Here is a 71,698-nt window from a genome sequence, read left to right as displayed (position 1 = left end):
AAAATAAATACCAGATGCTCGAAAACATGTTGCAACTCATCTTGCTGGAACTTAAAAGTGCATTCTGACTGAGAAAATTAAATTAGAAAACCCACAGAGCAAAAAAGATGTTTTGAAAGAAATGCACTTTGTCTTTCTCCCTCTCTCACATCCACACACACACAGTATCTCATTGTTTCTTTTGCAGGGAGCAGCTGTGAAGGAAATTGGGGGAGGGAAATGGACAAAACATCCCATCTCTGTGTTTGGTACAGAGCTAAGCTTTTAGGCCAGCCTTCCTGAGCTGGAGGGGGTGTGGCAGGCATTAAAAGTAAACATCAATGACCCTATGAAGCTTATAAAATAGCTTGGGAGAAGCCAGTCAACAAGAGAACGAATCCTAAATTGGATGAGTTTGCATGTGGAAACTGCCTTCATCTTGACAAAAAAGGTACGTACTGTGGTTTTAATTTTCATTTATGATGAATGATGCTTGAACTAGAGGCAGTCTTGGCTTTTCACTGCCCCCTTTTCGGCTAAAAATAGTAACTAACAGGATGGAGGGTTTGTACCAGCTGCTTGGCAAATTTGGTCTCATTTTTCCTCAAGCACCCTTACAAGGTAGATACTATTCATGCCATTTTCAGACGATGCAGCTGAGGTTCCACTATCCCAAACCACAAGTCTAAGAGAAGACTGCCAACAGATACCAGACTGGGGTGCCAACCCCATGTTGACTCATCTCCAAGTCTTCTGCTTGCACAGGGCACCCTCTTGCATGCTATACAGACAAGAAGAAAATCTTCCCTACACCAATACTGGACTAGATGAGTTCTCGGGGAGTTGTCATCCACCGGTGTGCTACAGTAAAATTAACTGGAAAGTGAGCTAGAATTAATCCTGTGAATAGGAAATGCATTTAACAATATGATACAAACCTGTTTTCTTCAGAAGACATATTTTCTTGTTAGATTCAATAGCTAAATGGGTTTTTTAGACCCATTTACTTGTGGAAATGTATTTTGTTTTATCACGTGAAATCTAAAAATCTAGTCCTTAATGATCGGCAGCTCTTTGAAAGCAGGGACCATGTCCTCACTAATACTCAGGTGTTAAGAGAACAGGCTCCGAGGAGACCTGGTGTGAGTAAGCTCTGGCTTCAGAGCTTCGCGGGAAGTAACCTGGGCTCATTAACAGCATTGAGGGCAAAGAGAATGTCAATGCAGGACCCTAACAGGTAGGGTATGGTGGTGATACAGTGTGGGGCCCACTCAATATACTGAGGCCAGGGCTTCTCCATGGGGAAGTTCAGTGAGTGTGAGTATACTCAAGAGGTATCAGTTCACAGAGTCAGTGCTGGTCCAGGGTGGGTGCACCATAACCTTAGCGGAATTATTATGAAATAATTTAATATTCAGTTAAAAGAGCATTTAAATTATATTTATTTTTAAAATATGTAAACTCCCCTCATTAAGACAGTCTTCCTATTAGTATTAGAAGATGATGCAAACATACAGGTCACACATAGCCAAGTTCACAGGTATATGTTAATAATGTGACTTACCTCTGATGCGGGATGGGGCCGAGGCCCCAGAGGGAGGGCCTCAGGCCCATCGCCAAGAGGGTTCTTGCCCTTGCACGGGGAAGAATTCAAGGGCAAGCCATTGAGAGAAAGGGACAAAGATTTATTAAGTATAGAAGAAAGCAGCTACCTCACAAAGTAGCAGTCTCTCCTTCCAACTGAGGAAGAGGACTCCCCTTTGCCTCTAATAAAGGATTTTATACGGTTTTTTAAATTAGCTAACCATATAGGGAGGGGCTCACTCTTTAACTTTGGGTTTATCATTTACATTGGGTGGTGTGTTTTTCCATTGTTTTAGGATCATGAAATTACCTGCAGGGAGCAATTTTAAGAATGTCGGACCTTTGTGGCTTTTACTGCCGGAGGGGTCTTGTGGTCTTCTGTGAGTCGGATCTTGTTAACTCTTTTTACGACCTGCCGACTTTTAGGTTAAAGGGTCAGCCTAAAGCCGAAATGGCTTTACTTTGCTCCTCTTGTCTCCGAGCCCTCTCCCTCCTGCCTCCCCTTCAGAAGGTGCTCGAGAAGTGTGGCGTGAACTAGAATGGGAGGGGCCTGGAAAAGAAACTGTGGATGCCATCAACCCTTTCTCTCTACAAAAAGTTTTAACCATAGGAATAAAACTACGGCAAGAAAGAAGCATCTTTGGAAAAGATGCGAGCAAGGGTAAGAATTAGCTCTGAAATCCTCCTACAGAGCTAAAGCACATGTTTCAGCCCACAATAGAACATTTTTTAATATTTGTCAGAGTAAGACAGGGAACTGGCTTTTGGTGTAACTGTCACTTGGTGAAATGAGGCTCATCAAGGTTGCAGAGAGAGGTGTTTATGGAAAGCCACCAAAGGCGGTGTACAGAAGGCAGCATGATTCAAGGTCGCTGCAGGACGGACAGTTAGTTGGCAACGGCCCCCGAGTCCCAGCTCTCTGCCCCTTCTGGCCCTCAGCTTCCCATGTGTAGGGGGCTTGGAGGGTGGGTAAAGGACCTCTCAAGTCCTACCAGTTTGGGGGACCCTGTAGAATGTGCATAATGTGTGACCATCCTTTGAGGTTAGATCTTCTGGGCAAGGCACTGAGCTTGGAGCCTACTGAGGGCCAAGAGTAGAGCTCCATGGTTCTAAGAATTTCTTGGAGATGGATGCAAATTTGTGTCAGTTCAGGCAATTCCATCATCTCCCAAAAGGTTAAAAGACAGGTGTTGTTTACGTGGTGGTAGGAGCTGATGGGAGATGGATTCTCAGAGAAGGTGGGGTCCTACCACCGACTTGGCTTGCTCAAGGGAGTCTCAACCACCACCCCGCCACCACCATCCCCGGCTGGCAGCTTTACTCATTATGTAACTGTTCCTTTGAAAACGGAGCAACGAAACCTCCAGAAGAAAAGCTATCGATTATTAAAGGTTATTTGGAGGTTTAACCATAATAAAGTGGTTATAATTAATCCTGTTATGACACCTCCTTTTAAGTGCTCAGATCTGAGAACATTTTGCTTGCATTGATTCAGTCCTCTCCTTTGCAGGGAGAAAGGCAAAGAGCTGGAAATAGCTCCTGTGGAGCCACAGTCAAGTGGCAGGCAAGAAGCAGGGAAGGGCGCTTGGGCCAAAATGCCCGTTGCCAGCTGCTGGCCCGCCTCTAGCTAAATGCACATCTGTGTCCCTGTCTATTCAACTAAAAAAAAAAATAATAAATGCACATCTATGGAAGATATCCCCAACAGAGGTCCAAAGAGAAATTCAGGAAATAACTATTTGTTTCTGCTTTTCATGCTAACAACAACTAGCATTTATAAAGCATTTTCTCTGTGTCACATACCACCCTAAATGCTCTCTCTGTAGCATCTCATTTAATTCTCGCAAAACTTCATGAGGTTGGTATGGTTGTTATTCCCACTTAATAGACCAGGAAGCTAAAGTGTGAACTGGACACAGTTATACTTAGTATGTGGCAAAGCCCGCATTCAGACCCATTCGGGGTGACCGTGGGGTTCCCAGCACGCGGCTGCCTGTTCAGGTCTCAGGCTTACTCCTGAGTTGGTAAACAGCCCCCCAAGATGGGGTAGGGGTGTGGGGTGTGGATCAGGGAGGCATTTCTCTTACGACTCTCATAAGACACTAAATGTCATGCACGATTTATGTTCATCTTTTTTCTCTTGCATGGTTCACTCAATAGCTTCCACCTCCCCCTTTGCCTGCCCCCACCCCACACTGTTTCTCTCCGTCAACAAGTCTGGACTGTGCCTGACATTGCCAGGTTCTGGGAGTGTCCCTCCTTGAAAAATGCATACTTGGGAGGGAGCAGTTGCAAAATAAATCCAACGAGCTCCAACACCAGGCAGAGTGTGCTCTCCTGGAGGGACAAAAGGTCTGGAGAGGCTCCCGGGGGCGGAAGGGCTCACAGCACCATTGACTCAGGTGACCCTGCAGCGTGACTGTTGCAAAGGCTTAGGGGAAGGTCCCCAAAGAGGTCCCCAGAAATTATCCCCTGGTGACTGCGTGTCCTCGGGAGGCCCAGAACGACCAGAGCTGCTTTGTTTCTCTGAACCCCAGGTTCCATCCTCAGCCCCAAGATGGTGAGGGAGCTGCTGCTTTCCGTGCTGGTCGGCCTCTTCAGTGCTGTGGACGGACAAGCCTTCCACCTTGGGAAATGCCCGAGCCCTCCAGTGCAGAAGGATTTTGATGTGAACAAGGTGCGGTAAAAGGCTAACCTCCTATTGGTTTGAATAACCACCCTCTAGGCTTCAGTGTGAGTATTCTGCTTTGAGTCCCACAGCAAGCCTTGGGGTAGGTACTTATCCTATTGGGGGATCCCCCAAAGCAGACTCTGAGGCAAGAACTGGGGAGCAGAGGGTTTGGGGAAGATGATCCCAGGAAGCACCGTGGGCATGTGGGGAAGGGACAGAGAAGCAGGACAGCAATAAAGGATGCATTTCTCGACAGTAACACTGTTAACAACAGGGTTCCGTCCTGCTGGGGATCCTCTGAGGAAATGTGTAGAATGCTCCTCAGATTGTCGCACGGAGGGATGTGAGCGGGCTGTGGGTATTCCCGTGGTGCTGGCAAGGCCTTCCGGCAGAGGGGGAGGCATGGGCTCAAGGTGGGTAGCTGGCGGTGTGTGGGAATTGTCCACGGTGGCCGAGGTGAACCCAGCTAGGCTGAGAGGACATGGGGCAGTTAGTTCATGGGCAGCAGCTGTTCCGGAGCTATTATCCGCATTCTACGGATGAAGAAGCTCAATGTCACACAGCTCATCACTGACCCAGGTCACCCGGCTAATCACTGCAGAGTGGGATTCAAAACCAGGCTTCGCCACTGGGCAGGACAGCCACGGATTCCTCACGCAGGGCCTAGAAGAAGACAGAACTCCCCCAAGAGGCTTTTTTGTTCCCTGCGCTAAAAAGATACCAATATAACCAGATCCCCCATATGTGGTTTTTCTTTGTGGGATCAGGCCCAGCCTTACTGTGCATATGTGTACATATATACACGCAGGGAACTGCCGAGGCAGCGACTGGGTAACACGAAATGGCTCCCGTTGCTGCGAACTCATGCCTAGAATCTCCCTCTTCAGACATTTTCTCCTTAGCGGAAACTTTGGATCTTTTTTTTAAGAGGCTGCACTCATGATGGGTAACATTAAAATTGTTGCCAGTCACTCCCTCCTCAGTGTGAATGAGTGTTGGGACCTCTCAGGGGACGGAGTAGGTAGAGGAGTGAGGGAAGAGAGCTCAGAGCCCGGGGGCTGTGGGGAAGGAGCACCATCAATAGAGAGTCACAGAGGGGAGGGAGGAAGGAGACACATAGTACAGTTTACATTGACTTACTCCAAAACTATTACAGGCTGGTCCCTTTATTGAGGTAACCCTGCTAAGCCACAGGAGACTTTCCAGAAAAAATCCAGGGAATTTGAATTATATTTCAATTTGGGGGTAAAAAATCCCAAGACACTTTGAAAATTATAGTTGATCTGTATTTACAAAAGTCTTTTGAAGAATAAAGCGGGATGTTTAAAAAAGTTTTATTGGAATATAATTCATATACCATATCAGTTCACTTTCAATGTTTTAATTTTTTTTGTATAATCGCAGAGTTATGAAACCATCACCACAATCAATTTTAGAGTATTTTCATCATCCCTACACATAAACAGTCACTCTCCATTTCCCCCTCGCCCCTCCCTGCCCCAGGCAACCTGTCTCTATGAATTTGCTTATTCTGGACATTTCATAGACGTGGAATCATACAATGTGTGGTCTTTTGTGACTGACTCCTTTTACTCAGCATAGTATTTTCAAGGCTCATCCATAGTGTACTATGTATCCGTACTTCATTTCTTTTCATTGGCAAATAATATTCTACTGCATAGATAATGCCACATGTTATTTATCTGTTCATCATTTGGGTTGTTTACACTTTCAACTATCAGGAATAATGCTGCTATAAGCATTCATGTACACGGTTTTTGTGTGTTTATTTTTGTGGGAGTTTTTTTGGGGACATATATTTTCAGTTCTCCTGGGCATATACCTAGGAGGAGAATTGCTAGGTCAGACGGTAACTCCACGTTAACTTTTTTGAGAAACTGCCAGACTGTTTTCCAAAAGAACTGCATCACCATTTTACAGTCCCACCAGCAGTGTCTGACACCAATTTCTCCGTATCTTTGCCCACACTTGTTATTGCCATCTTTTTTGATTATAGTCCTTAAAATTTTAGTGGGCACGAAGTGGAATCTCATTGTGGTCTTGATTTGCATTTCTCTGATGGTTAATGACGTTGAGCATCTTTTCATGTGTTTATTGTCCATTTGTCTATCTTCTTTGGAGAAATGTCTGAGTCCTTTGCCCATCTTTTACTTGGGTTATTTATCTTTTAATTATTGAGCTGAGAGTTCTTTATATGTTTAGATACAAGCCTCTTATCAGATATTGGATGTGCAAATATTTCCCACGTCCTGTGGATTGTCTTTTCACTTTATTGATGTGAAACTTTGATATTGGATATTCAGTTGTCCCAGAACTCTTTGTTGAAAAGACTATTCTTTCCCCATCAAATAATCTTGGCATCTTTGTTGAAAATCAATTGGCCATATATATGCAAGAGTTTTTTTGGACTCTCAATTCTATTCTATTGTTCTATACGTCTATCCTTATGCCAGTGCTATACAGTGTTGATTACTATAGCTTTGTAGTAAGTTTTGAAATTAGAATATTTGAGGCCTCCAGTTTTGTTCTTCTGACTATTCTGGGTCCTTTACATTTCCATACGACTTTTAGGATCTGTCAATTTCTGCAAAAAAGCAGAGTTGTTTGTATTTCTCTTTTATAAATACTGCACTGAATCTAGATCAGTCTGGAGAATATTGTCATCTTAATAATTTTAAGCCTTCTAATCCATGAACATAGGTTATCTTTCCATTTACTCTTGGGTCTTCTCTAATTTCTTTCAACAACGTTTTGTATTTTTCAGAGTATAAGGTTTGCGTTTTTTGGTTAAATTTATTCATAAGTATTTTATTCTTTTGATGCTATTGTAAATGGAATTTTCATAATTTACAGTATTCAGTGTAAGTGTAGAAAGCTATTTGATTTCTGTATATTGATCTTGTATCATTTAACCTAGCTGATTTCATTTATTAGTTCTAATAGTTTTTGTGTGTGTCGATTCCTTAGGATTTTCTATTACAAAATCATGTTATCTGCAAATAAAGGGAGTTTTACTTCTTCCTTTCCAGGATTCTTTTTTCTTTTCTTTTCTTTTCTTTTTTTTTTTTTTGAGAGAGAGAGCGCACGTGTGTGCACAAGCAGGGAGGGGCAGAGGGAAAGGGAGAAGATCCCAAGCAGGCTCCACAATCCGGGTTCAATCCCACAACCCCAAGATCATGATCCGAGCCAAAATCAAGAGTCGGAAGCCCAACCGGCTGAGCCACCTCCAAGATTCTTTTTACACGTTGCATTCTTCTTATGTGGATAGAGAAACAGACCCAAAACCATGAAAGGGCTTTCGCAAAAATATTATAAAATTATAGGGGAGCATGACATGAAAAGCAATCTTCCACCTCTGAGTTTCCTCTTTTCTGGAAAATCATGCTTCCTCAGTTTTAATTGTGGAGCACTAAAGTCACCTTAACAATAATAGAACTATTTTAAATGATCTGTATAAAATGGAGCTTTTTTTGAGGATGCCTAGGAAACCAAATGACCTCTAACCTTATTTTTGGGTGCTTTAAATGAATGTCAATTTCAGTGGTTTTAAATGAAAGATATGCTTTAATAAATGAGTGGAACTTTATGTCATAAACGTGGGTATATATTTGAGCAAACAGCCATGTGACTGGAGCAATACTGCCCCCTGTTTGCAGTACACTCTCAGTTCAAAGTCTGACTTTTTTGAAGGTGAGGGCATCTCTGATTTTCCTTTGTTGAATAATACATTTTTAAATTTCTAAAATACTTTGAATTAATATTTTGACTAAGTAAATATATCCACATGGTTCAAAATTCTAAATGTACCAAAGAACATTCGATGAAAAGTTTTTCTCCTACCCCTGTTTCCTTCCTACCTCAGTTTCCCTCCCTAGTAGCAGCCAGTAAAAACAGTTCATTGTGTATCTTTTGGGAGATAATGTATACATCCACATATACATACATAAATGCAGTAGGCAGAATGATGTACACACCCTGATCCCTGGAACCTGTGAATATGCTACTTTCCACGGGAAGGGGGATTTTGCCGATGTGATGAAAGTTATAAACTTGGAGATGGCAAGAGTGGCCCGGTTTATCCAGTGGGCCCAGTCTAATCACTGAAGGCAGAGAACCTTCCCTAGCTGTGGTCAGAGAGGCGTGATGATGGAACAAGAATCAGAGAGGTGCAATGTGAGAAGGATCTCTCCCGCTTTTGCTGGCTCTGAACATGGAGGAAGGGGTTCACCAACCAAGGAATATGGGTGGCCTCTAGAACTTGGACAAGGCAAAAAGACAGAGTTCTTTAGAGCCTCTAGAAAGGAACACAGCCCTGCCAACACCTTGATTTTAACCCAGCTCACTTGATGTACAGAACTGTGATGAACAGAACTGTGAGACCATAAATTTGAGTTGTAAGCTTGTGGTAATTTGTTACAGCAGCAATAGAAAATGAATATAATAACCTTTCCCCCCATTTTTCCATATACTCCGTTTTTCACCCAGCTCTTTTTCCATTGAATGTATCTTGGAGATAATTGCATATGATTCCTTTAAGAGAGGGTGTATAACATTCCATTGTATGAATGTGCCATCATTTATGGACTCAGGTCCCCTACTAATGCTCACTTAGACTCTAGTTTCCTGTCTAGTTCTTACATATAGTACCACAACAAATAACCTCATATACGCACTATATGCATTTTCAGCTTTGCTAGATAATTGCCAAATTACCCCCCATGAAGGTTGTAAATTGGAGTAGTCTCCATGCAAGGCAATGCATGGAAGCATGAAAACACCTGTCTCCCCTCACCCTCACCCACTCCGTTGCACACTTCCTTTAAGGCTGACTCTGTGCACGAAGGTATGAACTGAGACCAAGCCCCCAGTGGAAGTGGATGATACCAGTCTTCTAACTCCTGATCACCTGCCAAAAGCCTTTGTGACCAGCTCCCTGTCCGGGGTCATATGAGGAGAATTCAACCAACTCTGGAGGCCCAGTCCCCCACAGTGAACATATCTGACTTTGCACACAATTCAAAGATGCCTCGTAGAATCACAAAATATTTGAGGTGGCACCTTACATCACCTGGACTGCTCCCTCTCTTTTACAGAGTCTAGAATTTCACATAGATTTTGGCTGGAGGGGCAACTGACAGCGTATCTAAATAAAGAGCACTTTAGGAATAAGATGTGCCATTCGACCAATGCCTGCACATCCGATTCACTTACTCTCCTTTGAATCAATATCTTGCTCAGTTGATGTTGTGAACAATGCAGCCCATTTTGCTTGGTTTCCCCGGGAAAGGGCTCTGCTCTAAAAGACAACAATAGGGAAGAGTTTGCAGGTCCCCAGAGAGCCACAGGGTTTTCTCTGCTTATTGTTATCTCTGCAGTATCTTGGACGATGGTACGAAATTGAGAAGATCCCAGTGAGCTTTGAGAAGGGAAGCTGCATCCAAGCCAACTACTCGCTAATGGAAAACGGAAACATCAAAGTGGTAAACCAGGAGTTGAGGTGAGCGGCTGTGGTTTCACAAGCAACACAGCCCGGAGCCAGCCTGCAGATGGCTGTCCTGGGATGACCGGGTGTCCTTGCAGTCTGGTTCGGGGGGATGCCGATGTGGCTGGGTCTGCACTCCCGCTCACAGCACGTCCTGAGATGACAACTTTGGGCAGGCGGGATCGCGGGGACTAGAAGCCACTCATTTACTTGCAAGACTACTTGCTGAACATCTTGCTGTATCGTGTACTCCTTGTGAGTACTATGTTACTGTTGTATGTGTACTCCCTGTGAAAGGCACTAGGGACTCAACAGGAATCCAGACTGCGGGGTTCCTGCTCTCATTGCGAAATAGATACTCTCATAGCAAAGGACAGGGGCGACCTTCTCATCTGATCTCCAAACCAAGAGAGAAGCCCTTGTACATTATCTACTGACAGAGGACATCCAGCTCTGCTTGAATCCTTCCAGGAACTGATGGGTGCTCATCGCCTTCCATGACAATTTATTCCATCTCCAGGCAGCTTTGACTATTACAGACATAGTCCCACTCTAGTTTATGTGAACAGGATAGTCTGTAGAAGTCTACTTTTGGCTTCTTTTTTTTTTTATACACTTTTTTTTTTTTAAGATTTTTATTTATTTATTCATGAGAGACAGAGACAGAGAGAGAGAGGCAGAGGGAGAAGCAGGCTCCCAAGGAGCAGGAAGCCCGATGCGGGACTCGATCCCAGGACCCTGAGATCATGACCCGAGCCGAAGGCAGACGCTTAACCATCCGAGCCACCCAGGCGCCCCTTACTGAGGCCTTCTAATGATTTCTATTTGATACAAAAATTCATACTTTAGAAAGCACACATAAACTTTAAAAAAGCCCCAGAAAGTGCTCCTAGCCACCTTCCATCAACAAAGATAAGAGCAACAATAAATGATAGTAACAAATATTAAGCATTTCCTATGTGCAAGGCACTATTCTGTATGCGTATGTATACACGTGTGGACCTCTATGTATGTACATGTAAATGAACATACGTATTCATTTAATCCCCACAGCGACCCTGGGGTAGGGACTATACAATCCCCACAGCAACCCTGGAGTAGGGACTATTATTAACCCCACTTTTCTTGATGAGAAAAACTGAAGTACAGAGAGGTAATGTGCCCAAGGGCCACACAGCTTATAAGCAACAACGCTGAGATTCAAGCCCGGGGAGAAGTGAAATGGGGAAGAGGACAGAGGACACATGAAAGGAAGGTTGGGGATGAGGGGTTGTCCTTCCTGTTCCCTACAGGATCTGAGAACTGTGTTCAACTCCAAGAAAACAACCACACCCCAGCCTGGAATTTACTCAGGCTCCCAGACGCTTTGTGTGGCCATCCTCTTATCCACTAAGCTTCCTGTGAGCCAAGACACAGTGGGGTGACTCCCTGGCCCTGCATACATCGTAGAAACAAAGTAAAAACCTTAAGGGCCTGTAAAGAGACAACCAGCTTATTTTAGAGCCCAGGAAGGGCTACAAGGATTGGGAGGCAGGCGCCCATCTAAAGTTGCGATGACCTCATTTCAAATATTTTGTCCCATTCCGTGGCCAAGAGTCAGACAATGACACAGATCCCCAAACCCATGAGAGTCTTTGGACTGTCCTGTGGAGCTGGCAGGGAGTCCTCTTGAACTGTGTCCTGAGTATTAGGTTGCTCCGCATGCAGGGTCACGTCTGTTTAAAATACAAGGGCACACGGAGAAAGGTTTGCTGGTTCAGGGAGGGGTGTGGTTTTCCTTTCGGGACACTGCAGGATGGGCGGAGACGCAGTGCCCAGTCTCAGCAAGCTGCTCTTAGCCAGGGTCAGGGGATTTGAGAGCTAGAGCAGTTGGCACCGGGCTCGGAGCTGAAGGGCTCGGGCTTGGGAGTTAGGCTGCCCCGTTTCAAATCCTGGTTGTCAAATACTAACGATGTGATCTTCAGTGAGTTATGATCATTCTCGAAGCCTCTGTTTCCTCTCTGTAAAATGGAAATAATCATAGAACCTCCCTCCACAGGGCTTTGTGAGCGTTTGGATGAGGTAACACGTGTAAATCACTTAGTGTTTGGTGTGGAGTAATCATTTAATAAATACAGCCTATTCCGTTAATCTGGAGCTACCCTTGAAAATACAAGTGTATTTTTTCCATGAACAAAGTGTGAGTTTATGATCAGAGACTGGTGTTTTGAAAACTGTTCTGGACAAAACATAAATGATGAAGGAAGGGGGGAAAGTCTGTTGAGAGGAGTCTGGTTTGTTGCTAAGCAACTGTATGCAAATGAAAAGGGACCATCTTCCTGTCTTCCCAGCTGAGTTCCAGGGGACAGCGCTGGGCCTGGTCTCCAGCCCTACTTGATGACAGACTCTGCATCCAGCAGCGTCAGAGTACATTTGCCATCCGTCCTTACCTGTTGCTTATTGTCTGGTTTCTGGGACATCGATCGCCAGTCACCATAGCTTACCGACTTTCTAACACACGCAATTGCTCTAGTTTTAGTTTGCCCCTTGAGGAGTGGTGAATGGGCTGGTCCTCCGTCAGCTTCCTCGGAAGAGCACTGTGATGTGTGAGCACCCTCCTTCGGTGCATCCCTAGGCCTTTTCCCTGTCCCCGAGGTCCCCGGGGTCGTAGCACGTCACTCGGAAATGGAGTCAGCTCCCTTCAGAAGAGTGAAAGTACTTCATCCAATCTAAGACCATCACTTTTAAGACACACCACCATTTTATAAACCACTAAGAAAGAAATGACCAGTTGTATGTGTAAGGTGGCATTCGGTGTAAGATGTGCGTTTCTTCACATTTAACTAAGTTTCTGAGAATCACAAATGTTTCCTCGCTGCTGTTTTACCTGAGTTGTGTCAAAACCTCCTGCACTCAGTCAGAAGCTTTGCAGGACTGGCTAGGGGTCTCAGAGCTCAGGCGTATGAACGCCTTTATGGGACTGATGTCCCTGAGGCCCCAAGAGCAGGGAAAGCTTTCAGATCTCCAGACTTCTAGTAATCACAGCAGTCCTTGTTTTTTTCCTTTGGTTCATTCTCATTTTTAAAGAAGCGAATCTTCTTAGTGTATTAGGTTGTTTTGTTTGTTTGTTTTTCTCTTCTCTTTTACTCCCACCCCTCTGGAGACTGAGAGCAGGAAATGGCCTTGCAGGACTCGAAAAACAGGCCTAACGGGCAAGGGCCTAACATATTATCTGGTCCTGGAGCATTTCAGTTGTTGCTTCTTATCACTCCAAGGCCATCTTCCTCCGCTTGGTCTGAGACAGTGACAAAGGAAACGGGACAGAGCCTTCCTAACCATCAATCACAGTCTTAGTGTCCTGGTCCTTTAGTGTTACACATCTTGCCTTTCATTGATTTTTGGCTTCCAATGAGTTAAGGTGTTTTGTTTTGTTTTAACTCATTACAGATCTGATGGAACCGTGAACCAAATTGAAGGTGAAGCCACCCAGGGCAACCTTACCGAGCCTGCCAAGCTGGGAGTTAAGTTCTTCTGGTGTAAGTATTCACTACCCTCAGGAGGTTTCAGGGATAGGATGTATGCAAACTGAAAGCTAGAGCCTTTTCTACCTAGAATGGTAAGTCAGAGCCCCGGGCAGGAACACTCCTGTCACATCTGGGTGTCACCTGTAGTGACTTAATACATATGTATTTGTTGAGCACCTGCTACTTGCCAAGCTCGGGGCTAGGCACCGAAGATGCGATGATGAGCCAGACAGCGCTGGCCCTTGTCCCCGAGGGGCTTACACCCCAGTGTGGATACTGACAAGTACCCAGGCAGTTTACAGTAAAACTACCATGTTTCAATAGAGGAAGCACAGACAACAGCGCAAGGGCATGAGCAGTAGGAGACCCAATCCTGTCATGTTTCCCAGAGGGGATGGAGGCCCAAAAAATTAGTACTTAGTAGTAGTTAGTAGTGGTGTTATTAGCAGAACAATTGATATGTGCAAAAGCTTGGAAGCAAGAGATGACAAGAGTGATGGTAACTTTGAGCCCTGGCTCTGTCTGCCACTTTGTCGCCACACCGTGGCATTCCCTGAGGGATATTTGATCATGGGCATTTGCCCTCTGAGCTCTGGCCTAACTGAGGAATGGACCCAGGCAACAGAGAAAGCACCAAATATTCGTTTTACTGTTGATACCGACACGGGAGAAGCCAGCTCAGAAATGTGAGACTTCCTAATGCCCAGATTGCTCGAGGGTCCCTCTCCCCACACAGGAGGCAGACACTGAAGTCACAGCTGCAAGAGGAACCCCTCCTCCCACCCCCCATCAAAGCCCTGCAGGGGGGCAGAGAGGAAGTTCTTAGTTTATACACCAAGATAGGAAGGCTGGGAGATGAAAAGAGTTCTGCCTGCACATGGGACCACGGGCAATTAACGTCACCTCTGTGCCCGGTAGCGTAAAGGTAAAAGAGATGGCACATGCTCTGTAAGCTGCAAGGGGCTTCATACATGTCAGTTTCTCTTGTTTATTTTCACAAATAAGATAGTCAAAGTGCAGAAAAGCTAGGTGATGGAGGCAAGGTCACTGGACTAATTAGAGGCCGACTTGGGACCAAAACCTGGGACTCCCAACTCCCCAGAGGGATGGGGATGGGAGGCAAGGCCAAATATCATGTGCATGACCTTCCGAAGGAAGCCCGGAACAGGAGCTCGAAGAGGCAGGAGCTGCCGGCGGGGCAAGCAGAGGAGGAAGAGATTTACTCTGGTGGAGGGGTCAGATGTTTGCACTGGGTCTTCCAGGGTGTGGGGGACATTATGGGGGAAAGGCTGTCCCAAGTGCAGGAATGGCAGGAGGAAAGGCCTGCAGAGAGAAGCCCAGAGGATGGGCAGGTATGTGGAGCACAAGACTGGGCAGAGCCTCAAAAGCCATGTTCATGGGTTGGAGTGTCTTCCATAAGCAGTAGGAGGTTGTCAGAGTTTCCTAATAAAGAGACAGGGCAATTTTCTTTGTTTTTTTATTTTATTTATTTATTTTTTTAAGATTTTATTTATTTATTTGAGAGAGAATGAGAGAGAGCACATGAGAGGGGGGAGGGTCAGAGGGAGAAGCAGACCCGATGCGGGACTCGATCCCGGGACTCCAGGATCATGACCTGAGCTGAAGGCAGTCGCTTAACCAACTGAGCTACCCAGGCGCCCGACAGGGCAATTTTCTTTGCTGAGAGGAAATGTCTGGGTAAATGTGTCTTGAGGGCTAGACCCTGTGGGAGGAAGACAGCCTGTGAACGCCTGGCTGTGTGCAGGTGGGGCAGGATGCCGTTGCCAGAAGAGGTTGGAAGACATATTGCCCCCCCGGCTACTCAGAGCTGCAGAGTTCTCGGTCCAGCCGGGAACACACAAAGCAGTGGAAATTCACGGATAGCAGATATCTGATGAATACAAGCTCTCATGGGTGAGCCCGGCAGGCCGGCACCAACAGGGCTAGAAAGGTAAGTCAGAAACGGCACTCAGTGTGGGCCTCATAGCCTTGTACAGGCTTCTTTCCACCAGGAGTCCTTCCGTTTTCATATTTATAAACAGGTAGAAAGTCAGAGAGAAGAGGGACCTTGTTGGGTGGTCAGCCGGACTAGCCCTGTTGTGTTATTTTCGTGCCCAGCTGGGCCCTTGATGGCCAGCCAAGCTCTGACCTCTCACACTCAGCCTCCTTTGTGCAGCTTCTCATGGTCATTCACGAGGGTTGAGTTCTGGTTTGACTTGGCAAACAGAGGGATTATTTTTGAGCGGAGGAGGTGGGATGCTTGAAACCCAGGAAAGCAAACCACACACGACGGCATACGTGTCCAAATCTTTTGTTCTTATGGGCTCAGCACACAGCTTTCTCCCATGTGGGTTCATTTTCCACTTAACTTTAACAAGGTGGGCTATGACTTTTCCTTGCCTTGGACCATGGCTGTGGAGGTAAGTTCATAGAGGAAGTTTCTGGATTCAGACGGAGAAGGTAAATCCTCCCTCTCTTTTCATAAGGACCCTTTAATGCTGAGCTTTTGATACTATGCAGATGTCAATCAATGAATCTTTATATGCCCCTTATGAGGAAGAGTTTATAACCTGTTACCACGTGATTTACCATATTCTTAAGAACAGAGGAACTTTTGAAGGTCACACAGAAAGAAAAACAAACAAATCAACATTAGTCCTTAATTCCCTCCCCAGGCAGGTTCTAGAGGAAGCTGGGAAGCACAGACTTGGAAAGCCTGGGGCCGCTGACCTCACATCCTCTTTTTTTCTTAAGATTTTATTTATTTATTTGTCAGAGAGAGAGAGCACAAGCAGGGGGAGCTGCAGGCAGAGGGAGAAACAGATTCCCCGCTGAGCGGGGAGCCCGATGTGGGACTCGATCCCAGCACCCTGGGATCATGACCTGAGCTGAAGGCAGATGCTTGACTGACTGCGCCATCCAGGCGCCGCTGACCTCGCATTCTTGACTCCACTTATCTAAGTGGTACCCGCATTTGTACTAGTGCTAAGAGCAGCCTGTTAGCTTAGGGGGTCCAGCAGAACCCCCCATTACCATCACCTTCTGCAGACCGACCTGCTCCCAGGGAGGGAGGATCCAGAATGATGGCTCTGAGCTCTGGCTGCACACTGGAATCTCAGGGGAGCCTTCAAGAGTCCCAACCACCTCCACATCAGAATCTGGGCAGGCCTGGAGGGAGGTGGCCTAGGATTTTTCGAAGCTCCCATAAGATTCCCACATGAAGCCAGAGTTAAGAAGCACTCATGTAGAAGAACTAGGACCCTGGTTTCCAGGGTCCTGGAGATGAAGGTTCTCTTGCCCTGGCCCTCTTAACTCCGCGCTCCTCTGGTTCTCAGTGATGCCGTCGGCTCCATACTGGGTCCTGGCCACCGACTACGAGAACTACGCCCTCGTGTACTCCTGCACCACAATCGTCTGGCTTTTTCACATGGATCATGTTTGGATCTTGGGGAGAAACCCTTATCTCCCTCCAGAAACGGTGACCTATCTAAAAGATATCCTGACCTCTAATGATATTGACATCGAGAAAATGACTATCACAGATCAGGTGAATTGCCCCGAGTCACTGTGAGAGGCTCTAAGGGAACCTGCATTCACTCCGTGTTACTTCTTTTGCTTTGCTTCCCCCTCCTCACTCCATGCCCCCCACCCCCCCATAAAGACAAACCAACCACAGCAAATGGATGCAAACACCAGAAGGGAAATTTGACAGCAGGAGCCCGTGGAGAGAAAGTCAAGGAAAGTTGGCCCAAACACCTAGCCATGTACCAGTCTGTGACCTTGCCAGTCTAATAATAAACTTGTTGCTGACCTGCTGTGCTCACAGTAGATTCTGAATTGATTTTTGTGGGGTCTTAATTACAAGCTTATGTTTGGAGATCTTTGAACAGTTCTGTTAAAAGAAACGAAGCAGTGCACAGTTTAAAGGTAACAATCCTGTTTCTGGAAGGGGAAAGCTGGTAGCAAAGGCCTATGGAGGGTGGCCTGAATCCAGGTGTCTCCATCCTGCAGTGGGCACTCCTTTAGGGGGAATCATTTGCATTTTTTTAGTCTCTCAGAGGCAGTTTCTTTGAAGTATTTACTTTCTCATCAGGAGGTCCTCAGAGTCAGGCTAACGTAGGGGACCATCTTGGGGTCTGTGCAGGGGAGAATCGATAAGGGAGAAGATGATGGGGATTTTTTTTTAAGAAAATAATTTTGGGGGGTCTTGCATTCAACTGATATTTACTGAGGGCCAACTGCTTTCCAGGCACTGAACCCTTGTCATCCCACAGAAGCTCCCAGACCAGCCAGGGAGACTAACAAGTATAGATGCAAATACAGTCCAAGCTGAGGAGTCCAGAGGTAGCAGCATGCGGAGGGAACTGTGGGGAGCTCCGGGAAAGTCTCAATCCCTGCAGGACAGAGGCACCCAAAGGGTTGCACAATCATGCCTCTGGGTGTCCCAACTTCAGAGAATCGGGAACCACCTTGACTTTTGGGTGTTGTTTTTTTTTTTTTTTTACATCATGACTTTTAAAATCAGAAAGACCTCAGAATCCTCCCCCTGCGATTTCACTTAGTTCACATAGTATTTGTAATCTACTAATGCTTTGGGAAATGAAGATAAAATTAAGCCATCTTATTGGAGTTTTGTTTTTTCAGCATGAACATAAAGTATGAATTTCCTTGAGCACTGGAGACTCTTTAATGCTTTATATTAAAGGTTACAAAAATCCCCAGCATCTCAAGAGGTACAATTTCCATTTTACTAAATAAATACGACCTCATATTGGAGCTTCCAGTTCGACATTCCTAAAGTCTGAAAACAACCAAGCAAAAAGGCAGGAAGGGGGCGGTAGGTACTGAAGGAGAAGACCCTCTCCCCAGCTCTGCCTGCCAGTGTGCCCTGTGCTTTATCATGCCGCCCACCCGACCAGAGGGCACTTGGCTCCTCCTCTCAAATACTGTTATCCCCAAGAGTGTTACCGGCCTGTCTCTTATCTCATGGTACAAAATAAGTTGTGACTGCCTTCCTCTTAACAGCTGTTTGGTAACATCAAAGACCATGAAGGTAACTACAGTTAGTACCTTTTACAGTGTGTTGCCCGATACATAGCCTCAAAGTGCGTATGGGAATGAGTTATTGACTGGATGTGTAGATGGATGGACTGGAGTTTCCCCATAAAGGAAAAGAGACCTCTGAAGCAGATATCAGGGGTGACTAAACCAGAGAAAAAACTTTTGGGAATCCAGAGGGAAGCATGTGGGCACCAAGTAGCAAGAGGAAACACGGGGAAAAGAACAAAAAACCCAGAAGGGAGACGAAAAGAAGGGAAGTGGGAAAAACAGCAAAATAGACAGAGTAGTAGAGAATAAATCCCCATGTATCTATGGTTGGCTCTAACAGTCATCAACATCTCACCAGTCTGGTTTCGGCTCTCCCCCACTGCCCCCCATATTTTTGCTAGAGGGTTTGAAGCAAATCCCAGATATCACATCCTCTTATTTTGCCCATAACTGCCTATGCACAAATCTCTAGCAAATACAGGTACTTTTTAAAGAAACAAACAAACAAAAAATGTAAGGTTATGTGTTATATCCTGAAGGTGCTCAGAGAATGCAATTTCAATGTGATTGAAAGATTATTTTATATCATCCAGATGAAGGGAAGAAGCATGCATAAAAATGTTCATCACAGTTTTACTTGTAGCAGCCCCCAAACCAAAAGAGCTAAACTGAAGCTAACACTAACAGCCTAGGAATGGGATCCTAAATGGTGGGACCTGACGTAGTGTGGTTCACTGAAGTTCCTAGTTGTGAAGACAATGCAGCCACAAGAGAGCTGGGGCCTGCCCACCCACACGCATTGCTTGGGGTGGGGGGTGGGGTCCCTGAACACGGCCTTGCTGCCTGCAGAGCTAGTGTCTGGAGCCACACCCACTGGACTAAGCTGTTGGTCCACCTGAGCTGGTGACGGCCAATCCACAGGCTGAGCAGAAACCTCTGACTCTTGCGGCCTAACTGGATGGAAAAGACAGATGAGGTCAATCAAATCGGGACTTGACTTTAAGTGATCTGAAGAGAGGATGATTGAAAACTCTGGAACCGTAAGGTCATGTTGATTGGGGTGCCCACTGTTGGTGATGCACAACTGAAGTTACGAGAGTGTGGAACGGAAATGTGGAGATGAGTAGGGACCCCACCTAAGCCCCTAACAGCAGCTCCGGTAGCTGATGGCTTGCTGTGTCCTGGCTCCAATTCCCATGGAACTTAGCTGGCTTAGGTTCTTGTCCTGGGATTTGTGCAAGATTAGCCACACACACACCTTTTTTTTTTTTTTTTTGAGATAATTTAACTTGACTGAGTGAATGTTCCTTGCAACTGAAATAGCACTAAGACAAACGTGTTCACATTATAATGTTGAGTGAAGAAAAGAATGTACCATTGTGTCTATGCTATACTTACAGTTACATGAAATGAAGGCGTAAAATCAAGGACAAAAAGTGAACAGAGAAAATGAAAGCAATATGTGTTAGACTGCTAGAATTACAAGGTGATTTTCCCCCTTTGTAATTTTTGCTATAGGTGTTTGTACTGTAGGCCCTAAAACTTTAGACCCGAAGACTTCCTTCTAGTTCAACCTGACCCTCTGGCAAGTCTAGCACCAAGCAAGAAATAGGCTTTTTCTTCTAGTAACTACCTCAGACTTTCAGGCCTTTCTGGACTGTTCTCCCATCCTACCATAATCCCAATACGTTTGAGATGATGGTTTGTTGTGTGCATATAGGATGTGTTATTAAAGCAATCTTTATTTACTACCAACAAGGTCCTCTGTACACTTCTAGGAGACATGAAGAAGGATATCAAGTAGTTTAGAAAGTTATATTTGCACAGTTGTCTAAACATTATGTAATTTTATAAAAGATTTCCCCCCAAAAGCAATCACTTTCACCTTGATAATTATGACAAACTATTAAAATTTTTAAATATTTGGGGGGTTTTGTTTAAGATTTATTTTATTTTAGAGAGAGAGAAAGAATGTGTGGTAGGGGGTGGGGAGGGCAGAGGGAGAGGGAGAGAGAGAATCCCAAAGCACACTCCCCACCGAAAGCAGAGCCCATCATGGGGCTCAGTCTCACAACACTGAGATCATGACCTGAGCCCAAATCAAGAGTCAGATGCTTAACTGACTGAGCCACCCAGGTGCCCCATGTTTTGTTTTGTTTTTTAAGGCTCTACACCCAGCATGGAGCCCAATGCAGGGCTTGAACTCAAGACCCTGAGATAAAGACCTCAGCTGAGATCAAGAATCAGACACTTAACCAACTGAGCCAGCCAGGCACTCCTAAACATTTGTTAAATATGGTCAACTTTTTAAAAGATTTTTTATTTAAATTAAATTAACATATAGTATTAGTTTCAAGGTAGAGTTTAGTGATTTATCAGTGCTCATTACATCAAGTGCCCTCCTTAATGTTCATCACCCAGTTACCCCATCCCCCCACCCATCTCCTATCCAGCAACCCTCAATATGTTCCCTACAGTTAAGAGTCTCTTATGGTTTGTCTCCCTCTCTGATTTTGTTTTATTTTTCCCTCCCTTCCCCTATGATCTTCTGTTTTGTTTCTTAAATTCCACATATGAGTGAAACCATATGATAGTTGTCTTTCTCTGATTGACTTACTTCAGTTACCATAATACCCTCTAGTTTCAGCCATGTTGATGTAAATGGTAAGATTTCTCTTTTTTGATGGCTGAATGATATTCCATTGTATATATGAACCACATCTTTTTTTTTTATAAAGTTATTTTTTTTTAAAGATTTTATTTATTTATTCATGATAGACAGAATGAGAGAGAGAGAGAGAGAGAGGCAGAGGGAGAAGCAGGCTCCCAAGGAGCAGGGAGCCCGATGCGGGACTCGATCCCAGGACCCTGAGATCATGACCTGAGCCGAAGGCAGACGCTTAACCATCTGAGCCACCCAGGTGCCCAAACCACATCTTTATCCATTCATCTGTCGATGGGCATCTGGGTTCTTTCCACAGTTTAACTATTGTGGACATTGCTGCTATAAACATTGGACTTCGGATCACTATGTTTGTATCCTTTGGGTAAATAAAATATGGTCAACTTTTATGCTAAAATCAGTATCTTGACCAACTACCAAATATGAAATTAAAATGGGCTCATCAAGGGGCACCTGGGTGGCTCAGTCGGTTAAGCGTCTGCCTTCGGCGCAGGTCATGATCCCAGGGTTCTGGGATCGAGCCCCGCGTCGGGCTTCCTGCTCAGCAGGAAGCCTGCTTCTCCCTCTCCCACTTCCCCTGCTTGTGTTCCCTCTCTCGCTGTGTCTGTCAAAGAAATAAAAAATAAAAAATAAAAAAATAAAATAAAATGGGCTCATCAAGAGTTATCTACGTTTTTCAGCAAAGTGAGTGATCTGAATGAGCAGGCAATGTTGAGGTGCCGTGGCGGAAAGTGCACTGGGATAGGATCTAGTGCTACTCCCAGCCCCAGGCAAGTCAGGAGCTTACCCCAGCAGACCCCCTCCCCTGGCAGGCTTGTCTCCTCACTCGCATATGACCGAAAGAGCTGAACTAGATGACGTATCTCCAAGGACCCTTCCAGGTCAAACGTTTATAGTTCTATAGTTTTGTACATGATTAATAAAGTGCAATTTTTGCTAAAAAGGAGAAAGTACCTGTACCTTTACAGGGAAAATGAGTCATAAACTTAAAAGACCAACTCTTTGCATTGTTTTGTGTCCTCTTCTAATCCTTATCAATGTACACACATGCATAAACATACACCTTTACTCTATTTTTTAATCGATATACATGGCTTTTTCATACTATACATTATTTGGATGTATACATTTTTTCAGAGGGATACACACATTTTATTCCTATAACTTGTTAACATTCTATAAATGCATTGGATGTATTACATTGTTCCTGGACTGCCAATTATAATTAAAATCTAAAATGTCAACCTTCAGCCAGCTCCTCAGCATGCTCAATGCATCCAGAGACGCGGGGGAAGCTGAATTATAAAGTGACTCTCAGTGAGCACAGTTCAAAGGGGACTTGAGGGAAGTGTTATCAAAGGCCAAATGCCAACCTTTATTCCAAATCTCTTATCCTAAGGTGCCGAAGCCCTCCTGATGCCTCCGGATACCTGCAGAGGGGCAGGTGCACGCTTCTGCTGGAGACTTTGGGCGCTGCCTGCTTACGTTCTCTTGGCTGACATTTCAGCCCTCCTGGTGGCCCTCCCAGCCCAGTTTCCCTGCCCCTCCCCCCTTGGCTCTTTCTCAGGGACCCAGTCTACTGGTCTCAACCAAGGCCTCCCACCATTACCTGAGAAAATGTATCTGTTTCTTGAGGAGATACCCCAGAATGGGGAGAGAGTGGGCAAAAGAGGGTAAAGATTGCAAAAAGTCCCCCCAAGCAGTACAGATTTGCTTTCAGGCCTCAAATGGGAACTGCTGCTTTGTCCAACAGAACTGACTACTTACTACTTGTGTTTCCCACGCCTACACCTTTGGTGCACATCATTCCCCTTACTGAAATCTACTGCTGTCAAAATCCAGCCCACCAAGTGTACATGGGTACTTTATCTGAGCAGTTTGGCAGCATCTAGACAGATTGAGGATGACATAAGGTTTGACCTAGTAATTCTATTCTCTGGTAAATATTCTAGAAATACTCTACACATGAGCACGAGAAGACATGTGCAAAAATCTTCATAGCATTGCTGTCTGAAAGACTGAAAAACTATAAACAACCTAAATAAATATCCATCAGCAGAAGAATTGATTTTAAGGTTGAGGTACACACACACATACACACACACACACACTGGAATACTATGCAACAATGAAAGTGAACTAGAGTTACATGTTTCACCATATATAATTTATCATATATATGTTTACATATATAAACAAAAATAAGCAGAAGTATAAAAGCAAAAAGCAAAATGTGGAAAGATACAGTAGAATACATAAAATGGCATTATTTCAGAATACATACATATGTAATAAAAGTATAATGAAATTCAGAGAATTATAAATGCCAAACTCAAGGTCTTAGTTACCTCCTGAGGTACGAGTGGGGTGCCGTTGAGTAGGGAAACACCAGTGGCTTTCTTGCATTGGTAATTGTATTAATTTAATTTTCTGTGGCTGCTCTAAGAAATTATCATGAACTTGGTGGCTTAAAACAACCAACATTTATTTTCTCACAGTTCTGTAGCCTACAGTCCAAAATCCAGATCACTGAGCCAGAATGAAGGTACAGGTGGGGCCATGCTCCTTCTGGAGGCTCTAGGGGAGAATCTCTTCCTTACCTTTTCCAGCTTCTGGTGGTTGCTGACATTCCTCGGTTTGTGGACCCACCACTCCAACCTTCAAATCTCTTCCAGCTCTGTCCTCACAGGGCCTTCGCGTGTGTGTGTGTGTGTGAAATCTCCCTCTGCTACCCCCCTTATAAGGATACTTGTGATGATATTTAGAACCCCTCCAGACAGTCCAGGATAATCTCCCCATCTCAAGACCCTTAGTTTAATCACACCTGCAAAGACCCTTTTTCCAAATTTAAGATTTACGGTTTTAGAGATTAAGACCTGGTATCTTTGGGAGGGAGGGAATTTTTAGCCTACCATAGTAATATTTTATTTCCTTTTTTTTAAGATTTTATTTATTTATTTGACAGAGAGAGAGAGAGAGAGCATGAGCAGGGAGAGAGGCAGAGGTAGAGGCAAAGGGAGAAGCAGGCTCCCCGCTGAGCAAGGAGCCTGACACGGGGCTCAATCCTAGGACCCTGGGATCATGACCTGAGTCAAAGGCAAAAGCTTAACCGACTGAGCCACCCAGGTGCCCTGTAATGTTTTGTTTCTTAGGCTGAATGTTGGGAAATAGCAGACATAGATTCATGGACCTCTACCTTGAGTTCCAGCTATGTGTGTCTTAATGTCAGACACACTGTGAACCAGTCATGGCAAGAGGCTCCAGGTCTCTTGGAGGTCTCCAGGAGGCTGAAGAGCAAGGAAACGAGAGTAACCTAGGGGGCAGGTGAGAGAACTAGGAGTTATGTTCTAAGAGTAGAGTGTATGAATTTGTCATTTCAGAGATGGGGTAATTCTGGGTAAGTCACTTATAAATGGACTCTTGTCATTTTTAGAATGTTTTGCGAGTCCCTTTTAAGATGTTAAATTATAATATTTAAAGAGTGGCCCCTCCTCCAAAAATTGAGAGAACTGAAGACCGAAAACAAACAAATGAAAACCTTTCAAAACTGAGTGGATTGGATGCTAACTTCTGGCAGTCAAATTTCAAGCACTGAGGACAGGTCAGGAGAGAAAAATTCCAGCCATATTACATAGGCAGCCACCAGCTCCACCTGCTTCTCCTCCAAGCCGTCTGTCTGTTGCTAACCACTCCCAGGTCAAACAGGAATCCAATGCTCTGAGTCAGCTCTATTCCCAGGAGATGACAAATGGGCTCAGAAGTTCCTTGGCCAGCATGAGCAGAGCTGGAAGAAGCAGCAGGTGGCCACTCTTTTCTCAGCACAGTTCAGCTATGACTAAGCAGGTGTTTATCTTTACCTGCAGCCTGGTGGGAGCAGAACTGATGAAGCCAGAGCATGCACCACAGAGTCAGAGGACTCCCTGCATCCTCCGTCCCCAAATGAGGGAACAGTGGGTGTGAAGATTAGTACCAGGCAACCTCATTTAGAATGGAGCCGGGAGGTCGGCAGGGGGAGCTCGAAGGCCCCACCACTCAGTTGCAGACCCAACAGTAAGAGCCAGACCTTGCACATGGATACTACATTACTATCCCAGCAAAAGGAAGGAAGTTCTTACTCCTCCCCTGGCAACAGCCCAGCCAATGAAAGGCTGTCACATCTCAGCCAATGAAAAGCCACTCTACTGGGAATTCCCAGTATTCCAGTGGACTTTTGATTTATAACAGCTCCCCCCCACCCTGCAACTTTCTCCTTACCTCTATAAAAGAGTATTCTTCTCCTTTGTTCTCAGGACTTGTCTATAGTTTTGCCATAGATGGCTTGTCCTGAATTGTGATTCTGTCATTCCCAAATAAATCCACTTTTGCTGGTAAAATGACTGGCAGTTTTTTGGTGGTTTTTTTACCACTTCTTTTTTATTTTATCTATTTATCTGACAGAGAGAGACACAGCGAGAGAGGGAACACAAGCAGGGGGAGTGGGAGAGGGAGAAGCAGGCTCCCCGCTGAGCAGGGAGCCCAATGAGGGGCTCGATCCCAGGACCCTGGGATCACGACCTGAGCTGAAGGCAGACGCTTAACGACTGAGCCACCCAGGTGCCCCCTGGCAGTTTTATTTTTAAACTTAACATGGGTAATGGTTATTTGGAGGATGGCCATCCTCCAACCCTATTGGGAGATGCCATGGGAATCTAAAACATTGAGGCTGACATTTGTGTTATTCTGCCTGAGGACATTTTGTTCATTTTGTACAAAGTGTTACTGTGCACAGGAAACAGTCTAAATGGGTCATTTTTGCAATTATGGATTACTAATGTGAATAACCTCTCTACTTTTTCAGGCCTAGGAGCTTAAGTTTGGCATTTCATTTGTCAAGTTTCAGCTCAGATGGCATCTCTATAAGCATCTACCTGCAAGTGATTGGCTCCATGACCCTCAATCCCATAACACCTTTTCTTTCTTAACCTCTTTTTTTACTCTCTGCAATTATCTTATATACTTATTTGCTTATGTAGTTATTGTCCATCTTTCCCACTAGAATGTAGGCTTTCTGAAATCAGGAGCCCCGCTTTTTTTCTTCTTATATCTTGTATCCTCAGAGCTTAGGATAGTGCCTAACGTATTAGGCAATAAATGGTTACTGAATGAATGAGTGAATAAACGAATGGATAAATGCAGAGGCTGAATAAATGCCCCAGCACTCAAAAGAATCAGTCATAGAAGTGAAAACAGAACCCAAATTAATGTAAATATCCCCCATTCGTGTGCTTCAACATATTCAGCTAAGGTTGCTTCCCAATTTACTATTTCTGCTTTGTTCCCACATTCATATACACATTTGCACATTCATCTTCCAGATGGAGAAACTGAAGCCCAGCAAAGTGAAATGACTTGAATAAAACTATGTGGCTGGTTATGGTTGACTTGGACCCTATTTTCTATCAGAGAGGTAATTTACTCATAGGATGATTTGGGATTTTTGCTTCATTTTGCTCCTTCCCCCACAAATAAAACAACAAAACACTTCCTATGAGAAAATGGTACCATAGTTTTTTGTCTCACAAAGACACGGTATAAAGTCAGGGTGACATTCGGCAAGTCAGTAACCACTACACAGGAGATTATATACAAGACATGGTTATCAAGAAAGCAACTTTGGCAGGACACCTCGGTGGCTTGGTCGGTTAAGCATCTGCCTTTGGCTCAGGTCATGATCCCAGAGTCCTGGGATCGAGTCCAGCATCGGGCTCCCTGCTCAGTGGAGAGCCTGCTTCTCCCTCTGCCTGCTGCTCCCCCTGCTTGTGCTCTCTCTCTCCCTCTAATAAATAAATAAAATCTTTAAAAAAAAAAAAAGAAAGAAAGCAACTTTGGCTAGGCTTGTTGATACTCTGTGTCATTAGAGATGAGTGAGAGGAGGACTCCCCAGGGCTACCAGGTACACAAGATGACCAACGTGGAAGTCTTGGACTTAGACGCTGGTTATTTTTAGCATTAGGGATATTGTTTCACATAGTTAAGGGGCAATTCTACTAGGAAGCAAGGCACTGACTGATTTCATGAGACCTTCCCAGCATCTGGGTCCATCTAGACAAGGACAGAAGGAACCATGAAAATAGGAGCTCCTAGTACCCGCTTCTCCTCCTCCCGTGAGACTAGGCTGCCTCCTTTTGACTTGAGGGGCAAAAGCTGATTGCATGTACTTAATACATTGATTGAGAAACATTACTAATTTTTAAATAAGCCTGAATGGGGGCGCCTGGGTGGCTCAGTCATTAAGCGTCTGCCTTCGGCTCAGGTCATGATCACCGGGTCCTGGGATCGAGCCCCGCGTCGGGCTCCCTACTCGGCAGAAAGCCTGCTTCTCCCTCTCCCACTCCCCCTGCTTGTGTTCCCTCTCTTGCTGTGTCTCTCTCTGTCAAATAAATAAATAAAATCTTTAAAATAAATAAATAAATAAATAAATAAGCCTGAATGTTTTATCTGTGCCCAGTTCTCATTTTCCATTTGTATGTTATAGAAAATGCACCCTAATTCATTCATTCATCCTTTCTTTCTTCTTGCTCCTTGAAAATGTTGCTCATTCTGAAATCTGTTTTGAATTATAATAGAAAAGTATAGCTGTCATTGAAAGGAGAAAGCATTTCAAATAATTTCAATTTTAATAATTTCAAACAAACAAAAACCCTGAGGTGCCATATCTTTTCATAAGTAAGTTCACTGTTAACCGACAGCAAAAGAATTACCCACAGTAAGGGGAGACTATGAAGATGAGAAATTTACCAAAGAATAGCCTATCTTTGAGAATCTTTCTTAGCTCCCAAAGAAATGTCATAATTAACTGATATTATTCATTATAATTAATAATATTGTAGCAACCACTTCTACCACCATCCTAAAGAAAGGCATCTCTTTTAAAGCCCAAATAGCAACCAATAGGTGGCTTCCTAAAAGATTATTTTTAATACAGAATGATGGTATCCTAAATGTTAAACACAAAACTAAAAAAAAAAAAAAAAAAAATCACAAAGCAAAGCAATTTAAAATTAAGCATAATTATTTTTTCAGAATAACAAAATAAACTATTCAGGCGGTAGAACAACTTTCTAAAAACAGAATCCACAGAACGTGCCGGAAAACATTACATTAAGCCACCAAATTCAATACTGGTCAAGAGATAGTATGGTAGTTTTCCACCTGAGGGACAAAGATTGGTAACGTGTGCAATGTTTTCAGGTACCTGCTCTGAGGACTGGTTTGATTCATTATTTGAATCATGCCTAAGAACTCCAATGGCTCACATATTAGCTGTGGCAGGAAGGAAGCTATTCTTCTTAGAATTACTGCCTCCAAAGATAAATCCAATGTGTCCACTCTAAATAATAGACCTACATTATTTCCTTGACTCTTTGCTGTTAGTTGCCAGCACACCTCTCCTACTAGATGGCGAGGGCCTAGAGGGCAAGAATTCTGTCATTCATGTTTGTATCCCTCATTCTAGCACAGAGGAATGAAGTTAACACACAACTGGGTGGGGTGCCTGGTTCAAAAGTCAACCCTCTTTTGAGTACCTTTTTCTTCTATCTGTTCTATTCTTTGTTCCTATATTTTAGACACTTAAAGACTTTTTAAAATACTTTGATGAAAAGCAACTCAAACTTTGTATTTCAAATTAGTTCATAACAGATTTGCAACATCTTATGAATGATGGTATTGCTACTTCCCTTAGAACTGTTATTTTTCGGGGCACCTGGGTGGCTCAGTTGGTTAAGCCACTGCCTTCGGCTCAGGTCATGATCCCTGAGTCCCGGGATCGAGTCCCGCATCAGGCTCCCTGCTCAGCAGGGAGTCTGCTTCTTCCTCTGACCCTCCCCCTTCTCATGCTCTCTCTCTCTATCTCATTCTCTCTCTCAAATAAAAATAAACAAAATCTTAAAAAAAAAAAAGAACTGTTATTTTTCTTTTATGTACTATGAATCAAGATCTCAAATCACCTTAAAATATACTGGATTCTGAAATGTTAATTATAAATACTAATTTTTACCAAATATTATGGGTGACAGAAAACAAGTTATTTCAACCATTCATACTTGGGATCCACCCACAAACAACAGTCTTCAGAGCCTCCATATCTCAGTATCTCATCCACGGCAATGCTTCCAGATGTCTCCTAACTGCACCATCTCCACTGCATTCAGGCTTTGCTGCTCAGCCTCCATCATGGGTAACCACAAACACTACCTCTTTGAAGGGGAGTGCCCTAGAGCCACGTCTAATGTCTGTGGAGAGCCAGGAATTCCAGCAAGGAAAAGCCAACTAAATTGCAAAAATCAAATTCCATCAAGAGAAAACAAAATAAAAATGCCAAAAATAAGGGGGGATAAAAAGCACAGGATACCCACAGATACCAAAAAGGGGCAATATGTTAGGCACACTTCTTTTAGAGAATTGACCTGAGTCTACTTGAGTTGCCCAGAGCCTAGAGGAAGAGATAAACAAGAAAATCAATCATCACAACAGAGGATTCAGAGACCCTGGAGAATTAGGAGGCTGTAATCGAGGTTAGAATGGGGCATTATGGGAGCACAGAGGAAGGTCACTTGACCCTGACCTGAAAGAGTCAGAGAAGGTTTCACTCAGGAGCAAATCCTGAGCTGCATTCAGAACAAACTAGAACAAGTCCGAACTATAAGGGGGAAGAGGTGGCATCCCAGGCAGAAGAAAGACTGTCACACACAGAGAACTCAAATAATTCAGTAACATCTGGGGGCCAGGATCTATGGAGGAGCAGTGGAATATGAAGCTAGTAGGTGGTCAAGGGTCCACTCCCATGAAAACCATGACAAAGAGTTCAGGTTTCAATGCCACTATCAAGGGGGAGTGATCTAGGAAGTAATTTAACTTGCATTTTAAAAATAAAACCAGAATAGCAACTTGTTAATTTACAGTGAAAGTGAGAAAAAAAAATGAGTCAAAGTTCTTGATGAAACATGGCGATTGGCAAGAGCTTATGAGATGGCAGTGACTGAGAGGAGCAGACAGGGATGCATAGTAGCTCAGGAGGCAGTTTTTACCTGCAGAGGTGGGCGGGGGTGGAGGAGTGATGAGGAAGGAAGCAGCCTGGAGAGTCAAGGGAAAGCCCCATCCCTTCTGGGCCTTGGGCTCCATGGCACGCAGTGAACATCTAGCTGTGATTTCTAAGAGCTGCACGGAAGAGAAAAACCAGAATTCTGTCAAGGCGAGGAATGCAAGCAACATTCTGGGAAGTCCTCTGGGGTCCCAGGAGGGCTGATACTCAGTGGGCGTGTACCAGCACAACAGGACCAGGAGAAGCCACTCTTCTGAGTCTCCAGAGTGTTCCCCATCACCTCACCACCCTGGGGGCCCCCCAGTGAGCCCAGAAACTAAAGGGGTAGGTAGCACTTGGTACAGCAGAAGCCTCCGTGAATTATATGAACCCACACCTGCATGGTGGCCATTTTCCTTTCTGCTTGGTTGGGGCCAGCCCGCATTATTTTGGTTATCAAATATTCTGATTATCACCCAGAGTATAAGCAGTTTGTTTGTGAGGAATGGAGGCTGACTGCCCAGCATACAGGGCTGAGGAGAAGCAGCACTGAGATGCTTGTAGATGACAGTGGGGAAAGAGGCTGCATATCCAGGGAAGCTAAGAGTGATAGGACTGGGAGACCTAGCGAGCAGAGCTGGCCTTGGGTGTGAAAAAGCTAGCCACTATGCCCTTTGAACTCTCTGAGAGATGGCTGAACTGGGAGAGAAGCTAGCCTAGTTGGCTCCTAGTTGGCCTCCCAAGAGGGAAGAGCTTGGCTGGGTCCCAGAGTCTGGCAAAATTGAAAGCAGAGTTCAATGCCTGGGCTGGGGGAGGGGGTCACATTTGTGCTAAATTCTGCTTAGGGTTATTTTAGCATTGACCTAATTTCATTATGTCCTAATCCTTCAAATGTAATCTCACACTTAGTAGTTATGCTAACTTGATTAACCAGAGGATTTTATTCCTACCTACTCCATACAATTTTTCTTTATTTCTATTGCCCCCATGTAGAGAGAGGAAACATGAAACAAAAGTAGTTAACATTTTTATGCATTTGCTTTGACTCTAAAAAAGTTGTGGGGGCAGAGGGCGCCTGGGTGATTCAGTTGGTTAAGCGTCCGACTCTATCTCAGCTCAGGTCTCTATCTCAGCTCAGTCCTTGATCTGAGGGTCATGAGTTCAAATTCCACCTTGGGCTCCACACTAGGAGTGGAGCCTACTTAAAAAAAAAAAAAAAAGGCCAGGTAGAATTTATTCTGCGTGCAGCCTTAAATCATTGTTTTCTATTTGACGAGATCTAGTAAGATCAAAGTGAATTTCAGCTATGATCACCCATAAAGCTCCACAATCCTACACTGCAACCCTTTCTAGCACAGAATCAAACGTGTTTCTGCACCCTCCTGAAATGTGGCAAATACAATTGTTTTTGACAAGCACAGCTGAAGAGCGTATTTAAGAATACCAGAATATTAGGGGTAGGATAGATCTTCATAAAACTGAAACAAAATTAACGTGAACCAAGGTCTTATTTTGGACAGAATTGGGTTTCCAAATAGGTAAACTATTAATGGCAGGCAGTTAGAAAGAACATTCTAGTTAGTTATCTACAATACAACAATATAGGTGCCCCAGTTTAAAAAAAAAAAAAATCCTAGGGACAAAACTAGTTTTTACTTTGGCTTCATTTTTAATTCAATTTCATTCAAGATGCTGGCTAGAAAACCCCATATGAGAAATGGTGAGAAGCAAATTCTTTCGTGCCCTAGAATGTTCTTGATAAGAGATATAAAAAAAAGATTATTGGAAACCTTCATCATTTCCTGCTTCATGTTTCACAGATGAGAATGTTTGCACAAAAACCACCAACCCACGTGGCTCTGGCTGCTGGTTTCCCAAATGTGAACCTCTCTCCGCAGTGTCCCTTGTTTTGCTTTCCCCTGACTTTCCTGTCCATGGGGGAGAGAGCTAGACACCAGGTGCTCTTGTGAGAACTCTGTGTGTCCTCCTGCGGGTTCCCCGCCACACCCCCTTCCCCCCCCCCGTCGGCCCCAGCAGAGCATGGAGGGTCTGGAATCCTATCCAGAGCACATGCCCACATAATACAACACCTGAATGACACAAATAGGAAGATATACCCTCAAAAAAAAGCAACTTTATTCTCACAGAGCATAGAACCAAAGCTTGGAGAGACCTAATTAAAAGTAGTTGTGCATAAAAAAAAAAAGTAGATGTGCATGTGTGCATATGCACACATGTGCAAGTGTGTTTCTAGTGATGACTTTTTTTTTTAAGAAGGGTTCTGAACCTAAAATGAAAAGAAAGAAACCACTGCTATAGTTCAGTTTATGAAACCAAGCTACAGGTAGTACCTAGGACAGGGTCTGGCATATAAAAAGCCCTCAATAAAGATTTTTGACTGTCAGCAGGACAAACATCCTCCTCAATGCCTCCTCTACCCTCTTCAGTAGCCCTCATTTCTATAATTTCCTTTCCAGCATTACAGCTGTTCATACCACAATCTGGCACGTAGAACAAGATATATAATCAGCTCATTTTCCATGTTTTTAAAGGCACCATCATTTGGATGGGGGGATTTCAGAATGGTTTATTCACTGCTTTCATCAATACTTGTTGAGGGCTTTTTATGGACAGACACCACATTCATTAATCTGTGCTGTTGGCGAGTAAAGGGAGAAATGCACCTGCCCCTAAGAGGCCACTATGTGAGAGACAGACACTTAGAAAATTATGACCCTATGAGATAGAGGAATGCAAGCTGTTCCTGGGGATCTCGGCGGAGGCAAAGACTAACTGCCTGAGCGGAGTGGGGAAGGAGGTGACCTTTGAGCTGGGGTAGTCCCAGGGCAAGAAAGGAGGATGGCATTTCACACAGATTGGGAAAGGCATGAAAAAGTGAAGGCACATGGGGCGCTCTGGCACCTTGAGAAAGAGCTGGTGTGAAGAACACAGGGAGAAAGGAAGGGGATGTGAAAAGAGAAACAGATGGGGCCAGACTGTGGAGACCCAAGGAATTTGGACTTTATCTTATGCAACGAGCAGTCACTGAAGACAGAGCTCCTTGAGCAAATGACAAAAGTGGGGAAGGATCTACTTGCTCCATGCTCTACGCTACAGCTGGAAAAGCAGAATTGAATGTATAAATTCAGGCTCATGATGTAACCCAATTTTTGTTTTAGCATGAAAGCAGTGTGAAGATGAACAGACAGCAAGGAAAACGGAGACTGGCCCCTAGACCAACCCGGAGACTGTAACAACAATCAGATACAAATAAGAAGATTACATATCTGAGAAATTTCAAAGTAGAATAAATGCAAGTGAACATAAACATAGTTATTAAAGGAAAAAGTCTTCCTAGTGTAAACAATGGCTATACAGACTTCAAAGTGCATTTCGGGTTTTCCAGGAAGTGTCTATACGAACATCACATGTATTCTGAATCAAAATCTATACTCCTGATTCCATTATGAGTTCACAGAATATTAAAACGCAATAGAGTCTGGCAACATTAGCACAATGAAATTACAGCATATGGCACTGCTTGCTTACTTCTTGCAATAATTTACAAACCAGACCAGTTGACATGTATGGAAAATTTACAGTCACAAAAAACTAGTGATTTCTGGCAGGCACAAAATAAATTTGTGGCTTAGCCAAGAAAATAATTCAATTTCCTACTTACCATTCCAAGGCTCTTCACACTACTTATCCTGCCTTCTTTTCTCTTTCCTTTTTTTTTTTTTTTTTGTCTGAAAGAGTTAGGAAAAGGAAGTGCTTCCTGAAATTCCCTCAATTTAGCTAGTTTTTAAAGGGTCAGGAAACATTTGGAAACTAACAAAACCTTTGTATACCTGACAGATCTGTCTATGTTCTGTGAGTCTTTTCAGAAAAGTATTTTGGCACACTGGGGGATTTTGTGGTAAGGTTAAGGAAACTTTTGGGGGATACCTTTGAAGAGAACAGTGCAAAGTTGCAAATCAAAGTCATTTTTTTAAAGCAGAAAACGATTCATCTTTGTCCTTGGCGTTCTCTCTTTTTGAATACTTTTTGTATTTGGTTTAAATAATCTTGCCCCTGCTACCATGAATTTCTACCACGTGTACTACAAAATGTGTGATTTTCTTGTCCTGTGGGGGGATTACTTGAAAAGGAAACGAACAATGTGCTATTCTTGGCAGGGAAAGAGCTACTGTTGACTAGTGGTCATTAAGTCAAACCTTTGGGTACTGTTCCAGAGGTTGGAAGGCAGGTACTATCATTTCTCTGCTCAGTGAACCCTGGTTGATGACGTAGGCAGGCTGGGTAGAGCCAGCCACTGAAGCCCTTGCTAGGTTTGAAATTCTGTTCTTGGTGAGAAACCAAGTGGCATTGGCCTCAGTTAGCCAATTTCAATGAGCAGAGAGCCAAGTGGCTTAGCCACATACACGTGTACATTAAAAGTATCTCCTGTCCTCCTCTCTATATGTAGCATTGAACCAGGCAACCATATGAAGTCTTCAAAAAGAAAGCAGGAATAACTGTGAGATAATCCTTAAACATGAATATATTTTTATATATATGATTTGTCTTGAGCTCAATAGCTACCTCCAGAAACTGGATCCACAATGGAAGATTCCATCCACAATCCATCTCTTGGCAGCCAAACCCTCAACACTCAGGAAATAATACCAATACAGCCAAATTTAGTGTTTGGGCTGTTTTGTCCAGATGACTTCCTATAAGAGTGGATCTCAGCAAGGCATAGAAGGAGAGCTCTATTTAGAGGCATTTGGAAATCTTTGGGCCATGCTGAGGGATCAAGTGGTTCAATTATTCTAAAATATAAGGAAAAGCTGTATTGGCACTCACAGTCTTGCAAACTAACATTTTATTATTATTTTTTTAAATATTAAGAAAGTCCTCTTTGTCTGAACTCACTTTTAGTGGGGTTGGGGGTGGAAGAAATAATATGCAAGGCAAAGTTTGAATTTTGATGAGGGAAACATTTTTTCAAGGTTCTTCAGATAACTCCTCATTACTTCCTGTTCCAATGTATTTTATTTTATTAACTGTAATAAAACACATGAGGTCATACTATGGTAGGCCTTTTCATTAGAGGGTCTCAAAGCAAGGCAGTGCTTAATTAGGAGCCCTGACACAGGTTCAGGGAGGTGACTGTGGGCCCAAGCAGGAACAAAGCAAATCTGCCCAATAATTTAGAATATGATGGGAGGTTTTGTGTATTCCCTTGAAAACAGGATTACCACTGTTGACCTGGGCTCCTGCTGACAGCGCAAGAGAGGCAACGCAGGTGTGAGAAAATGTGGTGTAAAGGACTCAGGAAGGGAGGTGGCCATCCTGCTTCCCCTTTAATGAGAACCTTCTCTCTGGCCCAGGGGCTGGGTGGGGCTATCAGGGTGTGAGGTCAGATCCAGTGGTGGTGAGGGAGGAGCGCAGCTGGAAACCTGTGGCTTAGAACAGAGATGGGGCCAGGAGGGGGAGGTGCCAAGAGTGACTGTGGAGGGCCCACATGGGGAAATCCCTGGGGAACACAGGGGACCCTGACTGGCAAAGCTGTTGCCTTTCTGCCCTTCCTGCTCACTTCCCCTCCATTATCTTCATTCAGCAGTCATTCATTTACTGTTCCATGCCAGAATCTCAGCGAGACTGGGGGGCAGGGGGTGGGGGAGGGCAGACAATAAAAGCAGAATAGTTTTAAGGAACACTGAAGTCATTTCTGAGGAGCAAAGTTCTAAGGACATGAACTGTGTTGCTCCTTAAGGTGCAGAGCCTGTGTTAAGGGAGTTGAGATGTGGGGCCCAGAGATAGGAGATGAGTGAGCGGGCTGCCATCGGGGTAAGATAGAGTACAGTGGGAGGGAAGGGGGTCTACAGGGCTGCCATAACAAAGTACCACAAACTGGGTACCTTTAAACAACAGAAATTTAGAGTCTCACAGTTCTGAAGCTTGAAGTCCAAAATCAAGGTGTCAGCAGGGCTGGTTCCTTCTGAGAGCTCTAAAGGAGAATCTGTTCCATCCTTCTCCCAGCTTTGGATCACTCTGCTTTTCCCTGGCTTACGGGTGTATCAGTCCAATCTTCTGTCATCACATGGTGTCCTGCTTGTCTTCACACGGCCAGCTTCTTACAGAGACAAAAGTCATATTGGGGGGCACCTGGGTGGCTCAGTCGTTGGGCATCTGCCTTCGGCTCGGGTCGTGGTCCCGGGGTCCTGGGATCGAGCCCCACATCGGGCTCCCTGCTCGGCGGGAAGCCTGCTTCTCCCTCTCCCACTTCCCCTGCTTGTGTTCCTGCTCTCACTATCTCTCTCTCTGTCAAATAAATAAATAAAATCTTAAAAAAAAAAAAAAAGAGTCATATTGGATTAGGGGCCCACCCTACTCCAGTATGACCTCATATTAATTTAACTAATTAGATCTGCACTTACCATATTTCCAAATAAGTTTACACTCTGAGGTACTTCAACATATCTTACTTTTAGGGGGGATACAATTCAATCCGTAACAGGAAGCAACTTGCTGAATCTCTGAGACCTTAACTTTTCCCATCTGTACAACTCCCAGGGCTGGCACTGCATGGAGAGAGGCTGGGTGCCTGGAGTAGACACCACTCCCTGGGCTAGCCCTAGCTTGACTTTATATACAGCATAGTTCTGAAATTGTTCCCAGGGCTTCAAACTTCTGCCCTTTCCTGTTTTTCACAGAATCCCCATCTCCTCACAATATCCACAGCACCCCCAACCTGGACACCCACTTATCCTGACACCCTAGAGGCTCAAGCTCTCTCCTCTCATCAAAGAGCTCTCTGAAATCTTTCCTTCACACCCAGGCACAGAGTAACATGGACTTGGGGAGGTTGTGTGTGTGTGAGGTTTTTGGTTTTCTCCTTTGGGATTCTTCTTACAACCACCTAAACAGCACCCAAGATTTCTGGCCTATTTCATCCAGTGTTGGACAACTGGCTACCTTCAATGAATTTCCTAGATTTTTTTTTTAGGGAGACAGATTATAAATCACAATTCTAGAAATTTATGCCAGCAATACCTTCCATGGGATTACAAACACATAGGGAGAATGTGGTAAAATGGGGAAACACCAGACTCAGAGACATCAGAGGTCAGAAGTCTCAAGTTCTATGACCACACACTATGGTTGTGTGACAGTGGTGGTCAGGTCACCCTTCTCTGAACTTTACTCCAATGGTAAAACAAGTTAGACTATTTCAAAGCTGGTATTCTATGATTTCATAAAAGTCAGTATTCTGTGATTTCATAATAGGTCTCTAAGGACCACTCTAATGCTGATATTCCATGAATTTATAACAGCTAAAACTTTTTACGCGATTAAATGGAAGGAAAGAGGTGACACATAAATCATTTCTCTGAAAATCAGCAAACATCTTTGTGGAATGAGGTCACCGTGAGCCTCAGTTTTCCGATTTATAAAACACAAAAATAACAATATGGACCTTATGAGGTGGTGGGAGTGAGGGTGCCTGGAGCGATCGGTACCTTTATACCGAGGCAAACCAGGAACCTCTCTGAACGTTCTCTGTAACAAGCAAGCCAACCGAAAGACCGGGAGGGGGCGGGGCGAGGAGGTTGGCTTTGTTCTCGCCCCGCCCCCGCCCCTCCCTAGATATCGCGAGAGGGCGGGTCCGCTTGGCTTCGGCGTCGGCGTCGCTCCCGCGCTGGGGCACTAGGCCGGCTTCTGCCCGCGGGCCTCGGTTAAGTGTCGGTGGCGGAGGGCGCGTGAAGGGCCGCCAGCCGCGCGGCGTCGGCCGTGGCGTCGGGGTCGTTGTGTCGTGACAACGACTCCGGTAGCCGTCTCCGCGACAGCAGGTGCGGCCGCTTTAGCCCCAGGCGGGCTCAGCGGCTGCCTGGCGAGTCTGTGCTCGCGCCCAGCCCTTTCCTTCCTGGACCCAGCGCCAAGCAGCGACGCTGAGCCGACCGCCGGAGCGGCGGGCAATGGCGGCCTCGACGGCCTCGCATCGGCCCATCAAGGGGATACTGAAGAACAAGAGTTCTACGACTTCCTCTGTGGTGGCCTCGGACGAGCAGCCCGGCAGGAGTGTCGACGAAGAGCTGAGGTGAGAGCCGGGAGCGGCGGCCGCGGGTGGGCCCAGGAAGCTCTTCCTTCCTTCCCGGGCGGCCTCGCCTCTTCCCTCCCCCGCCGTTCCTGGCCGCGGACCCAGCCCCGACCCCGAGCGCTGGCCGGCGGCCGGGGCGGCTGCGCGGATGCGGCTCCAGCGCCGCTCGGGTCTCTCTCTCCTCCAGCCAGGCTGCCGGGTAGAGTGATTTTAAAGAAGGCAGGAGCTATGACGTTAATCGTTTTATTCCTTCTTAAAAGTATACACGCATACGTCATTTTTTAAAACAAACATCTTATCTTTGAACTTTGGGAAAGTGGAAACATTGAAGGATCAGAAGTTTCAAAGATTCACCTGTTAAGCTTTTATTATTTCTTAACCTCGTATCTGAGGTACCTAAAATTCTTCAATAATAAAAATCTTTTCTTGGCTTGGGAACCCTTTAAGATCTAGTCTCAAGCCAGTACGAGACCTCTCCATAAAAGAGACCCTTTTCTCCATTTTTCTAATCGAGCTTCCACAGTCATTCCTTTTTAGGTGGACATTATCAGAAGCATCATGCCACACTCAACTCTCTTAGATCCTGGTTTGTCATTATCTCTACACTAAGAGAAACCAAAATTTTCCAAGTCTTTGGTCTATATTTAATGGAAATCTATTGCTAATTATTTTTGCATCTGCAACAAGAATTTGGAGTGCTTTCTAGTCTTTGTTCCTCTTGAAAGACATAACTAAGCTCAGGACAGTTCAGAAAGTAGCAACTTAAAACGATCCAGTGATATGTACTTAGTCGTACATAGTCACAGGGACACGTGTAAAAAGATGTTGCCCGATAGCATTGTGTGAAATAGTAAATAATTGGAAACAACCCAGGGTCTATTAATAAGGACTAGTGAAATATTAATTATGGTACATTTGTATAATGAAACGAAATACCACCCTTTTTAAAAAGAGCAAGAAAGATGTTTATGCACAGAGGAAGATATCCAAGATGCAATGCTCAATGAAAAGAAAATAGTACCATACATACAGTGTAAAATATACCATTGGATTAGAAGTACTAGGGGTCTTGGATGTTACAAGATACTAAAAATATAAGGACTCTATATTCTAGAAATAAGGCTTAAGAGAAGTTATCATTGAAATCTGTAAAGTCGTAAAGCTAAAATGAGGGCATTTGTAAAAACTTAGAATATTACAACTAGAGCACACCTGTTTAAGTATCACTTTAGGACTATAAAAAGAACTACTACTTGGTGGTGATAAATTTATAGAAATTTGTGTTACTTTGAAGAAAACATTAAGTAGGATGACAGCTTATACTCATGGCCTTTTGGGATTGAAAAGGACCTTAATTTGTCTCACAACTCCTACGCTCCCACTCTCTTTTGGATGCTTGACTTACATTCTCTAACAGGAAATTTTCCAACCTCTATTTTGGGTAAGTTGCTTCAAATGGGAATTGGTGGGGAATGACGGCTGTAGGTTACTGAATTAAGAAAACTCACTGGAAAAAAAAAAAAGAAAAAGAAAACTCACTGGAACATATAGCTATAGCAGGAAGACTAAGATAATTAACCAAACAAACTGTAGAAAGCTCTTATACAGTTTCAGGGTATTCAACAGCAAGAGTATCGTTCTCACTGGGATTTATGTTATTTAGTTATTCTTAGTGTGAGCTTCTTTTTGTTTGGCTACCAAGTGGCTTATTGTTTTCCCCTATCTTTCTCTGCTTCCTTATCTTCTACTTATTCTCAGCTTGGATCTGCCATAATTTCCTTTGGGCTTACTCAATGGGTTAGCCTCTTTCTGTAATTGTCTGGAGTTTACTTCCAGGTATTTCTGCCTTGAAAGCCACTATCCTAGGCTGCTAGCAGGACAGATTCACTTAAAAGGGGCCTTTTACAAGGTTCCAAGGTGGATGATTTTGGTTGGCTTGTCTTAGAGGGTTGGACAGCTCATAAGTCTTCAAAGGGAACTACCAACCTCTTAATTCATTGAGGTTCATGATGTTTGTAGTAAACAAGTAGTAAAAGGGAATGGGCTTTTTCATTATCAGTGTTATATGTCTGTAAAGCAAAGAAAATTCTGTTGGTAATATAATACACATTATTTATGTCACAGCTTATGCAAACATTAGCAATTTTATGAGAGCGTCTTTGAACAGAAACAATAAAGGTATAGTTGAACTCTTTGTAATGTTTAATTTCATTTAATTACAACCAGTATTCCCCTTTTGCTATAAAAAGGACTGAAAATAATTATTTTATTTAATACACTTTATTAATACACTTAAAATTCAGAAACTAGTAAGTGTAGTGTAATGGTTTAACTTTAAATGTTGGGACAGAGTATAAGGCAAAAGAATCTCATATTGTGAAAATGACCCAGGATCTAAGTCAGTTCTTGTTATTCTCGGCAGTCCTGGTCTATAATCACCACAAACTCTGAATTAGTGAATACTGAACTATTGCTCCTAGGAGAAATAACAGAGTTAGGTTCCTACAAGATTCCTCCCTCTTTTTTTTTATTTTATTTTATTTTATTTATTTATTTGACAGAGAGAGACACAGCCAGAGAGGGAACACAAGCAGGGGGAGTGGGAGAGGGAGAAGCAGGCTTCCCACAGAGTAGGGAGCCCAATGCGGGGCTCTATCCCAGGACTCTGGGATCATGACCTGAGCCGAAGGCAGACGCTTAACGACTGAGCCACCCAGGAACCGTTTAAAACAACGGATTCAACAAAAACACAAAAAAGTAAAAAACGTGTTACTAAGTGGACGCAAAAGAGACACTTATTTACAGTTTGAGAGCTGAAACAAGGTAAAGTATCAATCACCTTGTTTAACAGCTGGGAAGATGTGTGTGGAGCAATCAGAATTGTCCCTGTTCTGCGACATGTCTGTGAGAGACGGAGAAATCGCCTCCCTCATGTAAGACTTTGGAGTTACAAATAAATTTTATCAAGTAGGCAAATTTGTAAATACAGAATCCACAAATAACTATCTTTTATTGGTGACTTTATCAAGTAAAATGCAGTGGTAGTTTCCTTTTTCTGCACACACCACTTCACCCCCTCCTCATTAGTTGTGAGGATATTGTTTAACATGACATTTTATTTAGCATGAAGGGTATTACCAAGGGATTTTTTTTCTTTTAAGGCCAGAAGTTGAGTTGTCTTATGTGTCTCTAAACTCTTTTATTGTGTATCTTTTTAGTAGGAAAAAATTCAAATATGCTTCAGATATGTTTGTTTATAATTTATCTCATATATTACTATTATTAGATAATATTTCAAGGCTCAGTATACACTTAAAAGATTCATATAATGCCATATTTCAAATACTTAGAATTTTTTTACGCAGTTCTTGTCAAACTTTTTTTTTTTGTCTCAGTGCTATTATTTTCTTATGCTTTGCATTTGTACTGTTATCTTCGATGAATGGTTTCTTCAGTTACCACTTGTCAGATACCATTTTTTGAGGGTTAGTTCAATTACAACTGGATAGAATCTGTAAATCCACATAATCAGGCATAGATAAATCAGCATATGGTATCACACTATTGAAGTAGTTAGAACATCACTGTCATCTCCTATGATTTTGGAATTCCCATTCTATCAGGATTACCTTGAATATAGTGTACAACTTGTAAAGGTCTAAAATAATAGATCTAATGAGTAGCTATGTGCATTTCATCAAAAACAAGAAACCATTGATTCTAAGATGTACTGTGATTTTATGTACCACCAAGAAAGAAGAAAATACTGTGAATTATAAGATGCCATCCATTTTAAGATACACTGTTTTCAGAGAGATTAAAATGAGAATGTGCATTTTTAATTGGTGAAAATAAAGAAATTAAATGTTACTAAAACTTAGGAGAAGTGTTATAGGTTAGTGATTAATCTGGGACTAGATTGTCTGGATTTGGATCCTGTCTACTACTTATTACCTCTGTGACTGCCTGTGACTTATTCATTATATCCATGTGTAGTTTAATTATATTAAATGAATTAATAAGGGGCGCCTGGGTGGCTCAGTCGGTTAAGTGTCTGCGTTGGGCTCAGGTCATGATCCAGTGGGGAGTCTGCTTGTCCCTCTCCCTCTGCCCCCCGCCCCTGCTTTAAAATAAATAAATAAATAAATAAGTTAATAAATGAAAAGTTAGTTTAGCTCAGTATCTCACCCTCAAATGTTAGTCTTATTTAAGTAGAAATAACTATAGGAATCTAATTTTTCCCACATCTCAGTAGATTGTTTTATACAATATGCTTTGAGGTCACTATGTTCCATTCAAATTCAGTTGTACCCTTAGGTAATGTAGGCGAATTCTGCTTAAAAGCATTGCACTTGAATTAATTTCCTTTAATATAATTTTATATAAACATGCTTCAAATTCATCTTTTTCTGCCTGTAAGGGGATTTGGACTATAAAGCCTCACTGTACTGTAAAGTTTTCCAAAAGTGACTTTTTGATTACTGATTGCTTTTTAACTAATTGTTCAGTAATTGTATCAAGCTTCATAGTCTTGTACTTTGTCAACCTATGTAAGTTGAATCTTTATTTAAAGAAAGAACCTTTTCTTGAAGTGTGCAATTAAAGTTTAACACCTTGAAGCAAAATCCTGCTTCCTACTCCAAGTGTGGCTAAAACTTACCAAATGAGCAAATCACAAGCAACAAGAGTAGGGGTAGGCCTTTGAGGCGGTATCATATGAGCTATCAAAGTGAAAGTGAGAAGGGGTGACTTTTTCTGGACCAGATTTAGGCTGTAGGAAAACCAGTCTTCCAAGAGGGAGGGGGGAAATGAAACCAGCAGGTACTTTCATCCTCCCAGCAGATCTGCAATATAAGTGGTGGTGCCCATATTTTTTCTAGGTAGAGATAATGAACTACAGAAGGTCACACAAGCAGCTTGGAATCAAACTCACTTTTGCTTTTTGGATTTTGTTACTCTATAACTAATGTTAATTCTGCCAAAACTTTAGAGATGCTAATTTCCGTATTTAGTGTCCTCTGCTAACAGTTCCTTTTACTTCACTACTTTCCGCATAAGAATTCCTGGCATGCTTTGTAATCTGTTGTTTTATGCCCTTATTTAAACTGATGTTTTTGCAAGATATTGTTCTCTTCTTTGGAGCTGAATAATTCTAAGAATTTCTTTTGCTCTTAGTATGGTGTTGAGGAAGTCGAGTAAAGCTTTGCATACATAAAACTTTAGTTATTTTAATAGTGGAAAATAAACTAAAAGACAAACCAGGAAGAATTTGGGTTACATATAATGTTTGGGTTATATATAATGTGGTTTATACCTTATATGTATCTTTGGTTTATATATACATAACATGGTGTAAATCTCTACCTTTGAGTTCTTTATGTTTTTCTACATCATTGTAAGTCTGTGTATACAGATGTGCAAGAACTTGCTCATATTTCAGTGTAAAGAACTTAGATTTATGAGGTTTCCAATAGAAAGGCAAAGGATGTAAACATAATTCATAAAAGGAAAGTAAAATAACAAAGCATTTCTTCATATTTATAAGGTAATGAGCAAAGAAACATAAAATAGGTTTTATTTATTTATTTATTTTATTTTATTTTTTTTATTTGCGAGAGAGAATGAGAGAGAGCACGAGAGGGAGGAGGGTCAGAGGGAGAAGCAGACTCCCTGCTGAGCAGGGAGCCCGATGTGGGACTCGATCCCGGGACTCCAGGATCATGACCTGAGCCGAAGGCAGTCGCTTAACCAACTGAGCCACCCAGGCGCCCAAAATAGCTTTTAAATAATGATTTGTACTGCTCAGGTGGAGATAACACATACACAAATAACCAATCTTGACAAAGTTTTGGTAATTACTGGGGACATTACATATTGTTCTCTCTTTGGAAGCTATATGGCAACATGGAATGAACTGTAAAGCTCCTGATGAAATTTAACCCAGATATGCCTATCCTAACAAGTTATCCTAAACATATCATTAAACAGAATATGCACAAATGTGTTCATTTCTGCTTTATTCTAAATAGGAAAAACTTGGATTCAATATAAATATCTAACATTGGGTGAATAGTTTATTATTGAGTATTATGCATTTATTTAAAAACTAAAGACTAGAAAATACAAGTGGCTTATTATAATAAAATATATATACTAATAGCTTCCATATCAGTAGATGTATATTTTATATATTGTATCTACTGTTTTATAAATAAAATATATATACTAATGCTTCCATATCAGTAGATGTATTTTTATATACTGTATCTACTGTTATATGTATGTACATAGTTTATATTTTCTTGTATATATTGATAGCTTATATATTTTTATATAATATATATTATTTTATATAATAATGGAATTTGCAGAAATCAAAATTGCTAGTGGGCTAGGGTGCTGGGATTATTAAATTTTATCCTTAATTTTAAGAAAACATTATTTCTGCTTGTATCCTACAGCTCTTTTTTTTCCTGTTATCTCACAAAATAGATATATAGGGTGTTTGGGTTTCCACCCATTAGAGAAACCTTTCGAACTCCTAACGGTCTGTCATTTTTCTATCCTAAGCAGTAATGATGATAAGTTATCATTTTTAATTCAATATTGTTAACATCATTTAGGAAATAACTTGTTTTACTTTGAAGTTAGGAAGTACCTAACAACGTCATTAATATGTGTTTATTTTAAAGTATTTTGTTGTAATACAAATATGGAAAGGTGTGTTAAATGTAATTTTAAAGTTTAAGAAATTATAAAATTACAAATTAATGTATTTATATTATAAAATTATAATATATTTGTATTATAAAATACCCCTGTAACCACCATTCTGGTCAAGAAAAAGACTGTTTCCATCACCTCAGGACTGCCCTTTCCAATCACGCTCTTTCCTCCCCTGTCTCCCAACATAACCACCTTCCTGACTTCTATGGAAATCACATAAGTAAGTATACATCCCTACACACTTTAGTTTTGTCAGCTTTTGAACTTTATATAGAGGTGTGCTAGCTTTCTATACAGTATCTTTAATACGAAATCTTAATAAGACTGTCTATTAATGCAGGTTTATGAAACTTTTACTTGTGATTTTGTTTCTGCGTGGCACTTAACCTCAGCTGTCATTTCAGAGGAATTTGTTCTCTCAGGAGGGAACATCTAATTATGGTATCCTGAGTCTCCCTTTGCTTATTAATTGGATTGCTTTCTTCACAAACTTTATCTAATTCTCTTAAAGCTTGTGTACGTTTCTTTCACGGTTCTTCTAATCAGAGCTGCTTGATCATGTCTGCTGTCTAAAATCTTTAGAAATATATCTCTCCACTATGAGTTTCCTTATATAGCATGAATAAACCTAGTCATTTGCTTTCTAAATTCACAGTAATTTATAGATAAGAACTATATAACAAAATGTCTGAAACTATAGACTTAGTTGAATACAAAACTGGTTGCTTTTTAGAAAAATTTGTTCTGTGGCAGATAGAAATTTTTCAAAATCATATAAATGTTGAGTCTTGCAGGGCAAGGTGGAAGGCACTCAGTTCAAAGGCAATTTTAAACATTTCTTCAGGATAACCTTTCTCAACCCATTCTCTACAGTTCTAAGTGAGATATGGTTTCAGGATTTTTAACCCAAAACTGGATTTTAAAATCATAAAAACTCCTTATGTTTGTGTGGTGTTTTTATAATTTGATTTTACAGACATTATTTCAGTTGATTCTCTCAATAACCCTGTATTGTAAGAAGGACTGTTACTAAAACTCCCATTTTATTATAATTTCCATGTAGAGTAAATATAGCCCCAAAGAGGGTATTTGTTGGACTTGCCTGTAATCACAGGACTAGTGAAGGGTAACAAACTTGAACCTTAAACCTTAAACATGCTGGGATTTTTTTGTGGGCTTTTTTGGTTTTTGTTTTTTTTCTGCCACAAGACCAATTATGTATTACTCAGCAGCTAGACATATTAAAAAAAAAATCAGTATTATAAAGCAGGGTCCATTTTTCCAGTTTAGTTCACTCAAGTGTTTTTTTAATACTAGTGAGATTTAAATTTGGTTAGTTGAAAGTTCAGGTACATTCCATGCTGAATTAAAAAAAGCAGCTCTTTAAAGAAGAAATATTGTTTCTGTGCTTCAGTTAATGACCAATATGTCTTAATTTTTAGCTTCTTAACAAGCTTTTAAGATTTTGACTGTTTCATGGTGAGGAGACATTAGGTAACTTCTGACTGCTTTTAGGGGGAAAATGGGAGTTGTTGTTTCAGTCACTTGTGGAGTATGTCTGGACCAACTTTTGTCTCTTGATAAAACAAAGGATAAGCAGCTTGAAGTTGTAGTCCAGGTACTTAGTCTGTAGTGGAACATTAATTAGCTTTAAAAAGGAAGAAAATTTTGATATATGCCACCACATAGATGAACCTTGAAGACATTAAGTGAAGTAAGCCAGTCACAAAAGAACAAATACTGTGTGAGTCTATTTATGTGAGGTACCCAAAGTAGTTAAATTCAGAGACAAAATGGAATGGGGGTTGCCTGGGTTGGGAGAGGGGAGGATGGGGAGTTAGTGTTCAGTGGGTAGAGTTTCAGTTGGGGAAGATGAAAAAGTTCTGAAGATGGATGGTGGTGGTGGTTTCACAACAATGTGAATGTACTTAATGCTGCAGAACTGTACACTTAAAAATGTTTAAAATGGTGAATTTTATACAGATTTTTCTACTAAAATATGAAGAAGAAAAAAGTGCTTAGTCTGAAATAGGGTGATTTGGAGAAGAAAGCAAGAGAACATAAAAGTCAGGCTCGCCTGCCCTGAGCAGGCACATATAGTTTAAAGGTGACTCAGGGCATGGAGAAGGGAATATGATATTAAAGTTTAAGAATGTCATTTTTCTAGAACATTTCAGAATCTGGGTGTTGGTAGGTTTAGGAAAATTAAGAATATCCACAGTAAAACCTCACCAATGTGTGCAAGTGCAGAAAAGATTTGAATCTATGTAAAATCTACATTGATTTTTACAGTTTTATTTTCAAGTATATAACCAAGGCACAAATTGTATATGTAACAAAATATTGTTGGGTGGCAATAATGAGTAGATCCAAAGAGTTTGTAATTAAGTCATCTAATTATTTAGCACCTTAAAAGTTGTGTAAATATTTTGTTGAATGGATATTACTACGGATGTTCATAAAACACTTTATTTTTTTTAAGTAGATTTATCTAAAGTACCCTGAATATACCATTTCTTAGCAAACTCTTATTTTTCTAGATTTTAAAAAAATGGCTGAACTATAATTTTGTTTGCAACCTAAATCTTTATTAATGGTATTTAAATTTAGTGAGGTATTCCCTGTAGTTTTATGTTCTAATTCTTTTGATTGTTTTGGATATCTCTGAAAAATTAGGCCAAGGAGGTATTCATTGTTGTTTTTTTTTTTTTTTTTTTAATTTTATTTTTGTGTGTGTCCCAGGCTTCTTTATTTAAGAAAGTGATGAGTGATGTGGGGATTAAAAACAAGAGCATCCTTGAACTTCACCTTCCCTCCAACCAGTTCCCCCCAAATTCCCTGCCCCCATACCCTTTGCATTCCTAAATCCTTTCTTAATGAAGAACTTAATCCCAAAATCCTCATAGGAACCCCGGGTTCTCTTTGCCTAGCTCTCCCCCTTCCTCTGGCCGCCATTCCAGGGGAGGGTTGGCATCTCAGTTTGAATGCATGGGAGAGTGCAGAGTGGTGACAGACACAGAGGGGGAAGGCTTCACCCTCAGAGAGAGGGACTGAGGAGTACAGCATAGTGAAGTGAGGGCCCCCGTAGCCTGGGGTACCAAAATGGGGTCCTGGTGCCAGAGGAAAGGATACTCGTGCTCTGAGAAAGGGGACCCAGCAGCCTCAGAATCCTCTCCTCGCTAAGAGTCACTGCTTCATCATTTGCCCTTCTGCCAGCGATGGCAGAACCATGCTCAGGCCACATCCTTCTCAAGCCCAAGCTGCTGGGCAGTGTGGCGGATCGGCCGCAGGGTGGGTTTCTGGCACTGCAGGCACATCACGTGTTTTCCAGGTTGCCTCTCACTCGGTTCTTGGTTCTCGATCCTTGTTTGGTACTTGTTCACTTTCTCTTTCGGGCCTGCACAAGGGTCTCTGCTTTGCATATCTCCTGTAGATTTTTGTTGTTGTCAGCTTCTCCCACCCACTTCTGCAGCTTACACATGTTCTTGAAACTGAGCTGCAGAGCCTCAAAATGGCAGATCGTGGTTTGGCTAAACACCTTCCCAAAGAGAAACCCCCAGGGTGAGCCCCACATTAGCCTGAGTATATCCCAGGGTGGTCCTCTTCTGCTTTAGGAGCTTGGCACATTGTTCCAGGTCTTTCTGCAGAGCTTTGATGTCCTGGGATTACTCAGGGTTTTGCTCCAGCTTCTCCTTGTCCGGCTTCACAGCCCCAAGTGGGGCAACGCTGGGCTGGGCAGGGGTGGGGAGGCCCCCTCAGAGTTGCTTTCCACCCCAGCTCCTACTTACCTCCCTGCTTGCCCTCCAGCCTGGAGGTCTCCAGGCTGCGTTGGGGCACTAGCCCCTCTCCAACCTGAGGTCCACAGTAGGCAATCCCCTGCAGAACTCATAACTGCAGGAAGGCACGGGGGAATCTTCTATAGGCCAGATGAAGCCTAAGCATGTCATAATATAATAGTGTCTTGAATATCCGGTGAAGCTTTTGAATAGTGTGTTTTTAATATGTGGGTACTAAGTATTCTATAAAATACTTTATTTTATTGTAATTACTTATGGCTTTTACCCTATGTCCGTTTCTATTCCAAGAAAGTATATGTAAAAATAGAAGGTAGCAGTCAAATAGAAGTTGAAATGTGGGATTTGGATGTTTGTCAGTTTTAGATGTGCACCTTTTTTATCTTTTACTTCACTGAGGAAATTTTTTTTCTTTTTAATTTTAGTAAAAAATCCCAGAAGTGGGATGAAATGAACATCCTGGCGACATATCATCCAGCAGACAAAGACTATGGTTTAATGAAAATAGATGAACCTAGCACTCCTTACCATAGGTAATGTTTTATAGATTCATTCCTTTTTTTACTTCCATATGAGCTTCTGAATAACAGCTGATTTTAAGTTTCTCTTTGATTTTATATTTGTTACTGGAGCATGAATCAATAACCCAACTGCATATTTGTGTATTATAGTATAAGTAATATGTAACTTTTATTTTTTTTTAAAGATTTTATTTATTTATGAGAGAGGGAGAGGGAGCTAGTATGTGCACAAGCAGCGAGGAGGGGCAGGCAGAGGGAGAAGCAGGCTCCCCGCTGAGCAGGGAGCCCAATGTGGGACTTGATCCCAGAATCCCAGGATCATGACCTGAGCTGAAGGCAGATGCTTAACCCACTGAGCCACCCAGGCATCCCAGTAATATGTAACTTTAAAACTTGGGGATCTAGGAGCACCTGGGTGGCTCAGTGGGTTAAGCATCCGACTCTTGATTTAGCCTCAGGTCATGATCTCAGGGTTGTGAGATCAGGCTCTGCACTGGGCATGGAACCTGCTTAAGATTCTCTCTCCCTCTCACTCTGCCCCTCCCCACCCCCCCCTTAAGAAAAAATTGGGAATCCATTTTGTACATTATAATTGTAGTAGTAAATGTTTGTTTGCTGTAACTCAGTGGTCCCTAGCCACAGATTAGTGACTTTTGCCTTCCTTAAGATAATCTATTTATAAAAAGGAAGATGAAGGTTGGACTTGTTTGCTTTCTAAGTAGAAATCAGGAGCTTACTCAATCCCCGCAGAAAAGGATAACTTCACAGCTTTTTTTTAACCCATTCAAAGACAAGTGGTCATTACTATTGTTCCATGTCCTTATTTTTAAACTTATACTTCAGATAATTACATTGTGATTATTGGCAGTTTTGAGTCTTCCAGAATTTTTTATAGTGTGTGGTAATAATTAGTGTGAAGACAAAAATAATGTATTTTGAGCATTATGAGAAGATAGAGATTCTAAGTAGTAGAAATACCTAATTCAGACCATGCCCTAATTTGTAATGAAGAAGATTTCCAGGAATGAAGTACTTTGTTTATGAAGGAAGGTAACATAAATCCAGGAGTTACTGTTAAAATAGAGTTAAGAAAGTCTATATTTTGAATCAGTGGAGGAAAACTTTGGAAGGTAAGTTGAGATAACTTATAGCTTGTTGATAGCAAAAACAGTAAAAACAAGAATAAACATGGAGATTTTGACAAAGGTAGAAATAATGAAATAGGTACAGGTGCTGAAACTCAATACTAATAAAGCTTGAGGGAAGAAATGGACATATCATTTATGAAAAGTTCATACTCTCATTTTTCTTCTAATTACAAGAATATACTTTATATCTTAAAGCTTTTATTGTGCCGGAAGCCACAGTCAGGGCTTTCTTCCTTTTCAGTAATGGTAGTAGATAGACATCCCTTCCTTATCTGTGTTGGTTGGAAATATCTATCCTAAAAGAGTTAAAATTGAACATGACTCAAAAAGTTGTAGGCATTATTTTTATTTTTATTTTTTTATTTTTTTTCTTTGTAGGCATTATTTTTAGACTGTTTATATTTAAAATATAATAAATCTGAATGGTATTTATTTAGTACTGCTTTTTTTTCCCCCTTTACCTTACCCATATCCTTCCTCTGGGAGTTGCCAAAGTCATTTGGTTCCTAAGTAATTGAGGCTCTATGTATGTACAGATATATGTGCTTAGCTTTTATCGATTTAGTGCTCAGTTTTACCAGTTTCTTTCATGGCCCTTTTTTTTTTTTAAAGAATTTTGTTTAATAGAAGAGGATGCTTTTTATAGAAAGATCATGTTATACTATCTAAGAATTTCACACGGTTAGTATACAGAAGTTACTAATGCTTTTATATATACGTATGTATGAATATACACACACACCAAGCACACACATGTAGTTTGCCTGTAAATTTTATAATATAACATAGAGTTGTCTGTAAAAGTTCTACAGATTGATTGTTTTATTCTACTCTAATTATATCCAATAATGTAAATAACTTCATTTCAACTTCCCATGGGAAAAAGAGCATCATCTAAACTATAGCACTTACTTAACTTGTCTCCTCAACTACCAGGAAAGATATAAATCAGTATTTTTTTTTAAAATATAGGTGATTTCTGCTTTTATACCGAAGTGGCTTGAGAATTAAATATGCCCACGTTTGCAATTAAGTGGGGAGAAAATTTTTTATTAGAGGGTAGATTGGGAAAGCTAATAGCTTTTAAATGCTCTTGATTAGGTCTTAGGGTCTTTTTTTTTTTTTTTTTAAGATTTTTATTTATTTATTTGACAGAGAGAGACACAGAAAGAGAAGGAACACAAGCAGGGGGAGTGGGAGAGGGAGAAGCAGGTTTCCCGCCGAGCAGGGAGCCCAATGTGGGGCTCCATCCCAGGACCCTGGGACCATGACCACCCAGGCGCCCCAGGTCTTAGGATCTTAATTATGGTATTTTACCTAGCCTTATGTCTGTGTGGATCATTTGTTTCTGTCTTCAGGTTGATGTACAAATATATATTCTAAAACCAGACAGTGGTTTTGTTTTTGTTTTCCTACATATTTGTTCCCTCTCACTGGATGGAATATTTGAAGTTTTTTAATTTTTTACAAATGATTCGAGTTCTTAGTATTTATTTTCATGGTTGCAGTAGTGGTTTTTAAAAATCATTTGGAGAGTTTTTTTGATTGGTGCTGTATTTTCAAATATTTGCATGGAATAGAAACAATTTAAAATTAAGCCTCAGGGCACCTGGGTGGTTCAGTCGGTTAAGCATCTGCCTTTGGCTCAGGTCATGATCCCAGAGGTCCTGGGATCAAGCCCTGCATCAGGCTCTCTGCTCAGCAGGGAACCTGCTTCTTCCTCCCCCTGTCACTCCCCCTGCTTGTGAGTGCACTCTCTCTCTCTGTCAAAGAAATAAAATCTTTTTAAAAATAAAATTAAATTGGGCACCTGGGTGGCTCAGTTGGTTAAGCGACTGCCTTCAGCTCAGGTCATGATCCTGGAGTCCCGGGATCGAGTCCCGCATCGGGCTCTCTGCTCAGCAGGGAGTCTGCTTCTCCCTCTGACCCTCCTCCCTCTCATGCTCTCTGTCTCTCATTCTCTCTCTCTCTCAAATACATAAATAAAATCTTTAAAAATAAATAAATAAAAATTAAATTAAGCTTCAAATAGGACAACAGAGCTATAAATATGTTGATATTATAACTAGATCAATAGAATTATGGTTCCTTACCTTGTTTTTCTGCTTGAAAAATTACAGTTTAGGTATTAATTATAATGTGCTTGTCATTCTAGTATGGTTGGTGATGATGAAGATGCATTGAGTGACTCAGAAACCACTGAAGCCCTGGCCCCAGATATCTTAGCTAAGAAGTAAGTACTGATGACTGAAGCATTTTCACTTACACATTTTCACTTGTTTTTAATTGTTCAGAGTTGAAGCCATTCTACTATACTTGTACAAGTGTAAATAAAAAGCATGAGCTAAGTTTATTTGGATTTTCCTAGCAACTTTTATAGTCTTGTCTCTAGATTAAAATCAAAGTATGCAGGTAGCAGAAAATTTGGAGTACTAGAGCCTGGTACACGGATTCCTTGTGTCAATCCCCTATGCTTTTGTGTTTTTTTTGTTGTGTTAATTAATATCCTATGTTTTAAAGATCAAAGTAAGATGGTACATCTGGCTGGCTCAGTCAGAAGAGCGTGCAACTCTTGGGGTTGTGAATTTGAGCCCCACATTGGGTCTATACCTAGAGATTATGCAAAAATAAGTGGGTTCATAAACAAAAAGCTCTATCTCTTTGCTTTGATTTCTGTCACCTTCCACTTTTCTTATTGCTTACTGGTTTCTAAACTCATTCCCACTTTTTATTTTCCTCATCAGGTTATAGCTGGCATATTAATAATCTTTAAATGTTTTTATGAAACTGAAGAGTTGAATGAATGAGACACTCAATAAAAGAATATCACAGTGTTGATTTCTTTGTAAATGATTGTTGTGTAGATTAGCTGCTGCTGAAGGCTCAGAGCCAAAGTATCGGGTTCATGAACAAGAAAGCAGTGAAGATGAGGATAGTGACCTCTCACCTGAAGAACAAGGTAGTTGATTGACTTTTCAGCAGTGTGCTAATAATTTTTGCTAAAATAAATCCATTATTTGAAGGTTGTCAAGTAGTTTTCCTTTTGGGGAAGTGGATGGTGGAAGGTTAAGGAGCAACATTTTTATAATTCACATTCTACTTATGTGGGTTTATTGGATAACAGCTTCCCTCCCCCCTGCACACATACACCACCTCCCTCGGTTTCAAGAATTTGGGAAAATATTACCATCTTTTAAGTAATTATAGTTCCTTTGTACTTTTTTCTTTTTTACTGTCTGATACAGAGTAGATGCTCAGTAAATACTAATGCCTGTAGAGTCATTGAGTGTTTGGATGATCTTAAAATGGATAGCAGTAAGAGCTAATTTCCCAATTGCTTGTGCTTTTTCTGTTTTAAAACAGTGGTGAAACTTACCAAATGAACCAAGATGGTCACATGTAGAGTGAAGATCTTTCTTAGGTCCCATTAAATAAAAAAAAGAACAGTAATGTCATAGGCCAGGAGAGTAAAGAGCCTTTTCAGCAGGGCTGGAAGAGGCTCTTGTAGTGCATACAGTACATACACAGTTAAGGCATTGCTACCTACTCACAGTTTATTTTTACAAGTAACAGTGGTTATCTGTGGAGGTAAGAAGAAAAGGAAGATATTTCATCTTGTTGCTTTTTACACTCTTTGAACCATGTGAGTGTATAGTTTTTTCAAGAATTAAAGTTGTTTATATAGTGTTTAACTATTTTTTAAATTTTATTATGTTAATCACCATACATTACATCATTAGTTTTTGATGTAGTGTTCCATGATTCATTGTTTGTGCATAACACCGTGTTTAACTATTTTTAAAAGGAAAAACCAAACCTATGTATAGGAAAAAAGATGCAAGAAAAACACAAACACACCCTCACAAGAAAGAAAAAGAAGAGGGGCACCTGGGTGGCTCAGATGGTTAAGCGTCTGCCTTCAGCTCAGGTCATGATCCCAGGGTCCTGGGATCGAGTCCCGTGTCGGGCTCTCTGCTCCTTGGGAGCCTGCTTCTCCCTCTGCCTCTCTCTCTCTCTGTCTCTCATGAATAAATAAATAAAATCTTTAAAAAAAAAAAAAAAAAGAAAGAAAAAGAAAAGAGTTAGTAGTGTACTTGAAGCCTTGAAATGTGGATGTTACCTGTACTGTAAAAAAGTTCAGCAACTTTAGAACTGAGATTCTGAATATTGCTAGTTAATTGTCAGAATCTTTGTTATGTGTAGCTCCTAAGGTATAATTTGCTACTCCTGTCTGTCATCTTCAGAATATAGCTTATTCAACAAACTGTGATGGTCTGAGCCTAATTGTGGTACAAGAGAAAAAAAATTTTTATGTATAGCCCAATCCCAAGTTGTATTATAGGTCTTGTATTCTCAGTGACTTCCTAACTTATTATCTAAAAATATACTCCAAAGACCCTTGAAAACGGTTTCAAATATAAATTGTTTCTGGAGCTGGTTTCTTCATTATCCTCTTAAAAACATGATATATTGAGGGGCGCCTGGGTGGCTCAGTCAGTTAAGTGGCTGCCTTCGGCTCAGGTCATGATCCCAGGGTCCTGGAATCGAGCCCCGCATCGGGCTCCTTGCTCAGCGCGAAGCCTGCTTCTCCCTCTCCCACTCCCACTGCTTGTGTTCCCTCTCTCGCTGTCTCTCTCTCTCTGTTAAATAAATAAATAAAATCTTTAAAAAAAACAAAACATGATATATTGAGAACAGAAATTTATTATTAGTCTATATTGTCAGTTTTCATTAAGGGATTTTTTTTTCCTCCCTCCCCCCAAATTGTAGTTCCAGAATTAGCCAGCAGGGGGAACAATTTAGTTACAAGTTCACAAGTTCAGTTCTTACTAGTAGGTACTGACTCCTGTAGGTGTTTATTGCTTTTAAACAAATTACATATCTGAAAGTCCTTGTTTATTGATACAAATTCTTAGAAAAAATTATCGTGTAACTGATAGCGTAACAATTAAGATATTGGCTGTGGAATCAGACGAATCAAAGTTTATACTCCAGGTATGTCATGTGTCTAATTTGTAATTTCTCTGAGCCTCAGTTTCTTTAAATTGACATCTATAAAAATATTTAGAGGTATTGTGAGTATTAAATGAGATAAAGAATTTAAAGCACTTAACACTGATTCTGTCATATTGTGAGTGTTCAGTAAATAATAACTTGTAATAACTTAAATACTTGGGTGTATTCTCCATTATTTTATAGAATAGTAAAAGAAAATATAAAAAAGGTAATTCACTTGTGAAGTTCACATGGAGAGTTGATTATTGTTAAAGCCAGGCCTAAAATCTTAACGTCCTTGTACTCTTTGTAGTATGTTGCTCTACGATACAAGGATTATAGGTAAAATGAATATAAATAGTCAAAGAAGATTGAGACCACTTGTATTAGCATCTTTCTACAAAATGAATATATTGTATATTTTAAACTTACATAAAGCATTTTGAGTATTCTAAAATTAGAATGTATAACAAGCAAAACCAAGTTCAGCATCTCTTAGAATTAAAAAAAATTTTTTCTTAGACTGTAAATATTATTCACAAGAGAGAAATACTGTAATGTCAACTCCTAGGAATAAAAAATTGCAAATTAAAACAGCATCATGGGGGCACCTGGGTGGCTGTGTTGGTTTAACAGCCAACTCTTGATCTTGGCTCAGGTCTTGATCTCAGGGTTGTGAGTTCAACCCCTGTGTGGGGCTCCATACTCAGCATGGAGACTACGTACATACATACATACATAGTACATAAATAAGCACACAGCATCATGGTCCCTTTCTTTCCTTTCAGATCAACAAAGATTAAAAAGAATGAGTTTCTCTTTGGGTGTGAATGTAGAGAAATAAGTTACTCATGTACTTATCGGTGGGCATGAAAAATGGTTTGTTTTTTCTGGAGGGCAATTTGGCAATATACGAGCCAAAAGCTTTAAAAGAAAATGACACCCTTTGATCTAGCAATTCAGTTTCCCAGAATCTGTTCTAGTGTTTTGTAAACATTTTTGACTAAGTTCTACATGTTATACATGTATGCATAAATTATAAAAAGAAAAATTTCACAAAACAGTACTCACCTTTAGTATGTGTAATGCATAGCAGTTTATTCTGTGTTTTTTTTTTTTTTTTTTTCATTTTTTAAAAAATACTGGTTGTAACCCACTAAGGAATCCTGATGCACGGTTTGAAAAGACACTAGTTCACACTGAGAAAGTAATAGAACCAAAGCACAAAATGTATGTGTATTACACTCTAAAAACATTGAAAATACATAGAGGGAGATTAGAAATCTTTGACCAAGAAGAGAGAAATGGTAACTCAATACTTTATAGCCATTTAAAAATTATATAAATCTGCTATGTACATGGCAGAATTTTACTATATCTTCATATATCTAATTAGCTAAACTCTGGATCATTTTAGGGTGAAAGAAAGGGTCATATTATACTTCCTCAGATGGTAGGCATAAACTGAACCTTGCCTGGGCAAACTGGGACATATGGTAATTGTAACTATATCGTAAGTGAAAAAATAGCATATATAAAAATATAGGAGTTATTTTTAGAAAAATTTCTAGAAAAAATTCTAAAGTCATAAAATATTAATGGTAATTTCTGAGTGAGGAAATTGAGTGCTTTTTTTTTTTTTAAGTTTCTACCATGAACATGTGTTATTTTGTAATGATAAAAAGTGTTACCTTTTTAGTAAAGAGATGTGATATTGGAGGCAATCAGAACCATTTTTTAAAATTCATTATTGAAGTACAATTGATGTTACATTAGTTTTCAGATGTACAGCATATGGATTCAACAATTTTGTACCTTACTCAGTGTTCATCATAAGTATAGGCACCATTTGTCACTGTATAATATACAGTGTTATTACAGTGTTATTGATTATATTCCCTTTGTTTTACTTTACATCTCCATGACTTAATTTATTTTGTCACTGGAAGTTTGTAAAACCATTTTTTTGGTTTTTTAATATTGGTTTTTACATCATTTGAATATTTGAAAGGCATCACTAAAAATTTAGTCATGAGGATTTGGTCTTTTTATTGGCCTCTTTTTTCAATTTTACTTCCCTCTACCATATGGTATTCTCAAAGAGTAAAATAAATCACAAAAGCAATTCATAAGTAGAGAAGAAGAAAGATGCCTGGCAAGATCTTGGTCGTTTGAAACAAATGTTTATGGAATACTGAGTTGGTGGTCTCAGAACTTTCCTTTTCCCAACCCAAATAGAGGCTGAAAAGTGATTGATCAGTACTAACAAGAACGATAAATGCCTGCTTTTGAAACATAAGTAACTGTAAGTCATCTGTAAGTATAGATGATTATTAAAACAGAGGGAATTAAAGGAGACTGAGAAAGTACTTTGAGTAGCCTTATGCAGAGATTTCTCTATGCTTTTTGGCATTAAAATACTTCCATGAACATAATAAAACTCTGATAAATGAATTTTAATGCTCTTGTTTGACAAACAGTTGGCAATTTTATGTCACCCCTTTTTATTTACCAGTCTAAGAAATTTTAAAATCTTAGAACTATTTCTACAGAAATAGTCTTTAAATGCTGTTAATAAAATATGATCAGTTAAGTTGATTTGCTGCTAACCCTGTGTTTCTATGGTGAAGACTATAAATGAAAGAATAGTCTAGGATTTCTTCGCTGTGCCTTATAACAGCTTTTTCTTAAAATTACTCTGGGAATGAAGTTATGTTTTAACTAGCAGTGTTTTAAATCACTGCAGTTTCTTCATGGATAATGAGAATTTTTATTTTTTTGCTAATAATTCTTTTTTAAAGATTTTATTTATTTGAGAGAGAGAGAGAGAGCACGAGCAGGGGGGAGAGGTAGAGGGAGAAACAGGCTCTCAGCTGAGCAGGGAGCCCCACAAGGGGCTCGATCCCAGGACCCTGGGATCATGACCTGAGCCGAAGGCAGATGCTCAACTGCCTGAGCCACTCAGGCACCCTGCTAATAAGAATTTTTGAGGGAATTTGTAATAAATTATAAAAATGGAAGACTTGAAAATACTAAAATTACCCCACAGTTCCTTGTCCCAAAATTAACCATGCTAATTGTCTTATTTTCTGTGTGTATGCATACACGTGCATGCAGACTTTTTACCTGACACATATATGGTATTATATAGCTTGTTTTTTTCCTCATTTCAATTCTTTCTGGAGATTTTTCTTATGTCTTTAAATTTTCTTCACAAATTTACCTAGTAATGGTTTTTATTCCTATTTTCCCATTAAGATGTACTTGAACCATCTAAAGCAGAGGTGTGCAAACTTTTTCTGTATAAGACAAGATTTAGGTTTTTCAGTAAAATAAATAAATAAATAAATATTTTAGGTTTTATGGGCCATATGGCCTCAACTGCACCTATTCAGCTCTGCCATTGAGCTCAAAAGTAGCTGTAAGTTATTATAGAAACAAAGGAGCACGATCATGTTCCAATAAGTTTTTTTTAAGATTTTACTTATTTGAGAGAGAGAGAGGAAGAGCATGAGCAGGGAGGAGGGGCAGAGGGAGAGGGAGAAGCAGACTCTGCACTGAGCAGGAGCCCTACTCGAGGCTGGATCCCAGGACCCCGGGTATCATGACCTGAGCTGAAGGCAGACGCTTAACCCACTGAGCCACGCGGGCGGCCCCCAATAATAGTTTATTTACCAAACAGACGCAGGCTGTATTTTCCTAATCCTTGAGCTAAAGACTTCCTAAACCTACTTTTTGTATCTTGTAGAAAAAAAGCGACAGTTTGAAATGAAAAGGAAGCTTCACTACAATGAAGGACTGAATATTAAATTAGCTAGACAATTAATTTCAAAAGACCTACATGATGATGAGGAAGATGAAGAAATGTTAGAGACTGGAGCCGAAGAAAGCATGAACATGGAAGAGTCAAATCAAGGTTAGATGTTTCTGAAATTATCACTGAGACACTTGTGATTCTTTGTGCCTAAATGACATACTTTATTTTGCTTTACACGTTTAAAAAAACCTCAGAAAATTTTTTTGAAATTCACTTAAATTTATTATGCCAAACTTTCTAAAATCTCAACCCCTGTGGCCAATTTCAAAATAAAGTTTTTATGCCCAGAGGTGTTTTGATTTAAGACCATATGTATATGGCTGGGTTTTTTCATTTGTTTACTTGGCTTAAGCAAGGATGTTTGTCTTCACATTAAGCTGTATTTTGTTTTTGATGTTTCATATTCTATTTTATCTGTCCTACCAATCTAAATTAAGGTTTAAACTTTTTAAAAGAAACATGTTTTTAATACAGAAGATTTGTTTTTAACATCCTTTCAAGTACAGAGTATGTCATACCTTTCCAATATTAATTCTTTTGACTACTGGATTGACAAAATACCTGTCTGATTTTTATTTGTTTTTAAGTCTTGGACAGTCAGCCCTTGCAACCTGCCAACTCTTGATCCAACATAGTTAATAGATTTTATTTATTTTTTTAATTAAATTCTGGTGTTTAATGAAGGTGAATCTTCTATACTGCTAATGCAGATTTTGTGCCCATTTACCTACTCTTTGTACTTGAAAACTGTTGCTTTATACTTGAAAACTGGAGATGTAACTTTATTTGTTGTGCCTCAGATGGTTAAGCCTTAGGAAAGTAACTCATTATTATATTATTGTTTTGATGAGCATATATGAAATATGAATGATTCTGTGATAGAACCTGATGACTCTGTGTCTCATTTAATGTCCTAATTACAATATTTTTTATTCCATATTATGCTTTAGACTTTCATTTTGTTTCATATGGCATTTCACTTCCATTATATTCACCATAGTTGTTTTTTAGCTTATATTTAACTGAACAAACTTCATTTTAAGTAATTATTGTTACATGTCTCTCTCTTCCTCTTTTAAAGTTTATTATCCATTTTTAGGTGACATACCCTAATCAGTCTTTGTTTCCCATATCTTGGGGATTTATTTTGATGTATTCAAAATGAATGTTTTTTTGGTTATAACTTTTCATCAATTTTTGCTCAGACTTTTAATATCAATTCTTAGTGACTCTGGCAAAGCACTAGGAATGTCCTTCATTTGCTGGAAATTTGCATCAGTAACACTGTGTCAAAGATTTAAAGGATTTTTTTTAAGATTTATGTGTTTATTAAGGGGGGTGGGGAGAGGGAGAGGGGGAGAGAGTCTTAAGCAGACTCTGCTCTGAGGTCAGAGCCCAGTGTGGGACTCCATCTCATGACCCTGAGATCATGACCTGAGCCAAAACCAAGAGTTGGACACCTAACTGACTGTGTCACCCAGGTGCCACGGATTTCTTTTTCTTTAAGCCGTGGCTTTTGAAAAATAACTCTGGCCTTTTGTCTGTCATTGCTGGTAAGATACTAGATTTCACACATTTAGTACATAAATACATTTTTTTCTTTTAAATTCAATAAATGATTCTCCAATTTTCAAGTATAAAATTTGTGTTAGCTCACTGCCTGATTTTCCTTCAATGACAGGCTTATATTTTATCATCATTAAGTCCACAAGGATAGAAAAGACTATGTAATAAGCCTTAGGGAAGTAAGTTCCTTATTTGTCCTCTACTCTTTTTGAGCCCTTAAAAAAAAAAAAAAAAAAAAGTCTTACCAGCTTTTAAAATCTCCAGGTCCTATGTAGCCCATTACTTTATGAGCATTGTCATTCTCCTCTCCCCAACCTCTGCCCATCTTCATCTATTTTATTGCTGTTGTTATAAAAAGAAAAGTAGCATGTTTAGACTCTAAGGAAATATTTTCTTGTTTTGAGATCTTTTTATAACTTTGGATATTTGAGTTGTCTTAACTGCTGCTTTTGATTTATTCACAGAAACATTTCAATCTGAAACCTTTTGTCCCATCACCAAGTAGATACTCTTGTTCTGCCCTTTAGAATATTTAGGAGGTATACTGATTCTTTTATGTCAGACTAATGAGCCTACATCAAACATCCTTATTTGTTTTTTTAGGTTTTTATATTTATCATCCATAGCAGTGAAAGGGGACTTTAGCTCAGGTAGTTCCAAGGTTGACAATACACAATAAATTATATTGACTTTTTTTTCTTTTATCTTTGCAGGATCTACTACAAGTGACCAACTGCAAAACAAATCACAGAGTTCATAGAAAAGATTTGTTCAACACTGTAATTGTCAGATACAGACCCTGTTACTATAATACACTGCTTCTTGTTCTCAACAATTCATGACTTAAGTACCAGAATGCATACCAGTTATTATATATTGCCAAGAATTAAATGACTTTTGAGACTAATTAGACTGAAAATGCCTAATTGATACATATATTCTTGTGCCTAGTACTTCACCACAAATATAGCATAATGTCATCAGTCCAAAACTACATTACTTTTGTAAGAACACTGGTTAATTTGTATATTATATAGCTTTTTATGCTTTAGAGGTTAAAATAATATCTCTTGGGGGGATCTAATTTATTTTCTTCACTTCTAGGTGTGATAGCTCTTATAAAAAGTGTTTTTTGTTTTTTTTTTAAATCGAAATCCAGTTGGAACAAGAGATTATATAAGCTGGTAAATATTCAGTCAGTCTGAAAAGTATTTTAACATGTGTCTTCAACTTGATTTGTCTGTTCAATTGAAAAGGATTATAAGAGTAACTTGCATTTTCTGGCCTACTATCTTTAAAATTCCCCTTGAGTTTCTCTATGTTTACAAGGACAGGATTGAATTTTTCCTCATCAAAACTAGCTTTTTTCACAAATAAATGATCAGGTTAAACTTGCACTAACATCGGCTCTGTTTTTTGTACACTTGATGGGCAGACTTTCAGATCAGTTTTTTAAATATTTAAATACAATTCTGGTATAGTCTCAACATTCCCTTTATATACCTGTCTTAACCTCCTGTCTTTGTTTCTTACTCCTTTCCACATATACACACACAGCCCTTTACTTTTACAAAGCGTAATAAAGATTGTCATGAAATTAGGAACTCTTCCTTCTCTCACATATTCTATCATTTGCTGCTACAATGAAATGTTTGACTATCAATGCCTATTAGTTCTAATACATGGAGAAAATTGAATAGCGGCCATACTGTAGACAGGAAATACAATTCAACTGTGGAATTTCTACACCTCTCTGATTTACAGCTTGCTAATTAAATTGCTATAATTAGTTTACTGTTTGACTTGATTAGACCTTAGAAAACAACTTAACAGGTTTTTTGCATGATGAGAGAATTGTGTGTAATCAGTGATATGATGATAGTTCCTGAATGTACAGACAGAAGTAATCCTGAATACTTTTTAATTTAAAAACTTTAAATAGTCCCTGCTTTAGGGGAATATGATAATGTATACTATGACAAATGTGCTTTATTCTTCTAACACAGTAAGATCTGGATTTTTTTCCTGAAATGAAGTGCAGTTCCTGTGTTAGTTTAGTGATAGTTTCATTTCTAGTCAATTATTTGTATCTTAATTTTTTGTCAATACCAAAAGAATTCATTATATGAACAGACTTTGAAAATAATTTCTGTATATTGTATATATGAAATGGCTTTTATTGAACAGCTTATCTTCCACTTGCAAGTTTATGAAAATACCAATATGTCAAAATAAATAAAAAGTGGGAGAATTCTTTGCTGTTAGAAGAATGTGCTTTTTATTTTGAATGACTTTTTTTAATGGGATCCAGTCAGAGTACTTCTAAACTATATAATATTCCGAGTGAAACTTATTAGCTCATTATACCTCTGATTTATAAACAAAATAGTGCTTATGTCTGCTTTCTGAATTTAGAATGTCAAAGTATTCTTACTGGTTTAAATCCACTTTGGGGAATTTAGCTGATACATATGTGTATACATATGTTTATGCACATAGACTTCTGTTCTTGGTGTTCTCATTTTGAGTTCTGAGAAAGTATGCACATACTCTTTTATATTTGTAGAAATAGCTGCTATATAGTGAAGAAAAGGTAGGATCTTTTTTTTTTTTAAAGATTTTATTTATTTGAGAGAGAGAGAATGAGAGAGAGCGAGTACATGAGAGGGGGGAGGGTCAGAGGGAGAAGCAGACTCCCTGCCGAGCAGGGAGCCCGATGCGGGACTCGATCCAGGGACACCAGGATCATGACCTGAGCCGAAGGCAGTCGCTTAACCAACTGAGCCACCCAGGCGCCCGAAAAAGCAGGATCTTTAACAACTGATTTGCTTTGTTGTTTTCTACAAACTTTCCTGAAACTTAAATCACAGGCAAACCCTCATTTCCGGTTTCAGGAAGTACGTAAGTATTTCAGAGGAGTAAGATCTGAAAAATGACAATGTGCAGTAGAATTTTAGGTAGTCAGATAAAACAGCTTTTGTGTCTTGAGTTCCTCATTGACATGGTATTGAACTATATTAAAAAAATGAATATAATTCAAGTTAGATTTTCCTTTGGAGAAAGTTAACTGTCAGTGTTCAGTTCTAGCCAGGGTAGATTTTATTTTCAACTTTGTAATCAGTATCAGTTCTGCTTAATTCTTTTGGTATCTTTTTTGTGTATTCATTTTTCAGTCTGAAATCAAGCAGTGATGCTCTTTAAAATCTGAGACATATAATGGTATGAAAGATGGTTAAATATGAACAACTTTAAATTGAATATTGAAGGAAAGTGCCATTTTCCCCTAGGCGTTCATAATTTTTCCCCTTTTAAGTTCCATACAGTAAACACATTATAAGAAACTATAGTAGTATGACAATTTTCTACCTGTGGATTTTATTTTCTTGCTACCCAGTTGTCTTAGCACCATGTTCTATTAGCCAAGTGTTCTGGATACCATGAGAAGTTCTTGGACTATATTGTGGCAAACTAGTTATTTTATGATGGAAATGATAAGAAGAACTACCATTTCTTCAAAACCTATTATTTGTTCTTGCCCATCATTGTGCTCGGTCTTTATAATCTAATCCTCAAAACAACCACACAAAGCAAATATTCTTTTTTTTTTTTTTTAAAGATTTTATTTATTTATTTGACAAAGAGAGACACAGCGAGAGAGGGAACACAAGCAGGGGGAGCGGGAGAGGGAGAAGCAGGCTCCCCGCAGAGCAGGGAGCCCGATGCGGGACTCGATCCCAGGACCCCGGGATCATGACCTGAGCCGAAGGCAGTCGCTTAACCAACTGAGCCACCCAGGCGCCCACAAAGCAAATATTCTTACTAATACTTTGTAGGGAGGAAAAAGCTCTTGGCCAAGTTATTCAGTCTCAGTCTCTCATAAATGCTAAATGACAGGATTCAAATCCAGACCAACCAAATATTATGCTTTTTAAGATACAGAAAATTCTCTCATTTTATAAGTTGCACCTTACAAATAAACTTTATTTGGATTATTGATAAACATTGCTTATAGGAATATTTTTCAAGTGTTTAGTTTGAGTTTTTATTTCTTGTTTTAAACTGAAAACTTGGGAATAATTTTATTTTGTTTGAGGTTAACATGCCATTTAGGGAAAATCTCAAAAGCACAGTAATCAGTGGCTATAGAAATCTAAATACATGTGATTTGGTTGCATTCGGCAAGGTTTTTTTTAAGCGTGTTGTTTCAAACTCAGGACGTAAGTTTTTCATAGAACGAATAGTATGAATTAAGAACTAAGCTAGTCTATAAAAATGTAACATGTACCTAAACCAGTGTTTTTCCAGTGTGTTCCATGAAACCCTCATCTCACGGTATGTTCCATGGAAAGGAATCCAGGAGCAAATAAGCTCTGTACATAGTACATACTTTAGTCCCCTACTTTCTTGGAGATTTAAAATAATGTTGATTATCATATTAAAGAGTCTGAGATATCCTGCATAAGCAACCTGTTTTTAAACTACCATTTTCAAATATATTTCACTATAACTTCCTTTCCCTCAAGTAACATAGCAAATAGTGGGGAGCATGATAGTTGGAACTTCCTCCTAAAAGAGGAAGAGAATAATTTACCATTGAAAGAGGGAAGGCTTGTTAGCAATAAGTGCACAGTATCTATAGGTCGTATATAATTTGTTAAACATAAGACTTTAATTTTTGCTACCTTAGGGACGCCTGGGTGGCTCAGTCGTTAAGCGTCTGCCTTTGGCTCAGGTCATGATCCCAGAGTCCTGGGATTGAGCCCCATATCGGGCTCCCTGCTCAGCAGGGAGCCTGCTTCTCCCTCTGCCCACCACTCCCCCTGCTTGTGCACTCCCCCCACCCCCCCGACTAATTAATTAATTTTTGCTAACTTATGCAAGAAACAGTAAAATACATATCCAGGACAGACAAAGATGTGGTTGATGTGGTTGGTTATAAGCTGCTGTACTTTAGTATTTTTTTAACTGAAATACCGTTGACATATGCTATTCTGTTAGTTTTTAGCTGTACAACGTAGTGATTTGTCATTTCTATACATAACAAAGTGATCACCACCATAAGTCTGTCACCATACGTCATTATTACAATATTATTGACTGCATTCCCTATGCTGTACTTTACATCCCTGTAACTTGTTTATTTTATAACTGGAAGTTTGTACCTCTTAATCCACTTCATCTGTTTTGCCCATCCTCCTGTTCTCCTCCCTGCTGGCAACCACTAGCTCTCCGTATTTATGAGTCTGTTTCTGTTTTGCTTGTTCATTTGTTTTGTTTTTTAGATTCTCCATGTGAAATCATATGGTATTTGTCTTTGTCTGACTTATTTCACTTAGCATAATACCCTCTAGGTCCATTCATGCTGTAACAGATGGCAAGATTTCTTTATTTTTTATGGCTGAGTAATACTCCATTGCATATATATACTGCATCTTTATCGATTCATCTATTAATGGACACAAAGGTTGCTTCCATATGTTGGCTATTGTAAGTAATGCTGAAGTAAACCTAGGAATACATATATATTTTTGAATTTGTGTTTCCATTTTCTTCAGGTAAGTACCCAGAAGTGAAACTTCTGGTGTTAACATTTTTAATTTTTTGAGGAACCTCCATACTATCCATAGTTACTCATAATGGCAGTACCAATTCACATTCCCACCAACAGTGCATCAGGGTTCCATTTGTCCACGTCCTCACCAACACTTGTAGTTCTCTTTTTTTTCATTTCATTTTTTTAAAGTTTTTATTTTAATTCCCATTAGTTATCATACAGTGTCACATTAGTTTCAGGTGTACAATACAGTAATTCAACAGTTCCATATGTCAGCCTGTGCTCAACACAACAGGTTGTTCTTGTCTTTTTGATATTAGCCATTCTGACTTGTGTGAGGTGATTTCTCATTGTGGTTTTGATTTGTATGTTCCTGAAGATTAGTGATATTGAGGATCTCTTCTTGTGACTGTTGGCCATATGTATGTCTTCTTTGGATAAATGCTTATTTAGGTTCCCTGCTTATTTTTTCATTGGATTGATTGGTTTTTTGGTGTTGACTTGTATGAGTTCTTTATATATTTTGGATATTAAATCCTTATCAGATAATATGATTTGTAAATACCTTCTTTTATTCCATAGGTTACCTTTACATTTTGGTGATGGTTTCTTTCACTGTATAAAAAGCATTTTAGTTTGATGTAGTCCCAGTTGTTTATCTTATTGCTTTTGTTGCCCTTGCCTGAGGAGACAAATCGGGGGGGGGGGGGGGATATATATATATATAGCTAAGACCAAGGTCCAAGAGTTTACTGCCTGTATTTTCTTTCAGGAGGTTTATAGTTTCAAGTCTTACATTTAGTTTTCTAGTCCATTTTGAGTTTGTTCATTTATTTTGATATTTTTGTTGTGTGGAGTCTTACAGGGTTTTCCACATATAGTATTATGTCATCTACAAATTGCGGCAGTTTTCTTCTTCCTTACCAATTTGGATGCTTTTATATCTTTTTTTTTGTCTCATTGCTGTGGCTGGGACTGCTAGTACTGTGTTGAATAAAAGTGGTAAGAGTGGACATTCTTGTCCTGTTCTTGATTTTAGAGGGAAAGCTTTCAGCTTTTTACTGTTGAGTGTGATGTTAACATTGGGTTTGTTATAAATGACCTTTATTATGTTGAGGTATGTTTCCTCTATACCTACTTTTTTGAGAGTTTTTATCATAAATGGATGTTGAATTTTGTCTAATGCTTTTTCTGCATCTATTGAGATGATCGTGATATTCATCATTTTGTTAATATGTTGTATCACATTGATTTGCAGATAATAAACCATCCTTGCATCCCTCAAATAAATTAATCATGCTGTATGAACCTTTGAATGTATTGTTGAGTTTCCTTTGCTAATATTTTGTTGGAGATTTTTTGCATCAGTATTCATCAGGGACATTGATTTGCAGTTTTCGCTTTTATAGTATCTTTCTAGTTTTGGTGTTAGGGCAATGTTAGCCTCATGGAACAAATTTGAAAGCATTCCTTCCTCTTCAGTTTTTTTTAAATAGTTTGAGTAGGATAGGTATTACTAATTCTTTTTGAAATGTTTGGTAGAATTCACCTGTGAAGCCATCTGGTCCTGGACTTTTGTTTGTTGGGAGGTTTTTGGTTTTTGGTTTTTGGTTTTTGTTACTGACTCAGTGTCATGGCTAGTAGTCAGTCAGTAGTCATTTCTTCCTGATTCATTCTTGGAAGATTGTATGTTTCTAGGAATTTATCCATTTCTTCTAAGTTCAATTTGTTGACATATAATTGTAGTAGTTTCTTATAATCTTTTGTATTTCTTTTTTTTTTTTAAAGATTTTATTTATTTATTTGAGAGAGAGAATGAAAAGAGAGCACATGAGAGGGGGGAGGGTCAGAGGGAGAAGCAGGCTCCCCGCCGAGCAGGGAGCCCGATGCGGGACTCGATCCCGGGACTTCAGGATCATGACCTGAGCCGAAGGCAGTCGCCCAACCAACTGAGCCACCCAGGCGCCCAATCTTTTGTATTTCTATGGTGTTGGTTGTAGCTTCTTCATTTTTGACTTTGAGCCCTTTTTTTTTTTCTTTGTGAGTCTGGCCTAAAGGTTTATCAGTTTTGTTTGTTGTTTCAAAGAACTGGCTCTTCTTTTCACTGATCTTTTCTATTGCTTTTTCAGTTTTTCTTTCATTTCCTTCCACCCTGATCTTTATTATTTCCTTCCTTCTGTTAACTTTGGGCTTTGTTCTTTTTCTAGTTCCTTTAGGTGTTAGCTTAGATTGTTTATTTTTCTTGTTTCTTGAGGTAGGTCTGTAAGCTGTGAACTTCCCTCGTAGAACTGCTTTTGCTACATCACACAGATTTTGGAATGCTGTGTTTCTATTTTTACTTGTCTCAGTATTTTTTTATTTCCTCATTGATTTCTTCTTGACCCATTGGTTGTTTAATAGTGTGTTGTTTAGCCTCCATGTGTTTTGTTTTTCCACTTTTTGTTCTTGCAGTTGATTTCTAGTTTGATATTGTTGTGGTCAGAAAAGATGCTTGATTTGATTTAGATCTTCTTAAATTTATTGAGATTTATTTTGTGGCCTAGTATGATCTATCATGGAGAATGTTCCTGATGCACTTGAATGTGTATTCTGTTTTGGAATGGAATATTCTATATATTATCTGTTAAGTCCATCTGGTCTAATGTGTCATTCAACACCACTATTTCCTTATTGATTTTTTTTCTTTTTTAAGATTTTATTTATTTATTAGAGAGTGAACACGAGCAGGAGGAGGGGTAGAGGGAGAAGCAAACTCCCCTTTGAGCAGGGAGCCCAACACGGGACTCAATCTCAGGAACCTGAGATCATGACCTGAGCCAAAGGCAGATGCATAACTGACTGAGCCACCCGGGTGCCCCTCCTTATTGATTTTCTGTCTGCATGATCTAACCACTGATGTAAGTGGAGTGTTAAAGTCCCCTGCTATTACACTTTCCCCTGTATATCTGTTAATATTTGCTTTATACATTTAGGTGCTCCTGTGATGGGTGCATAGATACTTATAACTGTTCTATCCTCTTTTTAGATCGATACCTTTATCATCATGTAATGCCCTTCTTTGTTTCTTGTTACGGTCTTTGTTTTAAAGTCTATTTTGTCTGATAAAAGTATTGCTATCCAAGCTTTATTTTTATTTCCGTTTGTATGTAATATACATCTTTTTCTATACCTTCACATTCAGTTTGTATGTCTTTAGGTCTGAAGTGAGTCTCTTATAGGCAACATAGATAGGTCTTGTTTTTTTATCAGTCATCCTATGTTTGTTTGTTTGTTTGTTTTTAATTGATTTTATAGTCAGCATTTTAATGAGCTGGCTGGGGTTAGGTTCTCTAACTTTCTACCAAGAATGCTAACAACTCCCGAGTGTTGGGAAATGGGCCAATGAGTAGAGAGGCCATTTTCTAGGCATAGCACACCATACCACTGACAAAATCACTTGTTGATTTTTGTAGTTCTCTCTTCCTTTATTCTTGCTGTCTTCCCTTATGATTTGATGACTTTCTTTCAGTGTTATATTTGGATTCCTTTTTACTTGGGGGGTATATATTACAGGTTTTTGGTTTGTGGTAACTGTGAAGTTCATATATAACACTCTGTGTATATAGCAGTCTATTTTAAGTTGGTGGTCACTCAAGTTTGAACACATTCTAAAAGCAGTACATTTTTACTCTTCCCTAGTCAGGTCTTATGTAATTGATGTCAAATTTTACATATTTTATCTTATGTATCCCTTAACTGATTATTGTATATATAGTTGGTCATACCACTTTTGTCTTTTAATCTTTATACCAGCTTTATAAGTGGTTGATCCACTACCTTTACCATATGTTTGCTTTAACCACCAGTGAGATTCTTTTCTTTCATCATTTTCTTCTAGCTTTGACCTTTTCTTTTCCGCTTAAACAGGTCCCTTCAACATTTCTTGTAAGGGCAGTTTAGGGGTGATGAACTCCTTTTCTTTTGTTTGTTGGGAAAACTCTACCTCTCTTTCAATTAATTGTCAATGATTACCTTGCCAGATGGAGTATTCTTGATTGTAGAACATATTGTGCCACTCCCTGCTGGCCTGCAAACTTCCTGAGGAAAAGTCAGCTGATTGTCTTTAGGTGTTCCCTTATACATAACTAGTTGCTTTTCTCTTGCTGTTTTTAAGATTCTCTCTTTATTTTTAGTTTTTGACATTGTAATTAGTATGGGCCTTTGTATGGACTCTTTGGGTTCATCTTGTTTGGGGCTCTGTGCTTCCTGGATCTTGATGTCTGTTTACCTCCCCAGGTTAGGGGAGCTTTCAGATATTATTTTTTCAAATAAGTTTTCTGCTCCTTTCTCTCTCTTCTTCTGGGATTCCTATAATGGGAATGTTAGTATGATTGATGTTAGCCCAGAGGTCTATCCTCATTTTTTAAAATTATTTTTTAGTCTTTATTGTTCAGCTTGGGTGATTTCCAGTACACTGTCCTCCAGATCACTGATCCGTTCTTCTGCAGCTTCTAAGCTGCTGTTGATTCCCTCTATTGTATTTTTCGTTATAGTTATTGTATTATTCAGCTCTGATTAGTTCTTTTTTATATTTTCTATCTCTTTTTTGAAGTTTTGTGTTCATGTGTATTCTCAGTGCAGTATCATTATGACCTTTACTTTGAACTCTTTATCAGAGAGATCTCTGTATCTCCATTGTATTTAGTTCATTTTTTGAGGTTTTGTCTTGGTCTTTTATTAGGAACATATTCCTCTGTCTTCTCATTTTGCCCACCTCTCTGCATGTGTTTCTGTGTATGAGGTAAATCAGCTACATCTCCTCATTTTGAAGGAGTGGCCTTATGTACGAGTCCTGTGACGCCCAGAAGCACAGTCACCCCTGGGGACCAGAATCAGGAGCTCCCAGGGTATTCCCTTTGTGGGCTGGCTCACTACTGCTGTGGGTGCACTGGTGGTCAGGGCTGGTCCCCCTGCTTCCTGGGCAGGAGCCATTTTAGATGAGCGCTGGTACCAACTAAGACTGCCTAGCACATGTGATAGGGCAGGAGCTGTTTTGTGCTGTGGTTTACTATTGATACAACTATTGCTCAAAGACTTGCTGCCCTAAGCAATTTTCCCAGATGCCTTCTCCTCCCCGTCAGCTCTTACATAACTGGTTGACAGGAGCACATCTGCTACACATTAGGAAAATAAAAGAGCATATAGCAAGTGTCTGTGGTCCATGGCTTATACCCCCCAAGCCTTGGTTAGCTGCCCCAGCAAAGTAAATTTGGGGGGTTCTGGTTGGGGGAAGGGGTTGACTCATCTAGTTTTTTATTTGAGGAATTATTTGGGGGAGGTAATGCTGAAAGTAGGTAAGTGAGGGTGGATTTGGCAAGTGTTTAGTCATGATTTTATCTCAACTGCCCAACCTGAAGTTTTTTCAGTAAGTCTGCCAAGTGAGTGTTCAGCATTTCAGTTCTATTACCAATAGGATTAT

At 40.4% G+C, this 71,698-nt stretch overlaps 2 protein-coding genes and 1 pseudogene across 3 annotated transcripts; 2 read left to right on the top strand and 1 right to left on the bottom strand.

The window, feature by feature from the left end:
- Positions 1-192: 192 nt before the first annotated feature.
- Positions 193-17,077, top strand: APOD (apolipoprotein D). The gene is made up of 5 exons (XM_034999864.1): positions 193-430; positions 4,101-4,240; positions 9,631-9,752; positions 13,164-13,252; positions 16,576-17,077. The coding sequence occupies exons 2-5, from the start codon at positions 4,121-4,123 to the stop codon at positions 16,809-16,811; spliced, it is 567 nt and encodes a 188-aa protein (XP_034855755.1). The 5' UTR covers positions 193-430; positions 4,101-4,120; the 3' UTR covers positions 16,812-17,077.
- A 20,629-nt stretch (positions 17,078-37,706) lies between these two features.
- PPP1R2 (protein phosphatase 1 regulatory inhibitor subunit 2) lies at positions 37,707-62,939 on the top strand. Of its 2 annotated transcripts, none has more exons than XM_034999863.1 (6): positions 37,707-38,119; positions 49,065-49,172; positions 52,464-52,541; positions 53,173-53,267; positions 59,052-59,219; positions 61,400-62,939. In XM_034999863.1, exons 1-6 carry the CDS (start codon positions 37,998-38,000, stop codon positions 61,444-61,446), a joined length of 618 nt encoding a protein of 205 aa, XP_034855754.1. In that variant the 5' UTR covers positions 37,707-37,997; the 3' UTR covers positions 61,447-62,939. The 2 variants fall into 2 exon arrangements, with proteins under 2 accessions (XP_034855754.1, XP_034855753.1); XM_034999862.1 differs by having other exon boundaries at positions 37,726-38,119; positions 53,173-53,270.
- LOC118006964 lies at positions 47,821-48,419 on the bottom strand (annotated as a pseudogene).
- Positions 62,940-71,698: the final 8,759 nt, after the last annotated feature.

This window comes from Mirounga leonina, unplaced genomic scaffold (genome assembly GCF_011800145.1).
Source record: "Mirounga leonina isolate KUSES-001 unplaced genomic scaffold, KU_Mleo_1.0 Mir_115, whole genome shotgun sequence".
NCBI classification, from domain to species: Eukaryota; Metazoa; Chordata; class Mammalia; order Carnivora; family Phocidae; genus Mirounga; species Mirounga leonina.
Note: the sequence above shows the minus strand (reverse complement) of the source record. Positions and strands in the feature narration are given on the sequence as shown.

What these genes read in the sequence shown, in the direction of transcription:
- APOD (XM_034999864.1), top strand. Translation starts at nt 4,121, where the DNA reads ATGGTGAGGGAGCTGCTGCTTTCCGTGCTGGTCGGCCTCTTCAGTGCT. An exon ending in GTGGTAAACCAGGAGTTGAG is followed by an intron (nt 9,753 to 13,163) that starts GTGAGCGGCTGT and finishes AACTCATTACAG; the next exon opens with ATCTGATGGAACCGTGAACC. An exon ending in GGGAGTTAAGTTCTTCTGGT is followed by an intron (nt 13,253 to 16,575) that starts GTAAGTATTCAC and finishes TCTGGTTCTCAG; the next exon opens with TGATGCCGTCGGCTCCATAC.
- PPP1R2 (XM_034999862.1), top strand. Translation starts at nt 37,998, where the DNA reads ATGGCGGCCTCGACGGCCTCGCATCGGCCCATCAAGGGGATACTGAAG. An exon ending in AGTGTCGACGAAGAGCTGAG is followed by an intron (nt 38,120 to 49,064) that starts GTGAGAGCCGGG and finishes TTTTAATTTTAG; the next exon opens with TAAAAAATCCCAGAAGTGGG. An exon ending in CCAGATATCTTAGCTAAGAA is followed by an intron (nt 52,542 to 53,172) that starts GTAAGTACTGAT and finishes ATTGTTGTGTAG; the next exon opens with ATTAGCTGCTGCTGAAGGCT.